Source organism: Durio zibethinus, chromosome 23, assembly GCF_047325235.1.
Source record: "Durio zibethinus cultivar Kanyao isolate XHJ-2024 chromosome 23, ASM4732523v1, whole genome shotgun sequence".
NCBI classification, from domain to species: domain Eukaryota; kingdom Viridiplantae; phylum Streptophyta; class Magnoliopsida; order Malvales; family Malvaceae; genus Durio; species Durio zibethinus.
The window spans coordinates 11,654,371-11,726,459 of NC_143184.1; the positions used below are offsets into that span (position 1 = coordinate 11,654,371).

General features: G+C 29.5%; 5 protein-coding genes across 7 annotated transcripts in view; 3 read left to right on the forward strand and 2 right to left on the reverse strand.

The window, feature by feature from the left end:
* The window catches only part of LOC111313184 (putative fructokinase-6, chloroplastic), a 10,128-nt gene extending 7,585 nt beyond the window's left edge, over positions 1–2,543 (forward strand). Inside the window, exons 6-7 of one of the 2 annotated variants that reach the window (XM_089752314.1) lie at positions 550–666; positions 2,140–2,543. In XM_089752314.1, coding sequence (XP_089608440.1) covers positions 550–666; positions 2,140–2,274 — 252 coding nt within the window. In that variant the 3' untranslated portion in view covers positions 2,275–2,543. Of the gene's footprint in view, positions 1–549; positions 667–2,118 lie in introns of both variants that reach the window. The other variant, XM_089752313.1, reaches the window with a different exon arrangement.
* A 1,549-nt stretch (positions 2,544–4,092) lies between these two features.
* On the forward strand, positions 4,093–4,567 carry LOC111313588 (polcalcin Bra n 2-like). The gene has a single exon (XM_022914263.2). The coding sequence runs from the start codon at positions 4,185–4,187 to the stop codon at positions 4,431–4,433; it is 249 nt and encodes an 82-aa protein (XP_022769998.1). The 5' UTR covers positions 4,093–4,184; the 3' UTR covers positions 4,434–4,567.
* A 453-nt stretch (positions 4,568–5,020) lies between these two features.
* On the reverse strand, positions 5,021–8,590 carry LOC111313589 (putative serine/threonine-protein kinase PBL7). Of its 2 annotated transcripts, none has more exons than XM_022914264.2 (6): positions 7,475–8,590; positions 7,111–7,368; positions 6,849–7,027; positions 6,671–6,750; positions 6,420–6,567; positions 5,021–5,795 (listed from the first exon to the last, which is right to left on the reverse strand). In XM_022914264.2, the coding sequence occupies exons 1-6, from the start codon at positions 8,031–8,033 to the stop codon at positions 5,451–5,453; spliced, it is 1,569 nt and encodes a 522-aa protein (XP_022769999.1). In that variant the 5' UTR covers positions 8,034–8,590; the 3' UTR covers positions 5,021–5,450. The 2 variants fall into 2 exon arrangements, with proteins under 2 accessions (XP_022769999.1, XP_089608926.1); XM_089752800.1 differs by having other exon boundaries at positions 6,671–6,756; positions 7,475–8,184.
* A 31,790-nt stretch (positions 8,591–40,380) lies between these two features.
* LOC111313587 (pentatricopeptide repeat-containing protein At5g15010, mitochondrial-like) lies at positions 40,381–42,296 on the reverse strand. Its single transcript, XM_089752886.1, has one exon. The coding sequence runs from the start codon at positions 42,114–42,116 to the stop codon at positions 40,659–40,661; it is 1,458 nt and encodes a 485-aa protein (XP_089609012.1). The 5' UTR covers positions 42,117–42,296; the 3' UTR covers positions 40,381–40,658.
* A 4,465-nt stretch (positions 42,297–46,761) lies between these two features.
* Positions 46,762–51,354, forward strand: LOC111314641 (double-stranded RNA-binding protein 4-like). The gene is made up of 5 exons (XM_022916200.2): positions 46,762–46,985; positions 48,965–49,227; positions 49,969–50,179; positions 50,307–50,691; positions 51,168–51,354. The coding sequence occupies exons 1-5, from the start codon at positions 46,862–46,864 to the stop codon at positions 51,226–51,228; spliced, it is 1,044 nt and encodes a 347-aa protein (XP_022771935.2). The 5' UTR covers positions 46,762–46,861; the 3' UTR covers positions 51,229–51,354.
* The last annotated feature ends 20,735 nt before the right edge of the window (positions 51,355–72,089 follow it).

The window sequence follows — 72,089 nt, forward strand, 5'->3', positions numbered from 1 at the left end:
TGTAAAAGATAATTACTTCGAAGATTCTAGGAGATATGCTTGGATATCTGTGGTCTGATGATGCAGAGTTTTGGAGCTTTGAGCACCATGAAAACGAGCTTGATGATCAAGCACTCTTCATCTGATAATTGAATCTCTTACAAAGAGACTTATTCATCTTGTTAAGTTCCCGCAGTTAATTGGACTTGGACATATGTGGCAGTATTTCTTATGTTGCCTAACAACCATGGTCTCATGGAATACTTGTTCCAGGACTTTCGAGAATCTGGTATCTGAGGCTTAAAAAGCATTGACAGCTATAAAAGAACAATTTTTTTGCATTTGCTCTACTGTCAATTTGCATTTTGAGGATCCTCAAGTATATTCAATATGTTAGTGGGCTGTCCTTAAAAACATCCGCAATAGCTTAAAGCAGTCCATAATGTTAACTTTATTATCAGGTGTTCTTTGGGTTTGGCTAATCTAATTTCTGTACAAATTACAATTTACGAGAACAAGCGCTCTATTTTATGGTGAATTTGAAAATGAGACATGGATCATATTTTCCAGGAATTCAGTGGGAGAGTCAAGGGCTTTAAGGTAGAAGCTGTAGACACCACTGGTGCTGGGGATGCTTTTGTAGCTGGAACATTAGCACAACTAGCTTCTGATCTTTCCTTGCTTCAGGTATTTGCCATTTCTACTAGGAACACTTAAATTTAATGAGCACTATGATATTAATAATCTATAATAACCTATTTATCCTAATGAAATATTTGTTCTTTTTTATGTTTTCCACTCAGCCATTTGAACTTTGAATTTGCCCTTATTGATACCAATTTGGTTGTCTTAGTTAAGTCCACATTTAGTACAGGGTTTGCAAAATTGGGTCTTCAAACTCTATTTTATTCAACAAAATAAGTGTAGTTGCTACTTCTATTCAATGTTTTTCTTCTCATAGGGATGTGTCGAGATTTATATTCATCCAAAATTTGTCTCGGCAGCATGTTAATAGCTGAAGCTGACATGGATTAAAGCCCCATTAATGAATCAATACTGTAAACTTATGTACTCCTTTTCTATCCATATGGAACTTTGGCCATCTAGCATACCACTGATGATTCATGTCTGCACTTGTGTTCTCTTTTTCCTGTCTTCTTGCCTCCCTCAATTTCTTTTAAATCTTTCCTTAAATTTGTCTTCACTTAATCCAGCTTGTCATACCCAAACACACTAATTATGTATCCTAGTCTATGCCTGGATTTGTATGATCTGCAGAAGCTGTTGTCCCTCTTTCTTCTTGTGTCGAGTCAAAAAGAAAAAAAAAATTGTGAATTAAGTTTCATTGATTTATGAATGTAAAGTTCGTAAGGACCAGTGTGTTTGAAATAATTTCAAGAACAAAGAACTTCATGATTTCACAGATCAAATGCAATTTAACAAAAATTCCAAATGATGGGAGTATAAGCACACTATCAACAATGTGTCAATGTCAAATTCTAGAGACATACAGCATCCAAATACCTCTTCCTTTTTCAAATTTTTGGGTCAGAAATGCTTTGAAATACAGATGTAATTGAAAGCTGTCCTCTCATTTAAGATTAGGAACTACAACTACAAACATAAATATCAAATTTGTGTTCAACAAACAAATTATAATGGGGCATTTGGCTGGAGGGGTTGTGAAGGTAGAAGAAATGGAAGAATACATTTGATTTGAAGTTGGTACCATGAAGAATACAGTATGCATCAACTGTCAAGATTGCATTATATTTGTTGAAGAAAATGCTGAAACACATATATACGTACTATTGTCAACCTATAAGCTTGAAAGCTGCTTCCAGTGTGTGTTATTCACTTCATGCTAGGTTTGTTGAACTTATACTAAAATCAGCCTAAAAAGAGTGATGCATAATTTTCAAATACATAATTCACTTACAGTGTCAAATACCTAGTTCTGTTGTTGGTAAAGAATTTACAACTACATTATTGCTGTTTGTCTTTTCTGATAGTTTACATTTTATTTCCACGCATAATGTTTCCTTGAATGATTCATGAGTCAGAGTTTGGATATTGTGAGCTAGAATTCTGTTATTCTTTCCTCATTAACTGCAGTGTCAAATATAAATCAAGTTGTAGGGTTTCGGTTTAATCTTGCAGGATGAGGACCGATTGAGAGATGTTTTCAAGTTTGCTAATGTTTGCGGTGCATTGACCGTGACGGAAAGAGGTGCAATCCCTGCCTTGCCAACTAAAGAAGCTGTTCTTGATGCTATTCTCAAATCTGTAGCATAGGTATTCTTCGCAGCCTCTGTAACAAGGTGACTTTCAAGTTCCGTGCCTGTATCTCTTTTGGCAGCTAGGACTCAATCGGAATGACGTTCATAAAATGGTCTGCATATGCCCTAGTAATAATCTATGATCGTTGTTACCTTGATCCGTGAGCTTAAAATTGCTCCAATCTTCCATAATATGCAAGCCTCTTGCATCAGATAATAATTCTGTGAACAGATATGCTGAGGAACAATATCATTAAAATTACTCAATGGTTGGTGATTTTTGTATTCTCTTTGTCCCACATTGTAGTATTTGACAGTGGTTCCTGTTTAAAGCAGTCTTGAACTCTGAAGCATGCATAATACTCAAATTGGTTTAATGAATGGATGATCAAAGGCTTTTTTGCCCATCCATTTTAAAGGATAGAGCAATTCCTGAAATCCCAAATTCATAGGGTCAGTTAAGTCTACTTATGAGTTATTCAAGTTTGATTTGAACAGTATCTGGATTTAACTCATTCATTGCTAAGTTTGAATATTCACGCTAGAGCTTGATTATCAAACCTAGCGAATGCCTGAGTAGTTTGGTTGTTTTATTCATTTATTCTGAGTTCAATTTGAGTTTGAAAAATTAAACTCAGATGAGTTTGAGGCAATGCTCAAAGTTTTGTGAGTTAGTCGAGTCGAACTTGAGTTTTTAGTGACAATTTGTCTCAAACTCTTGATTATGGTTCTCAAAAAATGCATAACGTTTTCTGGATTTTATATGCAATGCTTTTGCTTATTTCAAATGGGAGCTGTAACATTGTAGCATGCTCAATATTTGCACATATAATCACCATTCGATGAAACTTTTGATTTATTTTAGTTATTTGAGAAGAGAGGGTTTTTCATTGTGAAATTCTAATTGATCCAATTGATTTAAGCAAGCTGAAGAAGAATCAAATTGTCTAATGATGAGATTAAATTTAAACAAAGTCTAAAGATTAGGAGTGCAAAAGAATAGAATGTTTAATGTATAGTTCTTGAATAAGTTTGATTTTTTATTTTAATAAATGATGACGAATAATATTTCAAATTTTGTTAATCATTTAATAAATTAAAACATAATTAGATAACTAAATACACAAAAGATTTAAACTTAAGATTTCATAATTTCATCAAATTTTTAGGATTTTTTTGGTTATCACTTAACTAAGATTTTATAGATTAAAATATTAAATTTTTAATTCTAATGGTTAAGGTTCGATTTTTTACAATATCAAATTGCATCTACCTCACAAGCTTGTCATCTCTGATAGCAATTTCATTTTTAAAAAAAAAAGGATTATTTTTTATGGGAAAATAGAGAATACAAACTCAACTAATTAAATTGAAAATACATGCACTTTTCACCGAACTAATTATTCTGTAAAACTATGACGATTTAAATGCATATTTTCAAAAACTTTGATAGTGAATTCATGCTTTATAAAATTCTGTAGAAAATTCTATTTCTCACCCTTACTAATTAGGCTATATTTCAATCACAATTTACTTAAAATTTTTCAATGGATGTAGAAAATGCTAATCATATAAAAAATTGAAAATGAACTTTGGACAAGTTAAAAGTTAAGAGAAAATAAGAAGCAAAGTATCACATTTTAACATTACATTACCAAACTATAAAACTCCCAAGTCCTTCTCCATACCTAAGATCTAGACGTGTTCTTTTTTCACCTTAATTTCAGTAAAAACAGTTGGAATTTACAGCCATTTTTATAGGTGATCCGTTCTTAATGCCAGATTTCCTGTTTCAAAGGACAACCTCAACTCTTACCACAACGTGTCTTTAAAACCCACAAGTCTTTGTCCTCTCAATCTCGTTCACAAAAAACATTAACCATTAACAAAACCAACTTTCACCAGCACACGCAACAGTAAAAGGAAATGGCTGATGCAGAGAGGGCTGAGCTTGATCGCATTTTCAAGCGTTTCGATGCCAATGGGGATGGCAAAATCTCTGCAACAGAGCTCGGTGATGCATTGAAAACACTCGGCTCTGTCACGGCGGAGGAAGTTACAAGGATGATGTCTGAGATTGATACCGATGGCGATGGCTTCATTTCCTATGAGGAGTTCAATGATTTCGCCACTGCCAATCGCGGCCTAATGAAAGATGTTGCTAAAATTTTTTGATTTTCTATCTTTTCAGTGCTTCACTCGTTTGTGAAACTTTGATTTTCCGGATTATATCACAGGTTCAATCCCTCCAAAGGGTCCAGCAGGATTTTCTTTTTTCATGATAGAACTTGTTGGTAGTTAAACTGTAACCTCCTGTCTTTTAATTTGCTTTCAGTGTTTGCTTTCTTGCTTGTCAATTTTAACAACAGAAAGGTCCTTTTTTCTCCAATGGATGAGCTGGTTTTTTTGACAAGATTAACACAAGCAACCCATTGTTTGTTGATTAATCATAAAATAAACTGATAACTGCTAAGTTTCCACATAAGCTCAAATGCAACAGGAAATTGTTTAACAATCGTATGCACGCATCACATGCATGTGTATGTCTGTACATGTGCGCGCGTGTGAATGCTTGCCCATATAAATAAACAGTATTAGAGGTTCATGGTTCCCATCACAGAAGCCGCCTGTATGTCTATACCATAAAAAAATTAGCCAAGTTGACCTAAATTTGGCCATTGTCTTGGTTGTGACAGCATAAATGATTCCTTTCTGATGCAACAAACCAAACTATCAACAATAGTGTACAAGCACTGCTAATCTATGAGTAAAGAAACACTGCATTGAACAAATTTACTCACTGTTAATGAAATTCACACATTATCTGACAATATACCTTAAAAGCTCAGTCTTCCTGTCACCAAGGAATTTGAAGCCAAAACTTGCCCTGTTCTTGTGCAAGTTAGCAAATGAAATTATGCAAAACTGCATAATTTCAAAACAATACTATCAACAATAAGGACACTTCAACAATCTTAATAGAACTCCAAACGCTAGATTTCCTAGGGAGGGCAGAGGCAGGGAATTGGGGCATGTACACACAACCAGCTTTCATCAAACTCCTTTTCCTATTTACACTTCAACACTTTTATTTTTTTTTTTTTCCGTTCTAATGCCTAAAACTTTCTTGTCAAGCAAGCAACAAAGTAAATGGTGGGATGAAAAATCAGATAAATAAAAAGGTAGTCAGTTTCAACGACAATAAAGGTGATCATCATCCTCAAACTCTGAAACTCCTAGCATCGCCAAATCTAAGTGACTCTTCATCTCACTTTTTGAATGTTGCAATTGAGGATAACAATCAATAATTCCAGAGAAATTGGATTTCTTCCTGATTGAGTAAAATGGTTCTTCTTCACCTCTCAATATAGCAATAATTTCATCAATGACTGGTCTTCGTGATTCTTCATTGCTTATGCAGGCAGCTGCAGCTTGTATCATTCGTGCTATTTGAGTTGAATTTTTTGAAGTGCATTTGAGTCTTGGGTCAAGTAATTCTTCAACAGCTGCCATTCCTCTATGCAAGAGAGGTTTTGCCTGAAAATGAAAAGAAAATTCAAGATTACAATTTCAACTTTACATCCAATACCAAACTATTATCATGGAAAGGTATATGCTAAAGGTGAAACAAGTAATCTGTTGCAAACAGTTGCGATGTGCAAATCATATTGGAGTAAGTTAACTACAAAGGCCTGTGGGCATATCATGTTTAGGTTCCAAAGCATTGAATCCTTGGAGCACAAAAATCTGACAATGTCAATGAATGAACATAGAGTTGAGAAACTATGGAAAATGTAGAATACTAGTTGTTTATTGAAAATAATATGCTGCAAAATTTCCACAAATTCCATGGAGGGAAAAAAAATGGAAGTTCCATGAAAGAGCCATCTTACCACAAGAACACTTGTTTAAACGCCAAATATCTAACGATTAATAAGCAAATAGTCACTTTAACCCTACAAACCACTATCAGGAGAAGTTTCATTATCAAAGGTCATCATCCATAACTGGTTTAAGTATTTTCAGTAGTGTCACTTTGGATGTAAAGATAGGAACCCTCTTTGTTTTCGAGGGATGCTGTTAAGGGGACCATGCTTTCATCTTTCACAAAGTCAATACAAAGCATGATAAGCTTTATAAGAAATTAGTACAATAACATACCCATAGGACCAAATTCTCTTCTCCTGGAGGCCTTCTTGCCTCAATTGGTTTCCGTCCAGTTATCAGCTCCAACAAGACGACCCCAAAAGCATAAACATCAGTTTTATCAGATACTTTGCCATGTTGGAAATACTCGGGAGCCAAATACCTACATACCAAATATGATTGAGGAAAATTCATCTTTATTGAGCATTTCATGGAGAAAAAATATATATTTTTGCCTCTCTAAGAAGTTGTTCTTGAAAGCATACCCAAATGTTCCTTTAACAGTTTTGCAAAGGAAGGGAATAGAGGGTGCAGAAGTCCAAGTTGCTAATCCAAAATCACACAACTGCAACTACCACAATTACAGAATCAGATAATCAATTGCAAAGAGACCAAACCGACTTTGATCCTGTTCCACTTAACAATTCAGACCCAGTTCCGTACCTTGGGTGTTTTCTTGGAAGAAAGAAGAATATTAGAGGGTTTAATGTCTCTATGAACAACACATCTTTCAGTTCCATTGTGTAAATATGCCACTGCCTCTGCAATTCCTAAGGCAACCTTGTACCTAAAAAACCAAGGAAGTGTAGAAGGACGTCGTCCCTTTCCTCCCTTCTTCTTATCTGCAAAATTGTATCTCCTAAATCATTCAAAGTGCATTACAAATCCAAACAAAATTCCCATAAGAAAACAAATAAAATCTTACCATGAAGATGGCGTTCTAAGCTTCCACCAGAGACAAACTTATACACCAAAAACAAACCTTCCTCAGGATCAATACAAAATCCCAAAAGAGGGACAATTTTTGGGTGATTCAAAGAACTAGCAATCATCAGTTCTCTGCAAAAGGCCTTAGCGGACTCCTTATCTTCTTTATCCAACCTCTTAATAGCCACAGCTGTCTTCAATAGCCCAACTCTACCCCTGAAAACAAAGCTTAATGCTCCTCTGCCCAAAACTCTCCCTACTCCATTCCAATAAAAACCAAATCAAAATCCCACCACAAAAACAAAAACCAACCAGAAATAAATAAAAATTCAAAAAGAAGCCAAATTCATTAAAGTTCATACCTTTAGAAAAATTTCTAGTAGCTGAAACAATTTCACCATAGTTGAATCTAACCAAAGAATTAGCCATTGGTGAAATACTTCTTTCCAAAGATTCAATCCTTCTCCATTTCAATTCTTTAGCTCTATCCTCACTTACCCCATTATCCAAATTCACCATCAAAACAGTAGCGGAACTCAATGAACTCGCATTCATAGCTTCTAATTCGACTTGAGAACAAAAACTAAACCTGAAAGATGAGTGAACTGATTGTGGGTCATTACTTGTCAACTCAGCTCCTCCACCTGACTCAGCCAACAACCAAGCCTTGTTATGCTCCAAATTGCTGCCTTTCTTTTCACCATTGCTTTTCTGGTTCTTTCTTGAACCTTTCCTTTGGCTACCGGAAAGAACACAAGCAAAACCAAAATCCGAAATCATTTTTGTTAAAAGAGATTTTATTTTCAACTCATTGTAGCCACTACAGTGATCTGTAGATGATGTAGAGGTAGCTGCATATAGAGCAGTAAAGCCATTTTTTGTAGTTCTAGAGTTGGTGCCAGGTTCTTCGTAAAAACCCATAGCCTTGAAACAGAAACAGATCTCAATGTAAGAGCACAGAAACCCAGAATCCAAAAGGAAAGAAAGAGAAAGTAATAAAAGAAAGGCTGAGTCTTTGAGAATAAAAAGAAAAAAGTGAAAGCTGCTTTGCTTGGAGAGTCGGGGAGGGAATTTGCACGGAAAAAGAAAGAAGAGTAAGAGATGGGTAACTAATATTTGGACATGGGGCAATGCAATGTAAACATAAACTACAGATAAAAAATAAATTTTTCCATGCAAAAACAATAGAATTTGAAGACTAACCTAATGGTAAGTTAGTTGGAGAAGATGAAAAAGTAAAGATCAGCCAAAGAAGAATGGAGAACGTACGGGTAAAGATTAAAATTTCGATTTTTCAAGGGAAAATTTTAAGGAAAGTTAGAAATTTGCTTCTGTGATCCAATGAAAGATGTGTCCTCCTAACAAAAAATTGAGTTTGAGTGGATTGAGATCCTTTTTACTGATTTTTTTCCATAACTTTATGTATTCATAATCACTGACCATATTTGTAAGATTCAATTATTAATTATGAATCTCCTACTTATAAATGATAATAATGGAGATATTGAAAGGCAAGGGAGAATTAAGACTAGATTTGAATCTACTTTTAAAATTACAATTTTGACATATTTATACATATAAGGATTAATATATAATTCGATCCTAAACTATATTACTTCTAACGATTTGTTATTTATAAATAAAATAAAATAAAATAAACCATCCGAACTTTATTTTTATCAAACAATTTTATTAAAATTAAGTCACATGACATGATATAATCAATTTTTTGTGCCACATCAATTTACTGTGTAAAGATTTAATACGTGAAATAAAATGTTCGAAAAAAAACAAAAAATGGATATTTAATTATGATTTTCTTTTACAAATACTAAATTATAAAAAGATAATATAATTTAAGAGCTAAATTACACGATAACCAAAAGAAAAGTTGAGATTCTGGTTGCCAAGACTAAAGTGGACGAAATGAAGCAACAGGGTAATGTTTTTTGGATGCCGACAAAAATAAACAAAAGAAAAGGAGGCGACACCAATTAAGGAAAAGGCAAAGCTTGTGGGATAAAAGGATTTTATTTTATTTTATTTTATTTTATTCAGAATGGAATATGGATTAAGAAATGATTAATGGGAAAATGAGAGAAAGAGAAGTGAAAGAGTGAATTACTATTATTGATTTTGTTAATAGGGACAAAGGGGAAGCTTGTGGGTTTGTGTATTAAAGTGGAGTTTTGAGACAAAGAACAATTGATTACCCACATAAATCATGTTTTACCAAAATTACATGTAGTTTGGCGACCATCCAAAGACCATCTAATCTCTTCCCAGCAACCACTTTTCTTTTCTTTTTTTTTTTTTTTTTTATGACAGGTAGGCTTAGCTTAGCTTTGTCTTGAGCTTCCCTTCACCTAAATTTTGGAAAATAATGTTCAAACCCTTTTTTTTTTTAATATGATGAAAAAAAATGCTAACTTACACCAAAATTCCTTATATTTGTAATTTGGGAAATTTCTTTTAAACACTTCCAGTTTGATAAATGCTTTTTTTTTGGCAAAAAATAAATAAATAAAAAAATACTGAATGGAAAATCGAAGACAAATAGCACAAAGCAAAAGTATCAAGCAAATAAATTCTTAATAATTGTAAATGTGTTACTGGATTGCTTTTATATGTATGCATTTGAATTTTTTTTCCTAATTTAAGTAGATTATTTTCTTAAAAATGGAGTTATACAAAATCTTAATGATGACTTGTCATTTATAGTAATATTTTTCTATTAAATGTGGTAATTAACAATTAATATTATGAATTTTAATATATTAAAAAAATTACTTAATATAATAGTTCTAATAAAAATATCATTAAGGCACTGACTTAACAAATTCATAAAAAAAAACTTGTAAGTTGAAATTTGGAAAATATATAATTTGCCTTGACAATATTAAGGTAGGAGGTTTAGGTGAGTTTAAAAAAGGTTAGATATCATTGTTGCAATAAATTTTAAGCTAAGATTGGGTGCAGCCAGAGAAGCAAGCATGCCAGTGGCTGATTATGAGAAGTGCATTTAATTTTTAGACAACCAGATTCAATGTATAACATTCAGTTCAATCTTACCTTTGTGGACAAAGAATCTGATTGCATTGGATTCTCATTCCATTTGAATTATCTTGATACTTTTTTTTTTTACATTTTTTTTTTTTACTATTTTAAGTATATACCCTACTCTTAACGCCATCTCACCTACCTTGATAAATACACTCGAATTGGTGGATCTAAATGAATATTTATAAAGTGCTCATGAACATTTTAAAGAATGAAAAATTTTTTTAAAAAAATGAAAGAAAGTTTTTTCCACACTCTCAAAATTTTTCTCTAAACACCTTAAAAAACGAAAAATTAAAAAATTAAAAAAAAATCCTGAACATCACAAAATTTTTTGAAGACAATTTAAAAAAGTGAAAAATAAAAAAATTTAAAGAAAAATTTTTGTGAACACTTCAAAAGAATTTTCTAAATATCATTTTTATTGATAAAATTTATAAATCTGTCCACATTTTTTTATATATATTGTAAATCAACATTCTAAAAAAAGCCATCTATCACTGCACTTGAACCCAAATCAAAAACAACTTTCAGGTCCATTGCGGCTATTCATCACCTTATTAAAATGAAATTATTCTTTCTTATTTCATAAATTTTATCTTTAAAGTTCAAATCTAATCTTTCTATAAGAAAATCAAAGTATTAAGTTCCTAAAAAATCCTTTCCACTATGTAAAAAATAGTAAATATTTTTAATATTTTATCTACATGTGATTAATGTACTTTTCACTAACTTTATGATTGAAATTTGTTCAAATTATTTTCTTAAATAAATTTTTATTTCTCTTCATTCTTAATTTAAAATTATTAAATATTTGAACCCTAAATTAATTTTAAGATGAATTAATCACCTTATGATAAAGTCATGAAAGTTTCCATTATCCTTTTTAAATAGTGAGAGGATCTTTACCTATTAACTTTTTGGAAAAGATTTAGATGAAGTTTTTGGGTAAAATTTGTGAAGTTTCCTTTTAGAAAGGATTTAATAAAAATTAAAATAAAAAAAACAAAATTAATAAATTGAAATATCTCATTATATAGATTAAAAGTGCAAAATTTGAAAAAAATTTTAAAAATTTTGATGTATATTTTTAGTAAAAATATTAATAGAATTTTTATCATTAAATAAGTATCGATCATATTTGAATTATTAATAATATTTTTATTATTTTTTTATATATTATTGATATCTACATTGAACTCTATTAATCTACCTCTTTAAATTTTTTATTAAACTTTTTATTAAATTATTTTTAAGAATGAACTTCACAAACTTCACCTAAAACACTTCATATAAATTTTGTCCTTAAGTTTGTACTCTTGTCATTCTCTTAAAACTATATCTTGTTTTGATATTATTATTATTAATGATCTACTTACGTTGGTATAAATTTTATATACTTTCTTAACTTTTGGATTAAAATTAAATATATAAAATTTACTTTTAATCATTTTGCTTTAAAAGTTTAAAAAAAGTGTAAGACATATTAGTATAAATAGATCCCTATTATTATTATTATTATTATTATTATTATTATTATTATTATTAAAGAAAAAAAAAGAAAGGACCCATTAGGCTCTTGTTATTTTTCAATAAAATTTTACATTTCAAAAATTAAATTTTAACCATTAAAATACTTTTTATAATAATAATAATAATAATAAAAATAATAAAACTTAGCTCTTCTGTTATTATTCATTACAACCCATCTAAAGAATTTTATTTTTTTACGTTGATTAAATTTTCCCAAAAATTGAGGGTACAAGTGAAACAGAAAAATAACAAGGGAGAGGTCTGGCCTACTCTCGCAGCCATTCCTTAATTTAAGAGAACCATTGGTACCCCAAAGGAAGATCCCCAATTTAATAGTAAATTTGTGAATTGTTTGTGATACTTAATCTTAATCTAGTTTTGTTTTCTTCTTTTGTTTTTATTGAGAACAATTGTATGATTGTGGCGTTAATTATAAATTTCTTATTATACATAAAAAGATTCATTGGGTTTCAAGTAGAAATGTCTATTTATTGAATAGGATCAGGTTTAAATATATTATTAACACTTTACATGTTTAATTAATTTTGATCCCATCTTGTAATTGGATCTTAAATTTTGTTCAAACCCGTTAAATTAATAAATGATACAACATAAGCTTTTTCAAGTCCGTCCAAATAACTTTTCTAAGATAATAAAAAAATTAATCTTTAATTTTTTTCTTTTTATTAAGGATTAAAACATTAATAATTTAATATATTTTTTAATGTTTATATTATAGTATTAAATATATTTATCTTTTATATAATATTAATTGACTTTTAAATCAATTGATATATAATTGAAATTGACGTTTAAAAATTATAAGTTCGAGAGAATTTTACATATAATATATTTTTCAATTAGATAAGTAGTAAGATAAAAAGTTTAAAAATAAATTAAAATTTTCAAAAATTATATAATATATAATATATAATATAATTATCTCATTAGGTCAGATTCAAATCTTAGATATTAGAATCAATGCTGACCAATTTTTTAAATGAGCCTCATTTTTATTTAAATATGTTAATATTTTTGTTCAAACCCTCTAGATATTAAGCAGATCTTCTAATTAGGACGAGTAGCCTTATTCTTGGACAAATTACATAAAAATAATGCAAACGTATATGATCTTAAGTGACAGGCGACAAAAAGAACAATTCAAAAGTATCTCCCATGCATAATTTATTTATAACAAAAATCAAGAAAGTGGAAAAAATATTAATAAAATAAAACATATCATACTTGTAATTGTACTCTAATAATAGAAAACCTTTTTCTAGAAAAAAAAAAGGTTAAGGTCTTGACAAAAAGATATATACTAGAATTAATGAAATAGAATCAAACCAAAGAAATCAGAACAAACATGTCAACATTAAACTTTAGTATTTGTTGGGTTTTTTATTCTTGTTTTCTTTCCTTTTTCTTGTTGTAGTTCACACCTTAGTTCATGCACTACGATGATCAATAATTTTCATGTGAAGAGACTAAATAATATTCATCTAAGCACACACACACACACACAAAAACTATTTTATATATATATATATATATATATATTTTTGGGTAAAAGTGAAACTAAAGAGCATAAGTTAACTTAATCATGGTTCCTAATGTCCTATAGCAACGGAGAGACTCTCATCATGGGACATTTATATTTTATGATTGATCTCTTACAACACAATGAATCCCTCTCACAACGCTACCAAAGGACGGTGAAATTAGTAATTTTGATTAATAAAACCAATAAAAAGAAAAAGTAATTCCTAGATAAACGGTTGTGAGTTAAAATATTATTGATAGCCCCGAATAGAGAACTTAATTGCTAGAACTTAAAATTTGGAATTAAAGATTTTGAGTATAAATTTTAGGGATAGATTTTAAATAGGTGAAAGAAAATGGATAAATATCAAAATTTTTTGACAATAATGGAAATTTATTAATGCAATTAAGGACGTCTCCACCAAGTGGGAAGTTTTAATGCAAAAACCAAGATACAAACCTACTGAGAAAATAAACAAGATAAATATAAAATTTTTTATTATGATATGGTTCAATGTTGAATTTACCCTTGCATTTCAATAATTTTGTCAAATTTTAACATGGTAGTTTTTATTTTCATTTATTTTTCAACAAGCAGATATTATTAATGTTGTGAGAGGGAAAAGTTTAATTTTACTATGACATAATATTCTATTTGACCCATGAATTATTATATTTTTTTAATATGGCATCCAAATAAAAAAATTAATTTAATACTTAAATTATGTTTTCGTGTGATAAATTACCCCAAGTCTTAACACCACTAATACAAAATGTTGATATAGCATGAACATGGATAAGATAAACATCGATAAGATGCTAACATATGTTAAAAAAATTTAATAGTATCACATCAGTATAAAAAAAATTTTAAAAAACTTTTAAATTTCTAAAAAATTTTAAATAATTCTAAAAAAATTCTTAAGAATTTTGAAAAATTATAAAAAATTTTAAAAAATTATTAAAAAATTCAAAAATTTTAAAATTCTCAAAAAAAATTCTGAAAAAATTCTAACAAATCCAAAAAGCAAGCAATTCATCAGCAAATGACAAAATCAAGAACTTATCAGCAAGGAACAAAAAGCAAAAATTGGCACACAAGCAGATAAAAAGGAAAATCGAAGAAGAAAATAATATTGCAAGAAATCTTCACAAGGTTTTTCTGTGGAATTTTAGTTGGATTTTTGGAAAAATTTAGGAGTTGGGATTTTGGGTTCAATTAGAAAGGAAGAAGATCGGTTAACAATAACGGCGATAAGCTACTAAAGATTTAGGTTAGGTCTGTTGATATTCTTGGCTAGGTTGGAAAAAGAGATGAATTAAGGAAAGTTTGAGGGTTCGACTTTTAACAAGCGATGGCATTTTAGAATTTTTAAATTTTTTTATTTTTTTATTTTTACATTTTTCAAAATTTTTTTAAAATTTTTAAAAAAATTTTAGAATTTTTTATGAATTTTTTAAATTTTTTATAATTTTAAAAAAAAATTTAGAATTTTTCAACAAAATTTTTTGTACTTCAAAAATTTTTTAGAATTTTTTTAGAATTTATCAAAATTTTAAAAATACTTTTGAATTTTTTAAAAAATTTTCTAATTTTTACTAATATGACATTAATGATGTGACATTTGATGTTCATACCATGTCAATATTTTGGATTAACAATGTTAAAAATTGTGGTAATTTAATACACAAAAATATAATTTAAGTATCAAATTAGAAATTTCTTTTACTTATACCACATTAAAAGAATGCAATAGGACGTTATCCCTTTTATTATTTTAAAGCTATAAATCTATTTTAATCATTTTATGTTAAAAAGAATATAATTGTTATCATTGTGGCTAACACATTTTCGAAAAACTCCTTTTGACTAGTATTAATAATTAATTAATTATGAATTTAATTAAATTAGTTTACACAATTATTTTTAAATAATATCATCTAATAATTTTGAAATTTAAATTTTAATATTTATAATTTTTTTATTCTTAGATTTTGACTTCTTTTATATTAAAAAATAATAATTAATTATATAATTTATACTTAATAGACATCCTTCCTAACACCAATTCTTAATTGTTATTTTTACAAAGAAAAAAAATACTATAAGATGACCAAGCATATTTAAAAACTCAAGCTTGGTTAGTCTTTAGAAAAAAACACTTTACCTAAATTGTTTGCAACCACAATTTAAATTTGACGTTAAGAAGAGGGACCCGAATTGGTTACCTCTCACTTTTAGGATTGTGATGAAGTAGGGTTGATCAACTTTTAAAAATTTTGCTTTTGATTGGTCAAGAATAAAAAATAATAATAAAGCACGGAATTTGCATAACAATTATGAATTTGGTCTTCAACCGCGTGCCTGACTGCTAGGATTTGGTACCCAATTAGGGCCTACTTATTTTTTGCTTAGGAAGATGATTGAAATCCATAAGTTTTCTTGTTATAATATTGTTAAAAAAATTATTATCCTAATTAACATTTTTAACGTTTAATGGATGAATAAATAGCTTAATCGACATTCATAATTTTTTTTGGCTTTGGGAAAATAGGGTTCTTCTTTAAGATTTTTTTTTTCTTTCTTTCATTTTTTGGGGAAATATTTTAGGAATTTTCTCTTTCCTTTTTTAAGAAATAATATTTTTATTCTTTAATAATAAAATTATCTCAATAATTAAATTATTATAATAATTTTAAAAATAATAATAAATGTTACATAAAAGATTGTGACATAAGCCATGAAAAGTGAATTTTATATGCAATCCTAAACATATTACAAACTAAATCCAGAATTTAATTCAGTTGATTCATACAGTTACTTTTAATTGGTAGCATCTAATAAAATTGAAATTCAAATATCAACATTTACAATAATTTCTTACATCACAAGACTATAACCTCCTTAATATAAAAATACCAAAAACATAATAATAGTGTATTGAGATAATTAGACTATCTACCTCGAATTTGTAAGTAATATGTAAAACATAAGGATCATGACACAAAGAAGAATATTCTTTTAAATTTTGAAAACACATCTTTACTGTTGTTAAGGTTGTCCTAATCATCATCCCTTTTCTTGTTATTAAATTTGATATTTAATTGCATAGATTAGTTAGAGCTGTTTGATAAGCTTTGGATTATCAAGGCCAGCTGGTTGAAGTTTATTTGAGCAAAAAGATTATGTTTGTACTTTTGACAAATAGAGAGACCCACATTTTGATTAAACTTTTGATAAAGAAATTTTGCTGAAAACATGATGTTCTATAGACGCCAATATGGTTTGAAACAAGAACATTGTGCCATTATTCTAGCTTTCGACATAGAAAAGGATGAATATGTATGATGATTTTTTTTTCTTTTTCTTTTTTCCTCCCCATTTGTGAAGAGAATACCATTCAAAGAATGACAAGCAGGTTCAAATCAAACACAAAATTTTCCAATTTTAAGGATGAATTTATTGATTTTCTTAAAGTTAATTAGAGATATATATGATTAAAATTAAGGTAAATCAATTCAACTATATATATGATGTGGGTGATCATAATAGTACTACTTTATGTAGTATTATTTTCATTAAAACTATGAGCATTAGAACCAGCAAAACAGTTTCTTAGAACTGCACAATCATAATGCTTTAAAACAAAATTTAAATCTTGCTTTTTGATAAAAAAAAATTATGTATCAATTATTGATCCAAATATTCGGACGCTTATAATTTTAAAAGTTAAAAACGATAATAAAAGTAAAGTCCCAATTAATTTTCTCTAGAAAAGAAAAATTAAAAGGTTCAAAGCCTATTTTAATTAGTGGTGTAAGAATAATTTTGGTTATAACATTATTTATAAAAACTAGCCATTATTTTTTCTATGTATAAAAAAATTATAATTCTGCATGATTATGTCTGTTTAAAACATGTAAATCAAACACCAGTGTCGGATCTTTGTTGATTGCTCAGCCACCAGCTGATATTACACTTGCCAAACTCTATGTACGTTCACCAGTCTTATTTTCTCCATTCTATTTAATATATATATATATATATTACTATATTTTTCATGTTCCATTTTTGTTTGAGATTACATAAATATCACAAGATTTTTTTTTTAAAATGTGTTTCTATATTTTTCTTTTGGTCAATTCCCCTGTGCGTCGAGACCCGCCAAACTCCATATCCTATTAGGTAAGTGTGTCCCATAGAATATAGAAAGTAGAAGTACATTAATTCTAAAGTAGTGAGGGCACATATAGTATTAGCTAGGTTTAATGTATTTAATATAGGTAAAATTTTATTAATGAATTCAAAATTTAATTTAATTGGTTCATATAATTATTTCTAAAGGATGACATTCAATAAGTGTTATAACGATTCTGTATCCGGAGACTTGATTGCTAGACGTACAAGTCAATAAGTCATCATCAATCTTTTTTGTTGATGTACGATTGGCTATCAATCCTATTTTTGATCTATGAATTTAAGATAGGATTTAGGAGTACGATTATATGTCGAAAATGTTATAGCATCCTCACAACGTTCGTTCGAAAACGATACCAATGAATCTTATATGATCTTAGAGTGATCTTATTTGAATAGTCTTTTACTTATTTTTATTATTATTTAAATATTTAAAATTTTTTAAGTTACTTTTGACACTTTCAATATAATTTAAAAAATTTTCTCACTTCACGAATATTCAAACAAAACACTTATTTCTTTGAAGAGACTCTATTGTCGGATTTGTTTTAATATTTTTTTTAAATAAATCCTAATTTTCCTATACCGACACTTGTTGTATGATTTTAAAAGTTTGGAGGAAAATCACCACTTGTGATTACCTTTTAATTTTATTATCGATGAGAATTTTAATTTACTTAGGAATGTTTATTTGTTGTTTATTTTATTATTGAGATAAAAATTTTAGTGGTTAAACTCTCAAAATATTTCCAGCAATTCTAGACTATTTTGGGAAAAATACCTTACTTAAGATATTTTGATAAAATCATCACTCGTGACTTTTATTCTTTTATTTATTTTGATAATTTAAGTATTTTATATTTTATTAATTTTTTTATTGAAAAGATTTTCAAATAATCTTACCAACATTTTTGGTAAAATTTTGAAAAATATTTTTTTAAAAATCACTACTTTTGATTCTATTAACATTGTTATTACTTTTTTATATATATTTATTTTTCCTATTCATCTTAAGTGAATATTATTATTATTATTATTATGAAAAATTCTAAAATATTTCGAACACTTTTAGAATTTTTTAGAAAAATTTTTTGTGTGAAAAATCACCACTTGTGATTTTATCTTTTTATTAATAATTTTTTATGTTTTTATACTTGAAAATTTTTAAAATATTTCTAATACTTTTAAAATATTTTAGAAAATTCTTTGTATAAATATTTTTAATAAAATCACCACTTGTAATTTTATTGTTATTTTATCATTTTGTTTATTATTCTTTTTTTGTCTTTTCTATATTTTGCTTTATTTTTGTTCATTAAAATTTTAATTATCATTATTTCATTTTATTATTTAAGAGAAATATAAGATTTTAAATTTTCCTAAATTTATTTTTTTAACAATTATTTTAAATTAATTTCAATAAAAATATTTTATACTTTCTACTATTTATTTTATTTTTCTATCAAAAGTTTATACAAAAATAAAATAAAAATAACAAAAAATCATAAATTAAATAATAGAAATATATAAAAAAAATTTGAGCAAAAAAATGAAAAATAAAAAATTATGATGAAAATACCTAAAATGCCCCTGATCAACGCTGGTTAACGAGCGGTTCAGTGACTTGGTCAATCAGTTCAGTGGTTCTCTAGCAGTCCACACCTATTCAGGTGAATCGATAAGCAAGGGAGCTAGTCATAAGTCGATGTACAGACTCCGAGTCGGGCTACGAGCACGGGTCACGTCTGGATCCTTGCCTCTAAAACGAGGTCGTTTTTGTTTTTCTTTTTTGGCAGCACTATAAAAACCCAAAAATTGTTTTATTTCATTTACTTTCATCTTTTCTCTCTCTTTCTCTCCCAGACTCCCTCTCTCTAGTCTCAATCGGCTATCCCTATTCATATAATTCAGTACTGATGCACCATGCTATCTGTTGGCTGTTGATTGTCGGAAAATCCAAAAACTCTAAAAACCTTTCGTCAACCCCCTAAATATGGATCTGGGCCTATTTTTGCAAAATATAGCTCTAAATGACACAAATCTAGCCTAGAAGATTTGGCCAAAATTTTTTTTTTTTTTGGGCTTCGTTTTTTGGTTTTATTACTTACTTTGTGCTTTTAGTAATGTTGGTTCCCGTTCCAAGGATTGTGGTTTTTTTTTTTTGTTGTTTTGAGTTTTTTGACAAAAAAAATTTTTTTTTGGGTTCAATAAAGGCTTTTTATTTTTTTGCAAGGTTTCTTCTTTTTTGGGTTTTTTTTTTTTTTAGGGTTTTTCCATTTCTGTGGGTTTTTCTTTTTTTTTTTTTTTATGGCTCTATTTATAAAGCCAAATGAAGATTAAAATCCTAAAAAATTTTGGATTTTGTGGACTTTGACTACCTAGAATTAGGTCAGCTGTCAGAATGGCTACCAACGGCTATCAGGGCTAATGGCAATATGGCTACCGATAGTTGGTAATGCGAAGGCAAATAGAAAAGGTACCAAAAAAGAAAAAAAAGAAAAATAAATAATAATAAGTGTCCATTTGGATTCCATCACACCTCCAATGAGACGTACTTGAATTCATAGCATCTCTAGTTGAATCCAAATGCTAACTTCAATGAGATCCATTTTTTATTAATTTTTTTTCAATTATAGCTACAGTATTTTTTTTCAATAATAGCTACAGTAATTTTTATTACTGTTTTCAATCTTACCATAGTCAATCTCACCACCTATTCAAATGGAACCTAATAATAATAATACTAATAATAAATGGATGTTTATAGCCACCCTTCTTTGCCTATTTCTGAGAATCAAGAATAAGATAAAGACAAACAGACAATCAGTTTGTTCAAAAGATGAAAGCAAAATGAGTGTTTACAGCTACTTCTTTTTGCCTATTTTTGAAAATCAGGAATAAGACAAAGACAAATAGACAACCATTTTTTTAAGAGTTTGAAAAGCTCTTTTAAGTAGAGGCTCAATGACTTTTTTTAATTTAAAAAGCTCATCTAATCGAGGTTCGATAACTCTTAAAAATTTAACAGGCTCCCTAAGCAGAGGTTAAATGATTTTTGAAAATTTAAACAATTATGCTTGAAAGACTTATAAATCTTAATAACGAAAGCTCATCTAAGTAAAGGCTCAATAACTTTAAAAAATTTAAATGGTTCCTCTAAGTAAAGGCTCAATAATTTTAAAAAATTTAAATGGTTCCTCTAAGTAGAGACTCGGTAACTTTTAAAAATTTAAACGATTCTGACCAAAGAATTTACTAATTTTAATAATGAAAGCTCCTATAAACAAAAGCTCAATAACTTTAAAAAGCTCCTCTAAAGAGAGGTTTCACAACTTTTGATAATTTAAAACATTCTGCCAGAAAGACTTACGAATTTTGATAATGAAAGCTCCTCTAAGCATAAGGTCAACAACTTTAAAAAATTTAAAATGGCTCATCTAAATAAAGGTTCAACAACTTTAAAAAGTTTAAAATTGATATTTTAAGTAAAGGCTCAACAATTTTAAAAAGTTTAAAAGACTCATCTAAATAAAAGCTTAATGACTTTTGAAAATTTAAAAGGTTCCTCTAAGCAGAGACTCAACGACTTTTGAAAGTTTAAAAGACTCCTCTAAGTACAAGCTCAATGACTTTTAAAAATTTAAAAGGCTCTTCTAAGTAGAGGCTCAATAACTTTTAAAAGTTTAAAAGACTCTTCTAAGTAAAGGTTTAATGACTTAAAAATTTAAAAGGCTTCTCTAAGCAGAGGCTCAACAACTTTTAAAAATTTAAAAGGGCTCTTCTAAGCGAAGGCTCGACAACTTTTAAAAATTTAAACGATTTTGCCTAGAGGACTTATGAATCTTAATAATGAAAGCTCATCTAAGCAAAGGCTTAATAACTTTAAAAAAATTTAAAAGGCTCATCTAAGCAAAGGCTCGATGACTTTTGAAAATTTAAAAGACTTCTCTAAGTAAAGGCTTGATAGCTTTTAAAAATTTAAACGATTTTGTCTTAAGGACTTATGAATCTTAATAATAAAAACTCTTCTAAACAGAGACTCAACAACTTTAAAAAGTTCTTTTAAGAAGAGGCTCTACAACTTTTGACAATTTAAAACATTTTACCCGAAGGACTTATGAATTTTGATAATGAAAGCTTCTCTAAGCAGAGACTTAATAGTTTTAAAAAATTTGAAAGTGTTCATTTAAAAAGAGGCTTAACAACTTTAAAAAGTTTTAAAAACTCCTCTATGTAAAGGCTTGATAACTTTTGAAAATTTTGAAGGCTTAATAACTTTTGAAAGTTTAAAAGAATCCTCGAAGTAGAGGCTCAATTACTTTTGAAAATTTAAAAAGCTCATGTGAGCAGAGATTCAATGACTTTTGAAAGTTTAAAAAACTCTTCTAAGTAAAAGCTCAATGACTTTTGAAAATTTAAAAGGCTCATCTAGGTAGAGGCTTAATGACTTTTGAAAGTTTAAAAAACTCTTTTAAATATAAGCTCAATGACTTTTGAAAATTTAAAAGGGATCTTCTAAACAAAGGCTTGATGACTTTTGAAACTTTAAATGATTTTGCCTAAATGACTTACAAATATTGATAATAATAGCTCTTCTAAGTAAAAGCTTAACAATTTTAAAAAATTTAAAAAGATTTTTCTAAACATAGGCTTAATAACTTTAAAAAATTTAAAAAGGCCCCTCTAAGTAGAAATTCAACAACTTTAAAAGGTTTATATAAATAGAGGCTAAATGACTTTTGAAAAGGTTTATATAAATAGAGGCTAAATGACTTTTGAAAGTTTAAAAGATTCCTCTAAGCAGAGCCTCAATGACTTTTGAAAATTTAAAAGGCTCTTCTAAGTAGAGGCTTAACAAGTTTTAAAAGTTTAAAGACTCCTCCAAGTATAGGCTCAATGATTTTTAAAAATTTAAAAGGCTCCTTTAAGTAAAGGCTTAACGACTTTTGAAAGTTTAAAAGACTCTTCGAAGCAGAGGCTCATTGAAGCTTAATGATTTTTAAAAATTTAAAAGGCTCCTTTAAACAAAGGTTTGACGACTTTTAAAATTTTAAAATATTCTTGAGACTAAAATCTTATCTTTGAAAAAGTAAATTTCCCTCTTTGGAGAATTAAAGTTGTATATTGGATCATTATCCTTTTACAAAAGCCAAAAGCCCAAAAAATCTTTATTCTTGTTACAACTTGTAATCTTAACCTTTTATGGATGCATTTACCAAATGCTCTAAATATAATACATGTAATGCAATCAAATTATTCCACTTCCAATTATGGTAGAAGGTTTTTAAAATCTCTTACTTTTTTTGCTTTGTTCACCAAAATTTTTAACAATTGCTATTGGATCAACTTATCCTTGACATATGATCATCGCATCTTTTCAACAATATTCTCTTTTTTTTTTTGCAATATCAATGTCTCGTTATGTTTTTCTTATCATTTTTTACCTCCTCTTATCAATATTTTTTAAAAAGTAATGATGGGATCTTCCATGTTATTGGTTAGTTTTTAATCATTTTAAGCTCAAGACAAAAAAAATGCATCACACATTTCTTTTATTTATTTGCAAGGTGGATAAGGATAGTAAATGAGATAAAAGAATGGATATATTTTATTTTTCAAAGAAGAGAAAACACATTTCATCAAATAGATAACAAAAATGTATCAATAAAAGAGTTTGGGAGGGAACAAAAACATATTAAAAAATTGATTACAAGATAATCATGAACAAGTTGTTCTTGGACTTTTTTTTTCCAAAACTCAATTAGATGACATCCTTAATCCTTTGAAGCCTGTCAAATCACATTTACCCCTATATTGTGATGTCATCTTATGTTGCTGTCTCTATTTTATATCCAAATCATCTTTTCAGGTTTTCAACTTAAATATATCCTTTTTCTCTCTCTTTTTTTTCTTTTTTTTTTAAAGTAAAGTATTTTTCATAGCATCTGAGTTTATCGAATTAGGTAAATCATTTCTATCAATTTCTACCAAAATCAATGCCCTACCAGAAAAAACTTTCTTCACCATATATAGACCTTTCCAATTTGGTGTCTATTTTTCTCGATTATCACGTTGATTTGAAAAGATCATTTTCAGTATTAAGCCTCTTTTTTAAAAAAGACGGGAGAAACATATTTTTTTATCATGTGCTCTCATCAACCTCTTTTGATTCAGTTGTCTATGGTAAATGTTGTGAGTCTTTTCTTTTCAATAAGGTTGGTTACTCATAGCGATTTTGAACCCATTCAACTTTTTTTAGTTTAACTTCCATTAGAATCTTAATAAGAGAATCTCCACTTCAACTGATAACACAACTTTCATTCCATAGACCAATGAAAATGGATGGCCCCAATAAAGTTCTAATTAATGTTCTGTAAGCGTGCAAGGTAAAAAATAACTTTTTATGCCAATCTTTGTAAATATCAATCATTTTTTCTAATATCATTTATTATTTTTATTTACAACCTCTACTGCTTCATTCATCTTTGAATGATATGATGTCGAATTATGATTATGGATTTTCAGCTGATTGCATACTTCTTTTATCATTTTGCTATTCAAGTTTTTGGCATTGTCACCTCTTTGGAAGTCTATATCTGCATATTATTTTTTTCTGTATGAACTTATACACCATCGATCGAGTTACGCTAGCATATGATGCAATTTTTACCCATTTTATGAAATAATCAATTATCACAAAGATGAATCTATATTCATATAAAGCTTTCGGGGTGATAGGACCAATGACATCCATGCCCCACATAGAGAATGGCCATGAAAATGCCAAAACATGTAAAACTGATAGAGAAACATAAATCTTATGAGCATAAAACTGACACATATGACATATTCTAGTATAATTAATACAATTACGTTCCATTGTCAACCAATAATAGCTAGCTTTCATAATTTATCTAGCCATCATGTGATCATTCGCACGTACCCCATAAATCTCATCATGTACTTCTTCAAAAATCATCTTTGCTTCAACTACATCTACACATCTTAGAAGCATTTGATCTCGGCTTCTTTTATAGATGATAGCCCCATTAAAGAAGAAACTTATAGCTAGCCATCAGATAATCCTTTTATCATTTTTTATTATATGCTCATGGTATTGTTGACTTTTGATGTATTGAAAAATATCATGATACCATGGTTTCGCATCAACTTTTTCTTCAATTTCTAAGCAATGTGTTGGTACATTTCACCTCCAACTTGATAGGTTGGATATCAATATTTGCATCTATTTTGATCATTATAGCTAAAGTAGCCAGTGGGTCAACAATCTGATTCTTCTCTCCAAGCAAATGCTTAAATTAATTTTTTTCAAATTGTTTGACCAGCTTAAAAATATACTCATGGTATGTAATCAACTTTAAGTCTCTCATTCCCCACTTTCCCCTTAACTGATATATGACCAGAACTAAATCTCCAAATACATCCAACATTTTAATTTTCTTTTCAATTACTACTTGTAAACCCATAATGCAAACCTCGTATTCAACCACATTATTTGTGTAATTGAAATTTAATCTAGCTGTGATGGGATAATAGTGTCCAAAGGAGATATTAAAATTGGCTCGATACCATGGCCTAGGTATTTATAGCTCCATCAAAATACATTTTTCAAGCCTTTTCAACAATTTTTTCTCTTCAATTTGAAAAATAACCATCACATCATCATAAAAAAAATCTAACTTCATTGGTTCATAATTTTTAGCTACACGATCAGTAAGGAACTTAGCTATTACACTTTTTTATTTGCCTTTTGAGTTACATAAACAATATCATACTTTGAAAGCATAACTTGCCATCTCACTATTTTTTCTGTCAATGAAGGCTTTTCAAGAATATATTTAATGAAATCCAACTTTGCTATGAGTCGAGTAGTGTAATAAAGTATGTATTGTTTAAGCCTTTGAGCTATCCACACCAGCACACAACATGTTTTCTTCAATGGTGAATACTTGGACTCACAATCAGTAAACTTTTTACTCAAGTAGTAAATTGCTTATTATTTCTTATTGGTTTTGTCTCTTTGCCCTAGCACACATCCTATTGAATTTTTATGTACTATTAAGTACAAAATTAAAGGTTTTCCTAGAACTGGTGGTATAAATACAAGTGGATTTGACAAATACTCTTTGACTTTATCAAATGTTTTTTGGCACTTATCATTCTATTCTTCTGGATCATATCTTCCAAGAAGCTTAAAAATGGGATCACATTTTTAAATAAGTTGAGAGATAAAATGAGCAATATAATTCAATCTTCCAAAAAGGCCTTGCACTTTTTTTGGAGTATAAGAAAGGGATAAGTTTTGAATAACATATACCTTACCTAAATCCACTTCAATTCCTCTTTCACTAATCACGAAGCCCCATAGTTTTTTTGATGTAGCACCAAAAGTACACATGATAGGATCTAACTTTAGCTGAAAATTTCTCAATGTGTCAATAACTTGAGTACCATTAAGTTTTCTTCATTTGAGTTTTCGTCATTATCAAGTTCTTCAGCATGAATTGGGTTTTTGAAATCGAATCTAAGATTATTGTCATAATTATCTTCACATTTATTATTTAAGAACTTGTAAATGGGTGAGATTAAGAGAATATTGGCACACAACAGTGGATTGGCAAGGGAAAATGAATGAAAATAAAAATAATAAAAGAAATATAGATGCATCTTTTAAGTCTTTTATTAAAATGACGAACTTGAAACATAACATAAAAGATCTCTTAATGTTCATAGAATAAGCAATTAGGGATTTAAAGTTTCATAACATATTACTTTTCAAAAGTTGATAAGATAACAGGTAGCTCTATGACTTTCTAATTATTTAACTTAAAACATGAAAGTAATAGACACACGAATAGATCTTCAATTTGGCTCTTTTTTTTTCTCATCCATCATCTGAATGGCCAATTCAGAAAAGATTGTAAAAAATTTTACATTTGGGTCTTAGGTGAATTTGGATAGTTACATCCTCTCAATCGAAAAAAATTATAAAGGTAAGGAATAACCATCAATTTTGACTCTAACTCACATTCTTTGAGATTAGTCACTCTTTTTTCTTTCTTCTCATTCATCATTTTCATTTTATCCCCTCTTGTTGGCTTATATCCCTAGTTGAATTTATCTTTCTTGTCATATATTGTTGGTGGCTCCATGATTTCTTATAGATTCTTCCTCAATCCGACTTCAGATTGCCATTCTATTTTAGTAAGTTACTTGACAACCATCTAAATAGTAACAGATAAATGCGATGAATATAATTTAGACCATTTAGCCATATATGTAGCATTGACAATCTCAAAAGATCAATAGAAGCATTCCAAAGCTTCATCTATAGCTTCTATATAAAGGGTATTCACAGGTTAGGTTATTAATAATCTTTCTTTCCTACTACACATGTTAGTTTTCCATCGATGATGAATTTAACTTTTTGGTGCAGCAAAAATAGAACAAGGCCTACCATATGAATCTATAGCCTATCCAACAAGTAGTTGTATTAAGGCGAGATATCCAAAACTTAAAATTTCACTTTAAAAGTGCAAAGACCAAAACCAATCTAAAATGGCATTTTTATGTCTCTAAGTACCTTTCATTGGGTTCCATCAAAGGCTTGAATAACCCATATGACTAGACTTCATGTATGATACATTAACAGGTAGTCTTATCAACATAGTTATAGGCATAATATTAATTGAAGAGCCATTATCAATTAGAACCTTTACCACTATATGACTCTTGCACTTGATAGTAATATGAAGAGCCTTGATACTTCTTTTTCCCTTTGAAGGAATCTTTTCATTACTAAAAGAAATGTAGTTCAAAACCACTAAATTATCGACAAACTATTAGACATACTCAATAGATACATTATGGGATACATATGCTTGATTCAATACATTTAGTAAAGCATTGCTATAGGATTCTGAGCTCAATAAAAGTGATAATAGTGAAATTCTAGCTGACATCTTATTTAACTATTTTACCATGCTATATTCACTATGCTTTATCAACTTCAAAAATTCACAAGCTTCATTTTTAGGGACCGATTTTTAGTGTTTTTTATTAAGGACTATCAAAGGGTTATTCTGACTTCTTTGTTCACCTCCAACTTTTGTTTTTTCTTTTCTAGCTTTCTCTAGCATTTTCAAAATGTAACATCGCCCACTTCAAGTTACACCTCTTACTCTTGTTATATTTGTAGTATCTGAATTGACCATAACATCATAATCATACTTTCATCATACTACTTTGTTGCTCTAATATGAAAAAAAGCTAGGGACTTTGATAGTCAAAACTGATCAAAAGATAGGCTTTTTTGGTGTTATAGTTGGCTTTTCATCATAATAAATGGTCACAGGTTTATGCACAAACTTTGTCAGTGCATCAAAGGTAGCCACTCCAGCTTTTATCAAATTTTTTATCTCTTTATATAACTCTATCTGACCTATGTCCATTAATTTTTGTACCTCACGACAAAACCAATCACAATTCTCGATAGAATACCCTGAAACACACTTTTGATAGCCATAACTTTCAGTTGATTTAATCAACTCGTGACAATTGTAAGGCTCTATCGATTTTAGCATATCAGCCTTAACTAAGGCTTTAAAAACTTAAGCTATTAGAGTTTTAACTCCATCTATCATTTTTTTAACATAGCACTCATGATCATCAATCAAACCATTTATTATTGGTCTAATATGATTTGATAAAAGATTTTCATTAACAATTGAAATCTCTCGCTGTTAGTACTAAAGTTTAATACTCTTTTTTTTATTAACCCGTGCACCTTATGATTTAAAACAGTGCAATTCTTCGTAGAATGGCCTAGATTTTCATAATGATAATCACAATGTGTATTAGAATCATACCATTTGGGATACAGAGGTTTCAGTTGTTCATAAAAAATAGGTACCAGCAAATAATTCTTCACAAGCTGAGGGAATAGGTCGATATATGTCATGGGAATAGGGTCAAAAAAGGTTTTTTTTTAGTATTTTTGGGGCTCTTGAAGCATTAACTTGGTTAGATCTCCATTCTGATCTAATGGGTGCAATAAGATGGTTAAGGTGAGTGTTTGAAATGATGGCTAAAAAGGGGATGGATAAGCTAATTGTTGGGTTGGCTGATATAGATGCAGGATGGATGTCACATTATTTATGTAAGGGTAATAGGTTTGGTACATTAGTGCAAGGTATCGAGTGAAACGTCTGATTTGTTCTCCATATAGTTCATTACTTGCACTTCATTTCCTTTCTTTTTAGGCATTCATCCTCTTTTTATGCCACTTGTTTCTCTTACATCAAGTTTATTATTTTTTATGGCATTCTCAATAATCTCGCCCGAAATCACCATGTCTGTAAAATTTTTTATTATATTTTCAATCAAATTTTCATAATATGGTACTTTTAAGGTATTGATAAACAGAACACTTATTTCTTTCTCAACGAAAATAGGTTATACTTGTGTAGCTAATCTCTCCACCTTTGCACATATTTTTTAAAGCTCTTGGTTGCTTTCTTTTTCATGCTCTGTAGAGATAAGCAATATGGAGCTAGATCCATAACATACCGATATTAAGTAAAGAATGTCTTCGTGAGCTCTTTTCAATAATAGATACAAGTCCTATCTAATTGAACGTACCATCTAGCTGTAGAATCCGTAAGGCTATCCTGTAAAATGTGTATTAGCAATGTTTCATTATGAGTATGCGCAGCCATTTTTCGACAATACATTATCAGATGGGTTATAGGGCATTTGGTTCCATCATACTTCTCAAAGTCATAAACTTTGAATTTAGATGGGATAACCACGTCTAAAATCAAACAAAGCTCAGTCGCATCCATAGAGCCACTAAAATCTATTCTTTCTATAGCTTTAAGTCTTTCTTCTAGTAATTTTATCTTTTGTTGAGAACTTGAATCCTTCATTGTCTTAAGTGCTTTCATTCCTAGACTTTCTATCTAGCACTTAAATCAAATATGAAGTTTTTTTCTTGAAATAGGAATAGCTTGCCCTTAAAATTAGGTAGGTCTAACTATTATAGGTATGTTAGGATAAACATATGGGTACCTTCCAATGAATGGCGTTGTTTTTGGTTGTTCCCCTTAAAAGGTTTGGCTCGATATAGAGTAAAACCTAATGGATATAGGGGATCTTCATTATCTTATTGTTGATGACTATCTTAAGCAACTTCTTCTCTTATCACTATCATTCTTTTTTTCATATTTTCCATCATTTTCATCATCATATTAAGTTACTCTTTTATCTTATTTTTTGCTTTTTCAATCTTATCTATTCGATTGACCTGTTCTTGTTCTATGATTCTTATTTAAATTTTAGTGTTGTACGAATGGTAAGTAAGCTGAATCAAAATTTTTGGTGAGAGAGCTATTCTTGATCTTTTAGTACCACAATTATTGGGAATTAGGATATTATATTTTGATGTTTTATTCAAAAAAATGCATAAATGAATGCATTAATGAAAAATGGACAAAAATAAACATGAAGCATTCAGGAGAATTTTGCCATACATCAATTAATAACAAATGATTCTTATTATTGATCCAAAGTTACATCCATAGAAGCATAAAGTCTACTGCTAAAAAATACTTCTTTATTTGCTGATATTGACCCTATGCCTCATTAAGAAAGTTTACAGATTTAGGTTGTGTGTCCTAATTGATTGTACTCCTATCTTTAATTCTTTGACCCTATCATCCATTTCTACGGCCTTAAATGAAGCCATACTTTGTTCAAACAAGTGCTTCAAGTGTTTTTGTTTTGCCATGTATGTGTTTTTCCACTATTCTCCTCTATCAATGTATTTTTGGCATTCCTCTTTCAAAATGAAAACTTAAGCTCTAACCTCATTGACAGCCTTTTGAAGCATTAAATTATACCTTTGAATTTATGAGAATGCATCTTCTTTTTTCTTAAATTTTTTTTGTAGCTATTTATTCTCTTTTAAGAGTCGAGCTAGTTTAGGAATGATAGATGAATATGTCTTATTTAAATCAACGAACAAATTCTTCCATCCATCTCTATCTTGACTGATCTGCTAAATTTTTCTTTTTACGATCGCATACTTTCCTCCATTTCTTTTTTGAGCCTTTTGTTTTCATGTTCCAATTCTTCATTTTCTTCATTGAACTTTCACTTTGTAATTTTTGCTTCTAGCAATAAATCTCAAGGCTTTAGAGAAATTGGACTAAATTGGCTATTTGAACTATCTTCATCTAGAATCACAACATGTTTAGCCCGTCTAGTGTGTCATACAGAATATTCTAAACTGATCTTGTCAGTGCACTTACCTCGACCCATTCTTTTTGCTTATTTCTATGCTTTGACAATTTTGCTTGCCATCTTTATGGAATATAATTCACCATATGCAAAGCCTAACTAATTAAATTCATGCATCATTGGAACTAACTATTCATATCTGAACTGCCTCAACACCATTAGTGGTGTATAATTGATTAAACCCCAAAGGCTTAAAAGTGGAACCTAAGGTTTGTCCCTACAACTGTGAAGTATTGAATCATATGGCATCCAGGGAATCCTCTATACCACTTATTGGCTTGTCAAATTTCATGAACAGGATATCCACTGTTTCTTAGAGTTAAATTCTAACCATTTGATTTCATAAATTTTTTTTTTAAAAGAATGCTAGAGGCAAGATAAGGTTTATGGAATTTGCCCTCATTGGCTTTAAAATGACTCTTTATCCACACATATAAGAGTTGTATGCACCCTATAAAATGACCATTTTCTTTCTCATCAACAAAAACTCAAAGATCTAATGGTTTTTGCCAAAATAACCGGTGCCAAGTTGACATTGTTCTCAACTTGCTCTAAGAAATGCACCATTACTACATCTATATATCCAAATTCTTTTGGGAGCACCATCATCCCATACAAAGCTAAAGCAAACAAAGTCATGCACCATTTTTCATTTGTAGTTTTGACAAGGTAACTATACAAGAAATCCCAAAGAATATATGCATTCTTGCCTTTTCCTTTAACATGTCTATCAACCTCTTCCACATTGATTTTTATCATCACGGTAAGCTTTTTATGGTAGCCTATGCTTTTGTTTTGTAGATAAAGTTTGTTGGGACATGAAGAGTGTAGTAGAAGTAATATGGAATACTCTTTAATTGTGGGCACCATATTCACCTTGTTGAACATGAAGCATTTGTATGAAGGATCCTAAAACCACATCATAGCTCTAAGAAGCAGTTCAACCACCTTTACTGAGAGAAATAATGCTAAGTCTCCATATTTCTCCTAAAATTTTTCTCGTTTAGTGCTATTTCATTGCTTCCAAATCAAAGTTAAACTGGAAAAGTCATTTTGCTTCAAATTAAGATAAACCTTCTTATGAAAAGTGGACACATAATCTATCAACAAACAATCTCTTTCTTTACTTTGTGTTTCCTCTTATATGATTTTTAAGGCATCATGTTGGACTGATGAGGATTGAGACTGCTCTAAGCTTTGCATAGATGTAATCAAGTTTGTTTTGTCAAAATTGGTATGTGGCAAACAATTTCGTATATGAAAATGTGATGATGTATATGACAAATAATAAGAAGTTTAAACAATTACAACCTATTCCTTCATGTGTCCCTATTTATTTAGGACAATTTTAAATAATGGATGGTAATGGCTCTATCTTAAGGTAGGCTTCTTAAGTCATTTATATGCTGGGTTAGGATAACAAGCTAAAGGTTTTCAAATTGTTGATCACTGTTGTTCATGCTAGACTAGTAAAGCACTTCAATCCTTACTCATGATAAGTTACAAACAGAAAGGATTCAATTTGAGTAAGAGTATTTCGCTAGTCATTGCAGAGGTTAACACCTCACAAGAGCATAGGTACTTTACCCCCTAAGAAAAATAAAGCTTGGGTCTAGAACTCATATTATGATATACATGTGCAATGTGTGACCAAAAATATTTTTCAAACAAATAAAAGAGAAATTAGTCAAATGAATCAATAAAATGAACAAATAAAGAAAACTAGACTATTCAACCAAGACTAGGATCATATTAAAATTAATTTTTAGTTTGTCTCTAGGTCCCCAATAGAGTCACCAACCTATCATAACGATTTTTCATCTGGGGACTCGATCGCTATATGTAAAGATCTAAAAAACGCCATTAATATTTTTTGTTAAGGTGCGATTGGCCACCAATTCTATTTTTGATCTACGAATTTGAGGTTGGATTTAAGAGTACAGTAATGTGAGGATAAGGTTATATCATCCCTACAATACCCGTCTAAAGATGGTACCAATTAATCTTACATGATCCTAAAACGATCTTGTTTGAATAGTCTTTTACTTATTTTTATTATTTATTATTTTTATTATTTAAATATTGAAAATTTTCTAAATTACTTCTAACACTTTCGGTATAACTTAAAAAATTTTCTCACCTCAAGAATATTTTTAAAAAATCACTTATTTTCTTTGAAATGACTCTATCATTGGATTTGTTTTAATTTTTTTTAAATAAATCCTAATTTTCTTACACCGACACTTTTGATATGATTTTAAAAGTTTGAAAGAAAATCACCACTTATGATTACTTTTTAATTTTACTATCAACGAAAATTTTAATTTATTTAGGAATGTTTATTTGTTGTTTTTTTTATTATTATTGAGATAAAAATTTTATTAATTAAATTCTCAAAATATTTCTAGCACTTCTGGACTATTTTGAGAAAAATACATTTCCTAAGATATTTTGATAAAGTCACCACTCTTGACTTTTATTCTTTTATTTATTTTGACAATTTAAGTATTTTATATTTTATGAATTTTTTATTAAAAAGATTTTCAAATAATCTTACCAACATTTTTAGTAAAATTTTGAAAAAAATATTTTTTTAAAAATCACCACTTGTGATTTTATTACTATTATTATTGTCATTTTTTTATATTTTATTTTCCTATTCATCTAAAGTGAATATTATTATTATTATTATTATTATTATTATTATGTAAAATTCTAAAATATTTTCAACACTTTTAGAATATTTTAGAAATTTTCTTTGTGTGGAAAATCGCCACTTGTGATTTTATCTTTTTATTAATAATTTTTTTGGTTTTTGTTATACTTGAAATTTTCTAAAATATTTCTAATACTTTTAAAATATTTTAGAAAATTCTTTTGTGTAAATATTTTTAATAGAATCATCACATGTGATTTTATTGTTATTTTATCATTTTGTTTATTATTTTTTTGTCTTTTTTATATTTTTGTTTATTTTTGTTCATTAAAATTTTAATTACCATTATTTCATATTATTATTTAAGAGGAAGTTAAGATTTTGAATTTTCCTAAATTTATTTTTTTAACAATTATTTTAAATTAATTTCAATGAAAATTTTTTATACTTTCTATTATTTATTTTATTTTTCTATCAAAAGTTTATACAAAAATAAAATAAAAATAATAAAAAAATCATAAATTAAATAATGGAAATATATAAAAAAAATTTAACAAAAATGAAAAATAAAAAAATTATGATGAAAATACCTAAACTACCTTTGGTCAACATTGGTCTAGGGACAGTTTAGCAGCTCAGTCAACCAATTCAACGATTCTCTGATAGTTCAATAGTCCAACACCAGTTCAGGTGAACTGGTCAGCATAGAGTAGGTCACGAGTTGAAACACAAATCCCGGGTTGGGTCACGGGTCACAAGCAAATCCTAATCCCTAAAACATCATTTTGCTTTTTTTTTTTTTGGCAACATTATAAAAACTCAAAAAAAAAAATTATTTCATTTTCTTTCTTCTCTCTCTCTCCCTTAGACTTTTTTTCTCTAGCTCCAACTGGCAACCCCTATTCTAGAATCCAATGCCAGTGTGTCATGCCATCAACCGATAGCTGTTATCGTTCATCAGTTGCCAAAAAGCTCCAAAACTCCAAAAAACCTTCCATTCAACCCCTTAAACATGAATCTGGGTCTAGTTTTATAAAATATGGCTCCAAATTACACAAATTTGGCTTGGAAAATTCGGCTAAAATGATTTTTTTTGTTTAATTTTTTTGTTTTTTATTTACTTTGTGCTTCTGACAATATTGGTTCCCATTTCAAGGATTGTGTTTTTTTTTGTTTTTATTTGTTTAGTTTTTTTTTGCTTTTGAGTTTTTGGACAGAAATTTTTTTTTTTTGGGGTTAAGCAAAGCCACTTTTTTTTTTTTTTTGCAAGGTTTCTTCTTTTATGGGTTTTGTTTTCCTGTTTCTATGGATTTTTTTGTTTTTGGCTCTATTTAAATCCTAAAACCTATATCCTTTTATTCTTTCGTTAGGCTACAGCCTTTTTTATAAAACAATCACTTAATTATCATTTTCTTATATATAAATATTAATTGTTGTTTTATATCCCAAAAACCTCTTTTTAATAAGATTGCTATAATATATATATACATATATATGTATATATGTATGTATGTATGTATGTGTGTGTGTATGTGTGTTAGATAATTCTTAATATAAATAATTTTGTTAGATTTAGAAAATGAAATATTTTATAATAGAAGAAAATTCGGCATACATTGTAAATATTTTATATAATCTAAAATCAATTGATAATAAATGAAAAGGTCTAACCTATGTATAAAACCATAAAAAATGTAAATTTTAACTAATATAAAATTACACAATTCAACAATATATACGTATAGTCCTTTAGACTCATAGCCCTTAAAACTTTAGCAAATCTATTATTTACCAATAAGCTTTTGCATTAAGACAATAACTTGTGCTGATAAAATGTATAATATGTATTTGTAATTAGATGAAGTATGTGATCGGAGTGAATTCCCACAAGAAATCTGGTGATGCTAAAAGTCAATTATGCTTAGCACATGGGATAAAAATAGGTAAAAGGGAAAACAATAGAGTGATAGAAACATGGAATATTGTCATATATATTTGTTTCTTATCTCATACCTTGCTCATTTTAAGAGGAGGAATTCGTATCAAACAAGTAAAGCATCTTTGATAGAATTTCAAATGTATCCTTGAAGATGGCAATTGTAACAAAATGGTTAAACATTACTCAAATTGTCCATCTTGAAATTCGAATATAAACCTTTCAAGATCGATTTTAAGATTATGATCGTTGTAACGTTTCATTGAGTTTTTTTGGACCAATCATTGAGAATGTTAACAAAATTGTTAAATTACTTTTCATTTACCTTTTTTTTTTCAATTATCTTGAAAAATTAAATTAACTATAAAAAATAAAAAAATAAAAAAATAAAACACTTTCCTTCAAAGCTAGTTTTTATGTATACTGTGTACCGTACACATGGTAACCTAGCTTATTACGAAAGCCAAAGGTATGTCATTTTCTAGTCGTAGTTTTGCACCTAAGAACTTGAAATCAAGAATGAAAAAAAAAAAAAAAAAAAAAAAAAAAAAAAAAAAAAAAAAACTTGAAAAGAGTATCAAAAACTAACTCTTCTTTGGCTAAAAAAGTGGGTAAAAAAAGGTATACATTCAATCAAATTAGGTAAATATAGTTTTAACAAACTACTACTGGATTAAATAAAACGAACAAACAAAAGGGAAAGAGCAGTTGAAAATTAAATCATCTCAACATTGCTTTGCCAAGTTTGATTAAAATTTTGGAAACTTTTGCTTACATCAATTGTGTTGAAATCTAAAGCCCCATAAACATTTCTTTGTAGTCCCTAAATGTGCCTAATCTTCGTTAATAAAAAATTGGGTTATGCCATTTGTAGAATCTGATTTTTTTTTTTTTTTACATTTGGGAAAAATACCTTTGTAATTATTTTAACCTTCAAGAATGTTTATATCATACGTCTAATTGGAATCAAATAATTTGGACATGTTATAGCAATTCTGTTAAATTCTTTTTGGCACGTAAAATTCACAAAAGATAAATAATTACTTTAACCCTGAGTTAAAGAAAAAATATTGGGTATTACCTCTCTCACTAAATAGCACAAACTAGAGCTGGAAAAAATAGAAAACCGATTCATATTGTAGTTTTTAGGATTTTAGAATAGCTTTTTTCTCAAAAATCAATTTAAATTATAATGTTTAATTTGATTCAGATCAAGTGTTAAATATTCATTTGATTTTATTTTTAACTCATGTTTAACAAACACAGTTGATCAGAAGGTGGATGTTAAGCTACTATGGAAGAGTTGGCCCATTTCTTTTATTGACAAGCTGGTCAAATTCTTGTTGCTCCCTTCTTACAAGGTGGGTAAGTGATTTATTCCGTGAAAGAGCAGCTGTTTAGCAAATAACAATGCTTCTAAATAAGTTCCAAATAATTTCAATCTTAAAGCTCATGGAGCTGTTTTTCTTCTATTAATACCTAAGATTTCTTTAATAATTAAATTGTTGCTTCACTTTATGTACAATTAATCATGTGTTAAATTTCTTGGATTACAATTTGGAGATAATTAGTTTTTTATAAGCAAGCAATTTTATTTATTAAAAGATAAGAAAACCGTAATACTATCACATCATGAAAACTATATTAGCCAATTTAGGTAGGAAACAAAGAATCATATACGAAAATCCAAAATTTAATTAAATGATTCATAAAATTATTCTTAAAAAATAATATTTAATAAATTTAAAATTTAAATTCAAGCAGCTATAATTCTTTTTTCTATCCCAAATTACGACTTCCTTCGTAAAAATAATACATAAAAAAGTAAAAATAATTAGGTTTTGCCTAAAATGAATTATGATCATACTAGAGTTACTATTTATTTATTTATTTTAGGGTCCAATTTGTTTTTATTTAGTAGTGAAGGAAGTAAACGCAACTCCCTATGTAAGGCATTGATCAAAATTCAAAAGGTTATCCAATTTCTACATATTTCAAATTCCAACACTTCTTAAATGGCAGTAAAAATTACATCTACATCGTGTTGCCTTTATTTATTTAACAATGTTTTTGTTTATCATTAATATGTGAGTTCTATAATTTTAATTGTTGTACCATAATATTTTGAGAAACTTTTTTTTAATAATAATAGAACAACTTTAAATACGTAGGTGACAACTTGAACAACTTAGGTTAGGTTTGGCATAAGTGCATGTTAGGGGAGGTGAGACCTTAGATATTTTAGATTTGAGGTTTGATGCTTTTATTTGGTATTGGAAAAATGAATTCAACAAGTTGTTTAGGTTTACTTTTGAATGCGTACATTTTCATTTATTTTTACCTCAACTTATTCGCACTCTCTCGATTCAATTTGTTAAATACAAATCATTCTTGTTTTATTTTGTTAATATCTTGTACTACACAAGAAACGTAAAGCTTTTTCATCATTTCCATCTCCAAATTCAGATTTAAAAAAAAAATTCCAAATTAGAGTACTAAGTTTTAAAGGCATTCCCATCGAGATAAAAAAAAAAAAAAAACATTTTCTATATATATTTTATAATACTATTTTAGATATTTTAATTTTTATTTAAATTTAATTATTTTCGAAAGATTTTAAATATGTATTCTTTTACTTTTATTTGATACATTCAAAATATTATTTTAAAAAACTCTTCTTTCTATCAACCAAAATAACCCACCCTTATAAATGCTATATAATATTATTGTTAAGCTTGTTTCTAATAAATTAAAATAAAAAAAAGGTTTATTTATTTAATTTTTTTTAGCAACACATGGTTAGGTGGGCCTATGCTTAAGGTGGGATGTGGTCCCTAGGACGTTAAATAAACTAGGCCTTTTTATCAGGGGCAATGGCGCTGACCCATGCGAAATGACGTCTTTCTTAGCATTTGGACGCTGATGTTTAACCAGAATCTCATCATTATATTCCATTCCATAGTTTCATACCAAAAAAATTTGGAGAATTTCATTTCACTTCTTTCATTTATTTGGGACAGCAGCATGCATGCCTCGTCGGGTATTTTATTGTTTTGGGGCCAATACCACCAAATCTTGATGATATGAGGGTTTTTTTTACTAAAACATATTCAAATATCTCACTACTTAAATAATAAATATTCATAAAATTGTTATTTGTGAGTATTCATCGAAATGTCTAGAAAATAACCTTACTAGTCTAAATACATTTGTAATATTAATATTTTTTTACAAAAAAAAATCGTAATGAGAATAACAAAGTATTAATATTTAAATTTTAAATTTATTAAATGTGATCTTTTTAAAATGATTATATAAATAAATTGAATTAATCACTGAATTCAATATAAATAAAACTTTAAGATATTTTTATTTTGTGGCAAAATATAATGAGGAAAAGGATAAGAAAATTTGAGAGAAAGCATGAACTACATGTGAAAATTTTGGGCTTGGGCTTCTATTGGGTTTGGCGGTTTGTGAAAAAGAACTAAATGGATAAAAGAGGTTCGTTCACTTTCAAATTATTTTATACAAGAACTACTTTCCTGCTCAGCTTTTTTGCTGATTTAATTTTAAGATTTTGCTAATAAACATTTTTATTATTTTTTTAATTTGATTAAATGACGATATATATTATATTAAATACAATAACTGATTATGGAAAAAATATAATAATTAATAATTAATTTAATAAATTTTAATTTCGCAATTGAGTCAATGATAAATGCAAAGTAGTTATTCAAAAAATCAAATTCAGATCTTTTTCTCTCCCCTCTTTAAAAAAAATCTATAATTTATATTCAACTCAATATAGTCTTGCAAACTAGTCATATTTTGGTACAACGAAAATACCATTCTTTCTTCAGTTGAATTTATTTAGTTACCGTATAGCTGAAAATGGTTTTAAGAGTTTAAATGCTTAAAGCGAACAGCACTAATCATAGAAGATATTTTCAGTAATTTGGTAGGTGTTGTGTTTCCTAGTCTACTTTCATAAATATTAAGTTATCTTGTCTTGTTTTTTCATTTATACTTGTCCTTTTCAATTCCTGTCAATGAATAAAAGAATTGGGAAATTCTAACCATTGGAACGTATGGCTGAAGTATTATATAAAACATATGCAAATTCTAGCCATTGGATGTCTCATTTAGAGTGCAACGACTAACGTATTATATAGCTTAAGCATGTGTCACATACACTTAAGCTTTAGCTTTAGCTTGTGCAGCTCATGAATCCAGGAATTGGCTCTTCATGGGCAGGTTGTGACACAGTCATTTACTGGAAATTTTAAGCAAAGCCCGGATTGTTCGTACATGCCAGTGGCATGGCTTGTCATATGTCACGTTAACATCTGTCACTATTATTTACAATATGTAGGATATTGATCAAATAAACCCCACCAACGATACTGGAAGGGGTTTCTTCGATCTTCTCTAACTCCTCTTTTCATTTTTGCTATGATAGAAATAAGCATCAAAGTAAACAATAACATCTCTGTGGATAAACAGGTATCCACAACTACAACCCAAATAGTCATGCAGCAAACAAAACCAAAGTACTTCTCTGCAAACTTTCCTGCAGTGTCATTAAGAATTTCTTATTGGATCTGATATGATAATCAATCTGTTAACCGAGTCTAATCACTCCTATCTATAATAAGATTTTCTAAGTAAAATACACCACCAGACTTGTTGCTTAATGATCGTCGAAGTGAAGTCTTAATTGTTCTAATCACAACCAAAATAGCTATGATTTTCAAATGCCTGGCTATGGGCACAATAGCATATGCATGAACATTAAGCATCAAGCATAGAACAATAGAAAAAAACCTACAGGCAAGATTGTCTAGTAATTAAAAAAAAACTGTGTGGTTTAAGGCCTTCAAGAAAGAAAAAAACACATCTCGAATGCTTATGCTCGTGCAAACAGCAAAGAATAGAGGAAATTCTCAAGATACTTTACTAAACCAGAAAGCTCAGTCCTGCCCCCTAAAAATGATTCAGAATTAAAACTAGCTAGACGTACTAAATGGGTTGACTTATTCATTGCTCATCCAAACAGCAAATTTTATCTTGTTTATTGCACAAAAACGACAGAAAATATGTATTAAAATTTTTTCTGTAATGAACAAGCTATTTAGACGATGCAGGCAACCGGCAACAATACATAATATGGCCAGACACCGCTTCTAAAATAGAGGTTAGAACTTTAATCTTTGGAAAGATTTTGGAGTCTTTAACCCCCATCTTGGATTGCTTATCTATAATGAAGCTAACAGAGTTCAAGTACTTTCAATCTGCCTAACAGGATTTCCACTTTCTTAAAAGTTCTTCATATACCCCTTCCTTTTTTGCTCTGCTAAGGCTCTGTTTCAATTTTGACAATGTGGCAGATGTGACCTTGATTCCTTTCTCAATCATACCCTCAGCATACTTTACTGCCTCAGGAAGCTTGTTTGCATCACGAAGCCCAACAATCAACAGATTTCCAGTCTCCTCCAATTCAGAATCATAATTCTCTATCATGAATTTCCAAACTTTTATAGCCATATAAGGGTCCCCAATGTCAATAAAAATCTTAACCGCCGCAATACAATTTGTTTTACTTGGAAAAAACTCGTTTTTAACCATTTCATTGAACAGCAGTGAAGCCTCCTTCAACTTCCTATTCTTAATCAAGAAATAAAACAACACATTATACGATTGCAAATCAGGAAATGCCCCAGTATAAACCATCTCATCCAACATCTTTTTTGCCAAATCCGTATAATTCTTGGAACAATACAAAGCAATCATTGAATTATACATCTCGGTATCTGGCATAATCCCAACTTTATCCACCATCGCCTTCCAAATCAACTCGGCTGCCCTAACATTACCAACTTTCTGAAAACCGTCAAGTACTTCCTTAAAAAACTTCATTCCCGGATAACACTTCCTCTCATGCAGTATATCAACATACTTCAAAACCTCATTAATTCCATCCTTCCCCTTAATCAAAGTACTCAGAAACGAATCATAAGCGGGTACATTCCTAGGATCCCACCCTATTTCCATAACCATCTCTTCAAAAGTCTCTTTTGCTAAACTGATATCCCCTTCTTTCTCCCACCCTTCTAGCAAAATCGCGTAACTATCCAAATCCGGCCTAATCCTAGTTTTAGCCACTCTCAAAAATTCCAAACCATCAATCGTTTTACCTTCCCTACAAATAGCGCTAATCAAAGAATTCAAAGCCACAACATCTCTAACACAGCCGTACTGTTCCATAACTTCGAAAGTTAAAACAGCTTCCTTAACTTTGTCAAAACTAACATAACTACTAAAAATAGAAGCAAAAGTAGCCAAAGAAACTAACCCTTCTTTCTTCATGGACTTAACGGCGTCCCACATTGCATCGAATAGACCGTTCTTACCCAACAAGTCGACGACGATGTTCCATGAATAAGGGGAATGTTGGTGTTGGAGTTGGTAGCCAGACCAACGGAAGAACTTGACGGCTAGGGAAGGGAAAGAGTAGGAGAGTTTGAGAACGTTTTCGACGTCGAGTTGGGTTACGCGGAGGCCGGTGTCTTCTAAAAGGTTTTCGACAGCGGATGAAGGGGTGGTAGAAATGATTTCGCAGAGAAGTTTGACTTTGGGGTGGAGGTTTGGGGTTGTTTGGTAGGAAGGGAAAATAGGGCGTTTTAGGGGCGATGGGTTTTGGGGTGGCGGTGAAGGAGAGCGCTGGGAATGTGATCTTTTCTTGTTTTTAACCATTTTAAGGGATTGGGTTGATCTTTGTTTGGGGTTTAGGGGGAATTGAAGGGAGACTTGTGGCGGAGATAGAGAGGGCGGAGTGATCGGAGCAAGGAAGGAAATTGCGACTGGAAAGAGAATATGAATTTAGGGAAAAAAAAAATTGGCAAAGTTATTGAGGGTTTGTTGGATGTCGTCATGGACTTATTTATGGACCGTATAGTTCAGCAAACCGAATTATTTTAAAAGCCAGTTTGAGGTGTTATTTTATTGATATTTCATTTTAATTTTAAAATAAATTAAAATTATTAATATAAAATATGTTTTTTATATTTTTAAAAAATCGATTTTAATATTTTTAATATTAAAAATTAATATTAAAAAATATATAAATAATTTATTTTTTTTTTTAAATAGATTAATTGCATGTAAACAAATAATATGTTTAGTAAAAACTCTAATCATTAGTCAAAATATTTTTTGATAACTTTTTGTTATATTTAATATAGGTTAATTATAAAATCTTACGTTTTTAAAAGACCAAGGTTGATATATCCCATTCTTTTTAATAAATGACTGTTGATATCCTCGATTCAATCAAGTGATATCATAGATTAAATCTTTGACTTTTAAGTATTATTTAAAATTTATAATTATAAATATTTAATTTTATTTAAATTATTTTAATTTGGAGTAACTTTTATGATTTAAATAATTTAATTTAAATTAATTTAAACTTGATAATTAAATTAATCTGTGTCAAGCTTATTTCGAATTAATTGTCAAATTCAGTTTTATTTGAGTCAAGATTTAATTTAATCAAGATTAATTCAAATTTTAATTATTTGAACTTAAAAGATTCAATAAAAGCCCAAACTTTAAATTCATGATCAAATTAAATTTCAAAATCTTATTTTATTTTTATTATTATTGTTATTATTGTTATTTTTTTTATTTATTGAATATATTAAAAAATAACAAAATGACAAAAAAAAAAGGACAAATGCAAGAAAACAAAAAAAATTGCAAAAAACCGGAAGAAATGGCCGGCAACTTGTTGCCATAATATGTCAAAATCCTTATGAGCTTTAGTTCCAATACCCTACCATGCTAAAAAACCTTTGAACTGTTGTTACAAATTGCCATATACAAATATTCAAGGATGAAAATACACAGGAAAGGGGGATGGCCAAAAATTTTCTAAAAAAAAAAATGACCAAGCTCTTTTGAAAAAAAAAAAAAAAACCCTCTCCAAACCTTCTGCCTATTCCATCACTCAATCAATACCATGTAAGAACGCACCATCCACAACATCTATACCAACTACAAAAAGCCCTCGATCGGGGCCCCGGCCAACCCCTCCTTAACACTTAACAACCCTTTCCAAAGCCACTCCAGGACCTTTGCCAACCCTCTTCCAAAACACCACAACATCCCTCTAAGTCATTAACCATCACCATATAACCCTCATACAAATCATAGCCTTTTCTCTGCCAATACACACACTACTACACCACCCACAAACCAAAAACCTCTCGATTGCTCAAGCATTAACAACCAAGAACCAATCACCAGCATTAAGCCAAACACCAACATCAACCTTACACACCACAAAACAGCCTTTTCTCATCCAAAAATGTACCTTGCCAAAGTAAAAAACCACCATTAACAACTTCCCATAGCCATATCTAACCAAAAATTCCCCTTTTGATTTTCTACAACCAAAAATCACCTCCACCAAAACCACCAGAAAACACCCAAAAAAGTAAAATAAATAAGCACATCTTAACACCAAAAAAAAAAAAAAAGTGAATAGAAGAAGAAGAGGAGCTTCGTTTTGGGCGACTCTAAAAGAACTTTGGGTTGGGTTTTTTATGTAGAAAGAGGTCATGAGGAAGGGAAATACATACTGGAAGAAGAGTTTAGTACGAGCAGTGGAGGTAGTAGTTTTTGGTGGTTTTGTCAGGATTTTAAATATAAATCTAGCATTATTCAAGTTGATTCTTGAAAAACTGAGGCCAAATACGAGAAGAGCAAATCAAGAAGAAGTCGTGGCTAAAATTTGAAGTAAAAAAAAGGCTAGTCAAAAGCTACGTCGATGATGAAGAGTAGTGGCGAGGACGACGTAAGGGCGCCAAAAACTAGGATCATGAAAAGTTTTTTTTTTTTTTAAGGAAAAGAAATGAAATATATATATATATATACTTAAAGTTTTTATAGCTTTAAAAAAAAAAAAAAAGAGGTTACCAAACGGGTCAACTCAACCTGCGCCTAGTGTTCAGCCTAAGTCCATAGCGACCCAACCTAGTGGCTCAACTTGAACCCGTTTTGAAACTTTTTACCAGATCCAGAGAGAGCTTAGCCTATAGCCCATTCAAATTTGGGTCTTCTTTTGACCATTGGTCTTGTTTTGGGGAGATAACCCAAAAGCTCCATTTCTGTTTTTTTTTTATTATTATTTTTTACTTATCTTGTCTTATTTACATTTAATTGTATTAATATTTATAGAGGTTGGATCATAAAATACATAAATAAATATGTTAAAAATGATATATTTTTCATGGATGGTCATTTAAATTTTTTTTAAATATTATTATCATAAAGGTCTAATAAAAAAAAAATAATAATGATAAGAGACCTATCCAAATGATGAGATTTTAAAGAAATTTGTATAGTAATTTTTATAAAATTTCTAGGTGATAAGATTTATTAAATATTGCTAGCATATTAGAGTATTTATAAATTTTTTTAATACAATAAAAACTTTTATTTTCTCTTAAAAATAATAAAAAGAAAAAAAAAATAAACAAAATTTTCTTGAATAATGAATAAATGAAATATGTACACTAACATTTCATTATTTGCATTGTATACATGTAACTTAATTTTTGAAATATAAACATGAGCCTTTGATAATGAGATTTTAGAGAAGTTTAAGTATTAAGTATCTTGTTTTGGGGAGGTAGCCCAAAAGCTCCATTTTTGGTATATTTTTTTCTTTTTATTTTTTACATATCTTATCTTATTTACATTTAATTGTATTAATATTTATAGAGGTTGGATCATAAAATACATAAATAAATATGTGAAAAATGATATTTTTTCATGGATGGTCATTTTATTTTTTTTAAATATTATTATCACAAAAGGTCTAATAAAAAAATAATAATAATGATAAGAGACCCCTCCTAATGATAAGATTTTAAAGAAATTGGCATAGTGATTCTTATAAAATCTCTAGTTAAGAAGATTTATTAAATACTACTAGCATATTGAAGTATTTATAAAACTTTTTAATATAATAAAAACTTTTATTTTCTCTTAAAAATAATAAAAAGAAAAAAAAAATAAACAAAATTTTCTCGTATAATGAATAAATGAAATATGTACACTAACATTTCATTATTTACATTGTATGCATGTAACTTAATTTTTGAAATGTAAACACGAGCTTTCAATGATGAGATTTTAAAGAAATTCAAGTATCGATTTTCAAAAAATCCCTAGGTGAAATATTTTTTTTTAAACTATGACCAAAATATTGAGATATTTAAGAGAATTTTCAATAAAAAAATTTCTTGTTTATTGTTCCTACAAAAAAAAATTTTATACAATACAATAATTTTATAAATAAACCTATGTACATCATATTTCATCTATACATATTATTTCTAAAAAACAGATAAAATCTTCGAAGATGAGATTTAAAAAAAAATTGAATAGTAATTTTTTAAAAATCTCTAAGTGATAAAATTTATCTAAAACACCACCAATGTATTGAAGCATTTAGAATAATTTTCAATAATAATATCTCGTTTTTCTAATAAATAAAATAATAAATTAAATTTATTTGGATTAAATTATAGACATTATATTTTATTATAAACATAGTAAATATTGATTTTAAAAATAAATATGAATTACCAAGATTCGAGTGGTGATTCTTAAAAAAATTTTAGATGAGAAAGTTTCTATTAAAAATTACCAAAATATCAAAATATTTTAGCGATTTTTCAATATGTAAGGTTCTTATTTAGTTTTCAAACACACAACTATAAATAAAACTATATTTTACTGTAATAAAAAAATAAAAAATTAATTTTAAATACCTATATTAAGATTAGTTTTGTCAAAATTAAAAAATAATATATAATTAATTGGTATCGAATGCTGTAAAGTGCTAATTTTCTCCTACGCGTAATCAATTTCTAAATTAAAATTATTTTCGCATATCTAAAGAAATTATTTTCAATAAGTTTTAATTAATTTTAAAATTTTATTAAAAGATAAGTTTTAATAGGTCGTCAATCATACCTAATCAAAAATAATTTGTAATGATTTTTTTTTATTTTTTAAAAATTCATCTAGCAATTTCAAAACCTTTATGACAATAAATATAATTTGTTATTAAAGAAATTATTTGATAGTTATTAGTGAATTTTTTAATTTTATAAACAAAATTTAGATACAAACACATATTATATTTTTCAATAATTTTTTATTTTTAATAATATTCTAAAACCATTTATAAAATCTAAAAAAATTATTGTTACTGTATTTGATAGTTTATCTTTTATTTATCATATAATTTGGGCAAAAGATGCGTCGTGTTAAATATTTTGACGTAAATGCCTTTTCATTTTTGTTTACAGACGTAAATGCCCTTACCAAAATGCAAACGCAAATGGCATCCTGGGACTCAGCTAAACAAAAAGTTCAGCCTCCGGTTTCAAGCATGAGAAACTAACCGCTTAGAGGAAAAAAAAATGGCGGATTCCTTTTCATCTTTTCCCCAACCCTCACTCTCGGATCAACCTTCGGCCCCGGTCCAATCTCCTGCTCATTTCCAGGTTGCGCCTCCAGCTTGGCCCTCGGCTCCGTCGTTTACTAGTAAGTATTACATTTCAATTGTTTTGGGCTATTCTTTTTATTAAGATTTTTGTATTTTTGGCAGGAAAAAGTTAATATTTTGCTTCATTTTTAAAAAATTTTGGGTTTTTTTTTTTCTCTTAGTAGCTGATTTCTCTTAAAAGCGTTGAAAAATATTTGGTTGAATTTGATTTATTGTATTTTAATTTTGATGGTTAGTTGTTTTTGGTGTTTAAAATGGTGCTAATTTAGTTGGGGTTTTAAACTTTGATGATGGCCACACAAAAAAATAAAATAAAATAAAATAAATGGGAAAAACAAAAAGGATGTGGGTTTCATATTTAACAGTTGCTATTTGATTATTAAATTTTATGAAAAGGTTAATTACTTAGAAATGGGTTTAATTAGCTAGAATTATACAAATCTTAGAATAGTTAAAGTTTTCAATGTTAGAGTAAACTTGAGGAATCTTCTTTCAAACTTGATGTTAATCTTTTATATTTGATGCACTGTTAGTGTATAGATTTTATACACTAGCAGTGAATCAATGATAACACTTTATTAACGAGCAAATATCAATCCTTAAAATAAATGTACATATATTAAAATTAAGAAAAAAAATTTACTCATTAATGGGGTGTTATCATCTGATTTCTCTCATTAATGAGTTGTTTTTATTTGATTCACTAACAATGTACAAATTCTATATACTGATAGTGCATCAAGTATAAATTTTTAAGAAACTTAAAATGAACTCTTGTTTTGGAAGGTCTTCATAGCGGATGATGTCTTGGGAAATGTACTTCCTGCCATTTTCATTAAGAATTGAAAACGTACATTTGCTATTGTTGTTAAGGGGAGTGATCTTTTTTTTTTTTTTGTTTCTTTTTCCTGTTAACATGGAGGACCAAGGGGTTGGGGAAAGGTGGGGTGGGGCGATGGTGCTTCTAAAATGTACTCTTGTTTTGGGAGGTCTTTGTAAGGAAAGATGCCTTTTCCAAATTTCCCATTGTGCCATTTTCATTAAGAATTAAAAATGTACACTGGCTATCGTTGTTAAGAAGAGCAATCCTTTTTCCTTTATTTTCTATTAACATGGAAGATAAAGGGAGCGGGGAAAAGAGGGGGTGCCTGGTTGTTGCCTCCAAAAAGTTTCTGGTTAGTAGTAAGCGAAGAGTCGAGTGAGTATGCCTTCTAAGGAGAATAAGCACATAATGAAGGGAAGTAAAACATTATGTAATCATCCTTTGTTTGCATGTTGTTATGGAAGGCGAGGAAGGGAAAGGGGTAAAACTAACTACCATTTTTTGGTTGTAGGGTGGCAAAGGGTGACAATATAAGGTTGAGTAGAGTGCCAAATAATAACATTAAGTGTTATTCATGAAGAGGCGATTATGAGGTTTGAATTAGAATAAAAGTCTGATAGAAAGATAAGCTACACTAGCACAAGCATATTTTACAGATTGAAGAGTTTGCCTGTTTGGAAGTGGAATAGCCTTCCAATTCTCTTTCCCTTCTTTTCAGAAGTTTTCAAACATTGCTCCAACACCACCCCTCCCTTCCTGTCATCAAAACGGCCCACAATTTTTCTTCTCTCTTTCATTAGCTTTTATCCAAAGGTGCTTTGAGTTATTGTGTATGAAACATTGAAATAGTCAATGTTTGGCTGCTTTTAACTGACATTTTGGACCACTATGATATTTTGGCATTTCTCTCATTGAAATATTTTTTTAAGTTGATTGTGCTTGAAGATAAAGACAGTCTCTTCTATTCAACTTATACTTAAAAGCTTGAATAATCATGTGAAGCTCTATCATGCATCTTTGACATTCCATGATCTGTTTTCAGAATTTTTGTCTATGATCTTTTTTCGGGTTAAATTCATGTTTCATAGTTTAATTTACCTGTCTTGCTTATAAGCAATGTTTTCATTGAGTCTGTTGCATTTAATTATTTGAAAGTAGACATCCCTTACTAATTCATGCATTGATTTTGCTTAGGGCCTCAAGAACCCTTGATGCATAAGAATCGTTTACAGGAGTTTACTCAAAGATCATCCATACCACTCCCAGTGTATCAAACCTTTAATGAAGGGTCTCTGCATGCTCCAAAGTTCAGGTCAACTGTATTAGTTGATGGTATAAGTTATACTTCTGTGGGCACCTTTTCACATAGAAAAGCAGCTGAACAAGATGTTGCCAAATATGCTCTGGAGTGTATCTCAAAGAAGTTAAAAGATGAAGGCTGTCCTCTCATTCGTGAGGTTTGTTGCATTTTACTGGAACTTTTGATCTTTTGTGGTACAATGATGTCTTCCATTATTTAAATGTTTGTGGGCCATTCATAACGGTTTGTTTCTCTTGAAACTTACCAGTCAAAGAGGTATAATATTTGGTTCTCTTTATATCATATCTTGGTCCATTTTTAGAAGAGGACAAAGTTTAAAAAGGTCTTTTGACTTATGACTTTGATGGAATGAGATTTTTGTACTTCATTATTCAAATATTTTTGTCTTTTAGTAATTCTTTACTCTTTAGTAGATAATATGATACGAATTTTGCTGTTGAGCATATAAACTTTGGAAGTGAGACAACAACATGATGTGTGCAAATAATTAAAGATGTGCCCAGTCAGAAGTAAAAAACAACAGAAAAAAGGGGAAAAAGCTTAAGCCCCGTTTAGTTTTAGAAAATTTTTTTCATTTTCTATCTTATTTTTCCTTTATAAATGATCAATAAATAAATTTGGAAAACCTTGTTTTTCAATTTTCTATAATATTAGAATATTACTATAAATGACTTTGCAAACTTTTAACTACATGTGGAATCCTTTGTTTTTGGATTTCCAAATTTATTTATTTACCCTATCTTGTTGTTCACATTTAGAGTGTAATGAAAATAGAAAATTTGAAAATGTTTTCTAAAACCAAACATCCTTAAATGGGTTCGTTATACTTTTGACATTTGCTTTGGGTTTTGCTAAACTTTTGTGACTGGTGTTCTAGGATACAGTATTTTGCAAGTCTATCTTGAATGAATTTGCGGTCAAGATGAATCTGAAAATGCCAACCTACAATACCATTCAGTCAAAAGGATTGCTTCCCCTTTTCATGTCCTCTTTGGTTTTCAATGGTGTGACTTATAGTGGAGAAACTGGTAGGAATAAGAAAGAGGCTGAACAATTAGCTGCACGTGCTGTTATCCTCTCTCTTCTTGGTATCTTTCTTTTCTCTTTTTTTTTTTTTTTGAAAAATAAATGCACATATATGCATATATATGTTATGATTTCAATCTACATATTAGCTGGAAGAGTCCTCATCTCTTTGTTGGACCAATAATGCAGATGATCCTAGGTATGGAACATTTCTTTCGGAGATAATCAAGTCTAAATCTAAGCTGTATGTTGCTTTGAATAAAGTCAAGGATTCAAGCATTTTCCATCTTGGCACTATACCTTCCGGATCAAACACATTGATCCATAACAATAAAGAGGTTGAAACTGCTGCAGTCAGTAACAGTGAGCCAAGTAGTGCATCTCTATGGCAAAGCTCAGGAGCAGAACATCCTCACCATGAATTCAAGATTCCAAAATCAGAACAAGGTCCTGAATGCCTTGATCTTCCAATTGCTTTTGTGCCTCCAGCGATTGAACAGGCTTCAGGAGTTGGTGAAAACTCTTCAAGAAAGCGACGTCGGAAGAAGAGGGCTAAACTGGACACTGATACTCAGTAAGTTTTGGTTTTCCATTCAATGTTCTGGCCTGTTCTCATATTGTCTTTCTAAAACACTTCCCCGAATGTCAGTTGATGAGCTTTGTCGTCCTTTCATAGATGAAAGCAATAATTATTTTAATTTAATTTGCATTAGTCACTTAGATGAGTGATGCTACTGTTTATAGTTCTGTTATCCACAAAGTTGTTACACCATGATTGGCTTTCCCTCCCTTTAAAGACTGATGTGTTCTGTGTTTGTGCAAGCATTGGTGGTCATTGTATATTAGTTTATGTCTGCATTCATCACTTTTCTCTTTTTTACTTTTAATTTTTTTTGGATCAGATTAGTCAGTTCTTTCTGTTCCCTTTTGATTTTCTTCTTTTCCTTTCTTTTTTTTTCCCTGAAGGAAGAGGTGGGGAGGGGATTTCGGGATGTCAAGCAGAAGTTTATCTATGTTTGTATAATTAACATTCATGACTAAAATATGTAGGTTGGCTGCTGCAACTGCTGTTCCATTGAATCAAACCACACCATGTTCAGTGGCCCTATGAACCGATGTCTTTAGCAATTATTTTGTTAGGTTTGGCACAAACGTTGGTAATGGTTTGTAGACAATGAACCTTTCCCGTGTAATATAAAACATGTACCGTTCTAATAAAAGCATATTGTTAGCTGTATTTCTTTGTTATATTTTTCGGTTATTACTTAAATTCCAGACCTAGGGCTATGGGTTGTCTTTTGAAACACCCGTCTTCTACTAATACTTTTCACTGACCAGCCAAATAAAGTAAAAAGCAGCTAAGAGCCAGTTTGGCGGTGTTTTTTGCTTAGTATCAGAGGCAATAGTGGTTAGAGCGGAAAAGAAACAAATAGCTTATTGCTGCTAAAGCGAACTTCGATTGAAGTTTGGTGTTCGACTTCTAACTAAACTGTTAGTCACGTGCAATCACGTGATTACTTTTCGTTAAACTTCATCTAAATTGACCCCCCAAAAAAAGATGAAGAGCTAAAACGGTGTAAATATAATAGTAAGAGTTTAAAGGAAGGTTTTCTTATAACTGGATGACTTGATTTAAACATTATACCGTTCATTTTTTTGGTTGGTGAAGGTTTCTCATTCTCTTTTTATTTTTCATTATATTTTTTTTCCTTTGTTTTTATTAGAGCATCCAAGTTTTCAAAATTCAACTTATGTGCTTAGAGTATTGTTTATACGAGTTAAATAATCTTATAGTTCCTAAATTATACACTTCAGTCTGATGGATATTTAGAGAATACAAATTTTTAATTAAATATTTGAAAATTTTTTCCTTACAGACACTAACATTGATAATCAACGAGCACAACATCTAATAAATTCATAATACATGGCAAAAAATTGCTTCATCATTTTTTGAAAAAAAAAAGGATTTTTATTTTTGAAATATAAAAAATAAAAATAAAATCAAAGAGAGAAAACATGTGTTAATAGAGGAAAAGAATGGATAGGGTTGTCGCCAAAAAAGAAAACAAGAAAAAGAATAGAGAGAAGGAAGGGGAGGGGAGAGGATTGTCGCTGATAATATTTATCAGTTGGCTTTAGGCAAAATTTTTCCGAATTGACCGATTAGTCGGATCCCTTCTCTCTCTTCCCTTTCTACCATTCCCCCCTCTTTTTAGTCCTCTCTTGCTCTCTCACTTTTTTCTTTTTAAAACTTTTCTTTTTATTAATTTTGAAATTTTCCTTTGTTAAATCCGCAGTGGATTTCTCCTTTGTTGCGGTGTGATCCATTTTCTTGGACAATGTCAAACGAATAACTCCGTCTACTAAAAAGATGTCAATCGTTTTCCAACATCCAAGGTATTGTACTCAAAAGAGGTAGATGTATACGGTATAAGTTAATCTCGATTTGCAATTTTTATTATCATAACATATAGATTTATAAATCTATAGTTAAATTTAATAAGAAAAATCACTATTAATTTTTTTAATTAAGTGTGATTGATCACCTAATAAATATATTATTTTAAGAAACTTTTAAGCTTGAATAAAAGTTTCAAAAAAAATAAGTTTTAGTTTATTAATCAGAATAAAATTCAAGAGTTCAATTACATATGAAAAAGATTATAGTACTCCCACATGTCCATCCAAAAGATATTATCATTTTATTTTAAATTATTTTAAAATCTTGATTCTAATGATCTTAAATTTTAATGTTGAATATTAAAAATAATTCTTAAGATTTTTCTATTAATTCGGTAAAATTTTTAAAAATATTTTATCACTTCAAGAGTATTAAAGAATCTCATTTGTTTTCATGAAAAAGTTTCGCCTTTGAAAAAATGTTTAATTATTTTTTTATTTTTTAAAAATATATATAATTCATCTACCATTTGGGTCACAATTAAAAATATCTTTTCACCTAAAATTTTTTTAAATAATCAATTATTTGTGATTACTAAGAATTTTATCTTCGAAATTTATTTTTATTTTTTATTTTCATTTTTAAATTTTTCACTATTCTGGTCTATTTAGAACATTTTTTTTTAATCTTTGAAAAAAAAATAATATGATAATTATTTTTTAAGTTTTATTTAAATTCTTCCACCATTTGAGACAAATTTAGAGAAATTCCTCACCTAAAGATTTCTTAAAAAATTTACCATTTGAAATTTTTAATATTCTTATCCTTTGATAATTATCAAATATTTTTAACCAAAGTTTTTAAGTTATATTGTTAATATTTTTATTTGAAAAAAAAATATAATTACTTTTATTGAAATTTCATCTAAATTATTTTATCATTTAAGATAAATTTAGCGAAAAATTTCAACTAGAGATTTTTAAAAAAATTTACCATTTAAAATTTTTAAGAATCTTATCATTGGATAATTAGTAATTAAATTTAAAAATTTTTTATTAAATTTGTGTTTTTTTTCTTTTTAAAAAATTAAAAATAAATATTGATTATTATTATTAAAATTTTATCTAAATCATTTCACTATTTGAGATAAATTTAGAAAAAATTTTCACCAAAGAATTTTATAGAAATAAACCTTTTGTAATTTTTAAAAATTCTATCACTGGTTAATTAATATTTTTTCTCAAAAAATTTATTAACGTTTTATTTTTTGTAATTTTTTTAAAATTTAATCATGCAAAAATATCTAAAAACAAATAAAATAGCTAAATAAATAAATTAATTAAAAACAATAAAAAACAAGAAGGGTTGAACTCAATCGCTTAAAAGGTGTAGCTTGGTTACAGAAAAGGACAACGGTTCCAAAGGTACGGCTCAAGCTTCGCTTGACTGAAGCTAATGGTGGAACGCGGGTCAAAGAAGCTATTAGCACTCGGGTTGGGTCAACCACTAGAAACGTATGGATTCTAACTCCTGCTTAGCCTTTAAAACGACGTCATTTGACCAAGCGTATAAATGACTAAATTTTTTCTTTTTCCTTCAGATTTTTTTTCTTTTTCTCTCTCTCATTTTCTATTTTCTCTCTGTTACTCTTGAAACCAAGATTACCAGTTGAATCTTCATCAGATTCTAGAAATTCAAGCTAGAATCTAGGTTAAGTCACTAGAAGTTCGTTGGTTTCTAAAAAACTGACGCTGGAAATTGGGAATCTCACCAGAAACTAGGATTGTTGCCAGAAAGTCACTAGAATTTTCAAAGGTTGCTGGGAAATTCCATCGAAAACTAGGATTTCCAAAAAAATTTTCAAAAAAAATTTCTTTTTAAACTAAAAATTCTCCCAAAAAATTTTCATACTCTCTGGTTGCTTTTGTGTAGCTTTTCTGCCTCAATAATCTATGTTTTGCTGCTTGGTGTGGGTCTATATTTATATAGTTTAAATCCAGATAACCTTAAACCAAAAAGAGTTTTTAATTTCCTTTAAATTTCAACTTCATATTTTAAGTCCAATTCAAATGCTTCATTCCAACTCATTTCAATCTAAACAAACAAGTTTCACACAAACTTAACCATTTGATTTTTTCTTTTTCTTTTTATTTTTATTTTTTATTTTTATGAACAAAAACAATTAGAACCCTAGATAGATTTGGGTGTCTACAATTTCCTTTCTTACGTATTTTCTGTGAAATAAGAATTGTGCAAAGACATAGATAACCCAATCAAGAATTAACTCGACACATTTTTTTCTTTTTTCTTTTTTTTCCTTTTTTTAAGCATACTCAAACTTCTTGAATAACATAAAAACTCCTCTAAATAAAGGTTTAACATTTTGAAAAATAGAAAAGCTCATCTCAATAGAGGCTCAATGATTTTTGAAAAATAAATAAAGCTTCTCAATAATTTTGAAAAATAAAGCTCATCTAAGCATAGGCTCAAAGACTTTTGAAAAATAAATAAGACTTCTTTAAATGTAAGCTTAATAACTTTTGAAAAATAAATAAGGTTGTTCTAAGTAGAGACTCAACAACTCTGAGAAATAAATAAAGTTCATTGACAATCATGCTCAGAGGTCTTATAGATCATCAGAAGAAATTATAAGAGATTATACCCAAAAGTTTTACAAATAATTCATAATATTGAAAAATATCCTTTTTCAAGGATTCGAATCTTACCTCAAGGTTTTTTTTTTTTTTTCAACTGAGAATTTGAAATTCTTTCATTAGAAAGTCTTTATATTTATCTTTTACATGTGGGATCTTGAAATATCCCTGTTTCATAAATTCATGCACTAGACATTTTCAAATGCAATGCATGTTATATACTAAACATTCAAAAATGAAATGCATGCTATGCAAATGTCAATTAATTAATTTATTTTCAATTGTGGTACTCAAGTTTCTTGAGTTTTTTCCTTAGATCTTGAACTTTTCAATCTTCAAGTACCAAGATCAAATCGATTTAATTTTCAATCATATTTCCATATTTCCTTTTTAAAGAAATCTTTCCTCTCCAAATTCAATGTCCTTACCAAGAACTAAACATTTCATATTGCCTTTATCACTCTCAACCTTTCCAAGGTAATGTAAAAAATCTTTCATGCTATTATTCATTTCTCAATCATTATTTCAATTTCAAAATGTAAAAATGCAATCACACATTTCTTTCATGGCAAGGTATTAAAAGAAAAAGCCAAGGGATGGATTGGGAATAAATGGGAAATAGTCATAAAAAGAGAGACACAAGGAATTAAATGAAATGGTGAACAACTTTGGTCATTAATGAGAAAAAATAGTTACATAAATGGGTATAGGGTAATAACGCCCAAACTAAACTATCAAATAATCATGATAACATATCTTGAAGTCTTTTTCAAAAATTCAACCACATGATGCACCTAATAACTTAGAGCTCATTAGAACATACTAGCCTCCATGTTAGTGAATTCTAAAATTCGATATTGTACCCTCTTTATCTAAGTTGATTTTTTAAATTTTTAACTTAGATGAATCCCCTTTAACTCAAATCGCCTTTTTGAGGTTTTCGATTTGAGTTTTTTTTTTCATTTATTTATTTTTTTAAGCGTAGTATTTCTTCATAGCATCAAAATTTATAGGTTTGGATAAATCATTTCTATCCATCTCTGTTAATATTAATACTCCGCTTGAGAAAGCTCTTTTCATAATATATGGCCCTTTTCAATTTGGAGTCTATTTTCTTTTATTATCATGCTGACTCAGAAGAATTCTTTTCAAAATTAACTCCCCTTGTTGGAAACAATAAGTTCAAACCTTTTTATCAAGAGCTGTCATTATTATTCTCTGATATAGCTGACCATAGCACAACGCTGTCAATCTTTTCTCTTCAATGAAATTCAATTGCTCATAGCACTCTCAAATTCATTCAGCTTATTCTAATTCAACTTCCCTTAGAATTTTCAAGGATGAAATTTTTACTTCAACTAGTAACACAACTTTCATCCCATATACCAAGGAAAATGGTGTTGCCCCAATAAAGGTATGCATTGATGTCCAATAAGCATATAGTGCAAATGATAACTTTTCATGCCAGTTTTTATAAGTCTCGGTCATCTTTTCAAAAAAATTTTTTAGATTCTTGTTTGCCACCTCAATTGTCTCATTCATTTTTGGACAGTATAACACCGAATTATATACTTGATCTTATACTGAGTACATATTTCTTACATTATATTACTATTCAAGTTATTGGCATTATCTAAAATAATTCTTTTTGAAAATTCATATCTATAAATGATCTCTTTCTTTATGAACTTATAGACCACAGATCATGTTATACTTTCAAATGAAGATGCTTTTACTCATTTCGTGAAATAATCTATCATCACGAAAATGAACCTATGCCTATTAAAAGCTTTTATGGTAATAAGACTAATAACATCCCTAACCCACATAGAGAATGGTCAAAGTGGTGCCAAAACATGTAAAGCAATCAATAGAGCATGGATCTTATCAGCATAGATCTGACACTTATGACATTTTCAAGCATAATTAATGTAGTCGCTCTCCATTGTCAATCAATAGTACACATCTCTCGTGATCTATCTTGACATCATATGTTCATTTGCATATATCTCACATATCCCATCATGCACCTCTTTAATAATCTTTTTCGTTTCAGTCACATTTACGTATCTCAATAATACTTGATCACGTCTCCTTTTATACAAGGCATCACCATCCAAGAAAAAACTCATAACTAGTTTTTGAATAACTTTTTTTTATCATTTTTAGTTGCTTAGTCTGGGTATTACTAATTCTTAATGTATTATAAGATATCATAATACCATAATTTCCCATTTTCTTCCTCATCTACACTAGAATAATGAACTAGCATATACTTAACATTTCGCTTGATGGACTGAATGTCAATATATTATTAATTCGAATCATTACTGCCAGAGTAACCAAAGCATTAGCAATCAGATTCTCCTCACGAGGTAAATGATCAAACTTAATATCTTTAAATTACTTAACCAACTTTAAGATATACTTATGATGTAAAATGAGTTTCGAATTTCTTGTCTCCCATTATTCTTTCGACTGATATATAATTAGAACTAAGTCTCCAAAAACTTTTAATATTTTAATCTTTTTATTTATAGCAGCTTATAAACCCATGACATAGGCCTCATATTCATTGATGTTATTTGTGCAACTGAAATTCAACCTCACTGTTATAGGATAATAGCATTTTTTTGAAGAAATCAAAATTACCCCAATTCTATGTCTTAAGGCATTGGCAGCTCCATCAAAGTACATTTTTCAACGCTTCCCATCATGCTTTTCTTTTTCAAGTTGAGAAACAACCATCAAATCTTCATCAAAAAATTTTAACCTCATTGGTTTATAATCTTCAGTAGCATGATTGGTGAGAAACTTGGTTTTAGCACTTCCTTTGATTGCCTTTTAGCTCACATACACAATATTATATTCTAAAAGCATTACTTGCCATCTAACAATTTTTTCAAATAATAAAGGCTTCTCAAAGATATATTTGATTGAATCCAATTTTGCTATAAGTCAAGTAATATGATAGAGCATATACTGTCTGAGTCTTTTGGCTGTCCAAGCTAATGCACAACACATTTTCTTTAAAAAAAATACCTAGACTCATATTCTATGAACTTTTTACTCTAGTAATAAATAGCTCTCTTTTTTCTATTAGACTCATTTTGTTGTCCTAACACACATCTCATTGAATTTTCACACACTATCAAATATAAGATTAAAGGTATTTTTGAAATAAGTGGCACCAACACTAAAAGATTGGACAAGTACTACTTAACTTTATCAAAAGCTTATTAGCATTCTTCATTTTATTTTTCAGGATTATTCATGCAAATAAGCTTAAAAATATGATCACACTTATAGGTAACTTGAAAAATAAACTGAGAAATGTAATTCAATTTACCCATAAAATCTAAAACTTATTTTGATATGCTTAAGGTGACAATTTTGAATAGCTCATATTTTATCTGGATCAACTTTCTTTTTCATTGACTACGAAGCCTAGCAACTTTCTTGACTTTACCTTGAAAGTACACTTGGTTGAGTTCAGCTTGAGTTAAAATTTTTTCAACCTCTCAAACAACTTTCTGAGGTTGGTGACATGATCTTTCTTCACAAGATTTTGCACTCATATTACCTATATATACTTCAATTTTTTGTGTATTATATCGTGAAAGAGCGTCACCATGGCTCATTGATAAGTTGCTTCAGCATTCTTTAAATCAAAAGGCATAATTTTGTAACAAAATGTACCCTACATGGTCACAAAAGTGGTCTTTTCTTTATTATCTTAAGCTATTTTTATCTGATTATATCTTGAGAACCCATCCATAAAGGAAAACATAGAATGTCTGACTGTATTATCCACCAGTGTATCAATATGAAGCAAAAAAAAATTATCTTTTGGGCTAATCCTATTCAAGTCACGGTAATCTACACACATTTACACTTTTTTTATCTTTCTTAAAGACTGGTACTATGTTGGCTACCCATTATGGATACTTGGCCACTTGTAGGAAACCTACATTAAATTGCTTTTTCACCTCTTATTTAATCTTTAGCAGCATCTCAAGCTTTATTCACCTCAGTTTTTGTTAGACTGGTTTACATTTTGGCTTTAAAGGTAATTATATTCCACTATTTCTATGCTAAGTTCAGGCATATCCTGATAAGATCAAACAAATATATCTATGAATTCTTAAAGTAGGTCTTTCAATCTTTGCCTATCTGTCTATGAAAGTGAGGTACCGACCTTAACCTTTTTTTTATTCTCCCAATTTCCTAAGTTCACTAGTTCAGTTATCTCCTGAAAAGGCTTAATTTATTTGTTTTCTTTCTCAATTGACCTTATTAGGTCTGGAGGAAGGGCATACTCTTCAGAATCATCTCGTTATCAAGTTCATCAGTGCTAATCGAATTTTCAAAATTAACTCCTTGATCGTTATCATAATTATCCTTATGTTTATTTAAGAATCTAAAATTAAATGAAATTGGATATGTTGGCAAGATGTGTTGGAAAAATGGAAAAAAGAGAGCAATAGAACAAATGAATGAAAATGTATCTTTCTTAATCTTTATTTAAATAATAATAGATAAATGGCCAATGCATAAAAGATCATCCTAATGCCTTTAGGCATAAGCTATTGGGATATACAATTACATTGAAACAATCTCAAAGATAGCAAGCACTTCAATGATGCTCCAATTATTCAGCTCGTAACCTGACGGACAAGGGTGGACCTACATTTCTTGTTCATGCCCCTTTTATCTTCAATTGCATGAATAGATAACTTAATGTTTCTTAAAGTTTTTCCCTCTTCATAAAGCTTAATTTGGTAAGAATTAATGAGCTTTTATACCTCATGATGAAATTGTTCACAAATTAATAGTGTCTAGTTACCCCATTATGATATTTGTAATTTTCATCTGGTACATTTCCTCCTTGATAATTGCAGGATCCACCAATTGTATTATATCAACTTCATACAAAACATCAAATAGCTGACTAAGAGGAATCTTGATCTTTTTTCACTTTTTTTTTTTATACAGCATCTTTAGTCCTCATTCAAAGCATTTACATTGTGATTAGGCAAAAGATTGCCACTAATATTGGGTGCCGTTATCCCTTCTGTATCAAAGTTTATCATTTTATTTTTGATCAATCGTTATACTTTATGCTTTATGGTAGTACAATTTTTAATGGAACAACTAGTAATTTTATAGTGGTAGTCATAATAAGCTGTAGGATTATACCACTTGGATAGTGTGGCTTGAACGATTCTAGATGGTTAGGAAAATTAAGTGGTTGTTGTAAATCTCTCGATATAACTACGTATAAGTCATAGGGATTGGGTCAAATATGAGTTTTTCTTAGGTAGTTCATAGCTTTTGTAAACTACTTGTGGGATTAGTAGGATAAATTTGGGATATTGTAGAAGGTTGAGTGCTAGGACTGTATATTGGAGCTTAAAGTCTAAAAGTGGGTTGATATGTTGGTGGGTAAGATAGTTGTGGGGCTGGTTGGTATTAGTAAGGTGATGTATTATTTATAATAGGGTAGTATAGGGAGTAAGCTTATGGTGGATAGGGTTGGTAACCCCTAAACTGTTGTCTTTTAAAGCTCACAGCTTGAGCTTCAGTCTTTTTTTTCTTTTAGATTTTTTTGGTAGGAATTTCTCCTCTTCCAACTTGCCATTTTTAATGGTATTTTTAATGATTTCGTCTGAGATCACCATATCAATGAAATTTTTATGGCATTCCCTATTATCTTTTCATAATAGAGAGATTTTAAGTACTTACAAACAATATTGTGATCTCTTTCTTAGTTAGAGAATGCTGAACTTAAGTAGCTATGTCCCTTCATCCCTAAACATACTTCTTGAATGATTTAGTTGCCTTTTTTTCCATATTCTGCAAAAAAAGACGATCAGTAGCTAGATCTATGATATGCCAATATTGACTGATAAAATCATAGGTCATATTACTCTAAGACTTAATACAGATCCTGTCCAGTTGAACATATCATCTAACAGCAAAGCCAATTATGTTATCTTAGAATAAGTGCATTAACAACTTTTCATTATTAACATGGGCAATCATTTTTCGACGATACATGATAATGTAGATCTTTGGACACTTTGTTCCATCATATTTTTTAAACTTCAAAATTTTACACTTCAAAGGAATAATGACGTCTGGGACTAAACATAACGTAGCAGCATCCACAAAACCATAAAAACCATTTCCCTTCATCGCTTGCAACCTTTCTTCCAGTATATATATATATTTTTCTATCAGCTATTGAGTCCCCTAGTGACTCCTCCTCTTTTGGTTTTAATTTTTTATTTTCTTTTGAATCATCCAAATTAGAGACTTGGATTGGTTCCATTCTCTTTTTAGTAAAGACATGATTTATGTAACTCTAGTAATGTCTTAGATTTGAAGTTGATGGTATTATGAAATATGTATACCTACAAGCTATGTAAACTACCGTGATGGTGTATCTTATATGGATTGAGCTTGATGTGGACCAAAATAAGGGGGTACAGAGGGTCAACCACCTCTTGTGATGGATGGTCTTATTGGCTAGTATTTTCTTCTATACCTCTACCTTTGTTCAATTTTTCAAAGTTTCTAAAATCTTATTCAACTCTCTTTCAAGCTTCACTTGAGCTTTCTATATATTCTAGAGACGATTGAAATTTTCTTGTTCCATCTATCTAGGTCGAGCTCTTGTATTGTATTAGTGAGTTGATTGTGTGGGGTTTTTGCTTGGTTGAGCTATCCTTAAATCTTGAGTACCACAATTGTGTTATTATTAGAAATGTTATGCTTTATGTTTGGTATTTTAATGCATGAATGTAATGTACTAATAATATGTGCCACATAACTATTATTTTATATTAGTACATTTCCATGGATGTAGGTATGAGATCTAATTTATCAATAACTAATATGTGGCAAATATTTCTTATATGAAAATAATACAAATGCACAATATTAAACATGACAACGAAAATGATGCATGGAACTAAATGATAATGCAATCACTAATTGAAATGATGCAAATGCACAAAGTTAACAAAAAAAATGGTTAAATAATCAATATTTCACACAAATTGTTTCCTATTGTGGCCTAACTTTAGGTTACATATATCAATAGGTGGAAAGGGCTTTATCTTAAGGCTGGCTTTTTAAATGTAGATTATATGTTAGGCTAAGTGATTTTGACCATTAAAAGTTTCTAAATTGTTCCTTACATTATTATCCATCGCAGATTAGTAAGGCATTCCAATCTTCATCTATCACAAGCTATCAACAGAAAGGATTCAATTTAAATACAAAAATTTCGTTAGCTATTGCGAAAATTATCATTTTATGAGAGTAGAGGCACTTTACTCCCTCCTAAAAAGGATGAAACTCGAGTATAGAACTCATGTAATGCAAATAATGCGATAGTATGTATATGAAGGAACATATAATTGTCAACCCCCATAAATTAAATAAAATTCAAAAAAGAAAGAAAAAAATGTTAGTGAACAAATAACAAAATCTTTACATTTTAACCATTAGACCAAAGGATATGATAAATTTAAAATTTATAGCCGAACTCTCTATTGGATCTCCAATAGAGTCGCCAAACAATCATAATATATAGATCCGTAAACCTATAACTAGACTTAACAAGATTAGTCACTAAGAATATTTTTTAACTAACTGTGATTGACCACCTAATAAATCTATCTTTTTAAGGAGCTTCTAAGCTTGATTAAAGGTCCTTATCATAACGTCTAGATCCGGGGATCTATCGCTAGACATTGACTTTTAGGGAGTCGCCACCACTCTTTTTTTGTCTAGGTGCGATTGGCCACCTAAAGAATCTATCCTTTCAGGGAACACCTAAGTTTAAGGGTCCCTAAAAGAATAGGTTTAGGTCTACTAACCAGAACAGGGTTCGAGAGTTCGGTTACATGTGAGGAAGGTTATAGCACCCTCACAACGCCCATCAAAAGATGGTACCAGCTTAAATTTGTGTTATCCAATGAGCCTTAAAATTTTACCAAGTAATTAATTATCAAAAATTATTCTCAATTGACTCTAATACTTTTAGCAAAAAATTGAGAAAATTCTCTTACCTCAAGAGTATGCAAGAAAAACTACTGTTTCACTTGCAGAGGCTCCGTCGTCGGATTATTTAAAGAGAAAATCAAAATCAAAATCAAAATAAAAAGGAAGAAAAGAATGATTGTTTTTGCGCAGGAAAAATTGATACTTTCAACTTTTCCCAAAAAATATTCTTTTGAAACTTTAATTTCGAGGAAAATTGATACTTTCAACTTTTCCTCAAAAATTTATTTTTTTGAAAATTTATTTTTAAGGAAAATTGATACTTTCAACTTTTCCTCAAAAATTGATTTTTTTAAAAATTTAATTTTAAGAAAAATTGATACTTTCAACTTTTACCCAAAAATATTTTTTTGAAAATTTTGATTTTCAAGGAAAATTGATACTTTCAACTTTTCCTCAAAAAACCTTTTTTTAAAATTTTCTTTTTAAGAAAAATTGATACTTTCAACTTTTTCTCAAAAACTCTTTTTTTGATACTTTCAACTTTTTCTCAAAAACTCTTTTTTTGAAATTTTATTTTTAAGGAAAACTGATACTTTAAACTTTTCCCTAAAAAATTTTTTTTTATTTTTATTTTTAAGGAAAATTGATACTTTCAGCTTTTCCTCAAAAACTCTTTTTTTGAAATTTTCTTTTTAAGGAAAATTGATACTTTCAACTTTTTCCCAAAAATATTTTTTTTTATTTTTATTTAAAGCAAATAGAATAATAAAACAAAATAAAAATAAAAAAATAAAAAAAATAAAGAAAAGTAAAAATAAAATAAAAATAAAATAAAGATAAAAAGGATATTAAATAAACCTAATCTAATAAATAAAAAAATAAATACAAAATAAAAAAAAAACCTGGAGCGGCTCGGTGTACGGCTCGGCTCGGCTCAGCTCAAGGAAGAGAAAACGGCTTGGAGAAGCGACTTGGAACCTCAGCTCAGAGGGGAGGACACACGCGGGTCAGGAAGTGGGTCGACGCTCGGGTCGGGTCGAATCTCAGTAAAACGCGTGGATCCCCTAGGTCACTTAAGGTAAAAACGACGTCATTTTGGGATGGTATATAAGGCTCTTCCCTCTATTTTTTGGTAGAAAGCTTCTCTCCTCTTTCTCTCTTCTTTCTTTTTCCTCTCGCTTCTCTCTAAAAGGTCGAAGAACTCCGATTAAATGTTCATCGGATTCTAGAAATTTTTGTTAGAATCTGAGTTTTTCGTCAAAAATTCGTCGAAAGTTCGTCGAAAAGTTATCGGTTTATAGGATCCATCATCAAAAATTGGGCAGCTCATCGAAAACTTCAAAGTTGGTCAGAATCTTCACCGAAAAATTCAACTTTCGTCGAAAAAATCACCGAAATCTAGAATTTTCCAAAAATTCACAGAAAAAAATCTCCAAAAATCTCCAAAAATTTTTTGCTAATTCCTAGAACACTTCTAAATATTTCTTTAGCCTTCTATACTCTTCTATACGCATCTTTTCTCTCAAATCGGTAGCTTTGCTCACTATTTTTTTTTGTGTTCTGTTCTTATTCTAGGAGGTCCCTTTTATAGGGATTGATCAGAAGTTTCTGATCAATCCAAATTCCTCTTTGGATGGGGATTCAATCTTTGAATCCAACCTGGACTCTAATTGATTGAATCTCAATCCAATTTCCAGTCAGATAAATTAAAAGAAAAAAAATAAAAAATAAAAAAAATAAAAGAAAAAAATCAAACGAAAATAAATCAGATAAATTAACAGATAGATTAAAATTAAATAACAGATAATTACATAAATATTAACAGGAAAAAAAAGAAAAAAAATAAAATAATAATAATAATAATAATAATAATAAAGATATATACATATTAATAAATACATAAATCCCTAAAAATAATAATAATAAAAGAAAAGAAAAAAATATATATACATATATAAAATAATAATAATAAAAATAAAAATAAAAATGTAAAATATAAAATAAAAATAAATTAAAAAATAAAAATAAAACGAAGAGAAAAAAGAAAAAAAAATACAGACTTACCCATTTGGACCAGGCCCAATTGATCCGGGCCTGGACCAAATTAGGTGTCTACAGTTACCCCTCTTTGCACATTTTCTGTGAAACAGAAATTGCGCAAAGACGTAGACACCCAATCAAATCTCAACTCGACCTTTTTACTTTTTTTATTTTTTTTATTTTTTTGTTTTTTTTATTTTTATTTTTTTAATTTTTGATCAATGCTCCTCTAAACAGAGGCTCAACGACTTTGAGAAACATAAATGGCTCCTCTAATCAGAAGCTCAACGACTTTGAAAAAATAAATTGCTCCTCTAAACAGAGGCACCACGACTTTGAAAGTAGATTGCTCCTCTAAACAGAGGCACCATGACTTTTGAAAAGTAAATTGCTCCTCTAAACAGAGGCACCACGACTTTGAAAAGTAAATTGCTCCTCTAAACAGAGGCAACGAAACTTTGGAAAATAAATTACTCCTTGACAATCATGTCCAAAGGAGTTGAAAGTTGTGTTTGAAGGAATTTCAGGAGATTATGCCCAAAGGTCTTATAAATCAACCCTGATACCAAAAGACATCCTATTTCAAGGATTAGGAACTTACCTGACAAGCTTTTTTTTTTCTCAATTTTGAAAATGTCTTCACATCTATCTTCTCTATGTGGGATCTTGGGATACCCCTGCTTCTTGAATTTATACACTATATTCTCTTGAAAGTAGTGTATGCTATGCAATGCATATGAATTTCAATGTATGCTATGCAAATGTTGGCCAATTAATTCCTATTCAATGTATGGTACTCAAGTTTCTCAAGCTTTTTCTTTGGGCATCAAGCCTTTTGATTCTTCAAAGATCCAATTACACTGCTCTTTTAAGATCGAACCAGTGTAGCTCTCAATTGTCTTTTCCACTCACATTCTTCCTTGTTTAGTTTCTCAATACTTTGGAATAAGCTTCATCAATCGATCATCACTTGACCATCATTCAATGAACTTCTCAGCACTAACAAATTTCAAAACAAGTTTCATCCACCATCACTGGGTCATTACTCATAGGTGTCTCAGCATTAACCATTCCAAAACAAATTTTATCCACTGATTGTTCTCATCATTCAATCATAACTTACAAGTCATATTGACCAATTCATCCTTATACTCATCACTTGGTTATACCACTTTTTAAGATTTGCCTCATCATATTCTCTATTTGGTCACATCATATATCCTTCCAAATCATCTTTTTTAGATTTCTACCATTTTTTTATTTTGTCACCACCATCATCTTAGATTTCTTTTCAAATGAATGCAAGACTCTTTTAAGCACATATTCATTCATTCATTATCATTTTAAATCTTGACAAATACAATGCAATCAAGCATTTTTTCAATTCATTCTAGGGGTGTAACAATAAGAGAACACAAGGTGAATTATGGTAAAGATAATCAATGAAGATCTCTTTTGGTACAAAATAAATGGGAGAGGAAATAAATTGGATACATGTCATTGGGATGAATGGTATGTCCAAATGATGAATATTTAGACAATTCTCAACATTAATCTAGGATTCTTTTTCAAAAACTCATCTCATTTACTGTTGAAGTCATCTTGAGCTTGGCGAACTTTACCCCAGTCTTTGAGGGATCTTCAGATGTCTTTGATCTTCCATTCATGTGAACCATTTGACCTGGATCTTTTTCTACTAAAATCACCTTTTCAGGTTTTCAATTTGAATCTCTTTTTTCATTTTCTCATTTTTTTCTTCTTTTTTTATTTTTTTTTATTTTTTTCCATCATCTTTTTTTCTTTTTTCTCATTTTTCATCCATTGTTGATATCTTTCATACATCAAACTTTAGAACAATGTAGCATGATTCCATTGCTTCATCATGAGCATACCTTCACTCAACATATGATCATTCAAGTTGAGTATTCACACTTGATCCAAATGAACTTTTTAAGGTTATAATGTAGGCCAAGGTGAAGGGTCATAAAAAAAATGGATATAATAGGCTCAAAACATGTATTAAAAAGGTTCAAAACCAAAGGATCATTTAATACAACTTGGCATTTTACCCCACATCATTTCATTTCTTTTTTTTCCTCACACAAAGGATTTTCATTACTTTGCCCCAAGTCATGTGTGGCATTTTTTCTTTTTTTTTCTTTTTTTTTATTTTTGAGACCTTTTGTGATTTTTTTCAAAAATTATCCCCCAGTGTAGAGGGTGATCCTTGGTTGGGGTTCCTCCAAAAAATAAATCATAATAGGCTCAAAGGGGTAGCAATAAATGATTTTTCGAATGGTAAAAGAAAGATGGTCATTTTTCATCTCAATTGTGAATACTTTTCTTGAACATCATCTATTGAACAAAGCTCATAATCCTGTACAAAAGATTACATATCTTCAAGACATATCTCTTTCACCTCTAGTAATGGCTTACCCTTTTTTTTTTGCTCAAATCATCTCCTCATAATAATGTGGATGAGTTCTTAAAATTAAATCTCAGAATTATTGTTATTATTGTCTAAATATTCATCATCTGAAATTTGAGAATGGGAGTATAAAGTTATGAAAGGTAACAGAATAGGGAGTAATGGTCAAGTGAAAGAGAAAAATGTAATGAAATGCATTAACTTGCCTTTATTAAGATGATAACAAGTGAAGTCATATTGCAAAAAAGAAATCTGACATTACTCGAAAAGAAATCTTAAAATGACAAAAAAAAAACCTTCAACCAACCTTATCTCTATTCTTAAAAATTATCCCCTTATGCGATCAGGTGAAGAATCTCTATTGACATCTTGCCCCTCAATTTATTGTGACTCTTCGGACCCTTTCTGTTCTTGACTTTCACTCAAAATGCTAACATTAGGTGTTGTTGCTTTCCCTTGATCAAAACTTACCATTCCATTATTGATCAATCGTTGCACCTTATGCTTTAAAGCAGTATAATTTTTAGTAGAATGGTCAGTAATTCCATAGTGATAGTTACAGTGGGCTGTAAGATCATATCACTTTGGATAAGGTGGTTTAAGCGACTCCACATGGCTGGGGGCAATCAAATGGCTATTATAGAGTTTTCGATATAACTCTGTATAAGTCATAGGGATTGGATCAAATACAAGTTTTTCTCGAGTAGTCCGTTGCTCTCGTGAACCACTTGTTGGGTTAATAGGGCGAATTTTAGTTCTTGCAGGAGCTTGAATGTTAAGGCTATATGTAAGATCTTGAGGGCTAAAAATTGATCGATATGTGGATGAATAAAGTGGTTATGGAGCTAGTTGGCATAGGTAAAATGAGGTATTATTCACAGCAGGATAGTATGGAGAGTAACCTTGGGATGGATAGGGTTGATAGCCCCTGAATTGTTGTTTATCAAAGCTCACAGCTTGAGTTTCAACTTCTTTCTTTTTTGATGCCTTCTTGGTTTCTTCTCCTTTCAACTTGCCATTTTTTATGGCACTTTCAATAATTTCTCCAGAGATTACCATGTCAGCGAAATTCTTTGTTGCATTCCCTATCATCTTTTCATAATAGGGAGACTTCAAAGTGCTGACAAATAACACTGTAGTTTTTTTCTCAGTCAAAAGAGGTTGTACTTGAGAAGCAACATCCCTCCACCTCTAGGCATACTCTTTAAAAGACTCGTTTGCCTTTTTTTCCAGATTCTGTAAAGACAAACGATCAAGGGCCAAATCGATAATATGTCGATATTGACTGATGAAGTCATGTGCCATATCGCTCCAAGAGCGAATGCGAGTTCTGTCAGTTGAACATACCATCTGGCCATAGAGCCAGTAAGACTATCTTGAAATACATGCATTAGTAGTTTTTTATCATAAGCATGAGCTACCATCTTCTGACAACACATTGTGATGTGAGTTTTAAGGCATTTTGTACCATTATATTTTTCAAATTTTGGTAATTTGAACTTATGAGGAATAACCACATCAGGGACTAGGCAGAGCCCAGCAGCATCAACTGACCCATAAAAGCTAAATCCTTTCACAGCCTGTAACCTTTGCTCTAGCATACTAAGTTTGAAGCTTTCCTGAACTTTCACTCTTATCTTTTTTTTTCCTTCTCTTTTAAATCATCTAGATCAGGAATTGGTTCTGCTGCCTTTTCAGTGAAGACAGGATTTACATAGCTATTATACTGCCCTGGGTTAGAAGCTGATGGCATTCCAGGATATGTTAGATATACGAAGTGTTGTGACGGGACCTCTTGAGCAGACTGGGCTTGAGGGGGCCAAAATCTGAAGGGTACAATGGATAGGCCATTTCTTGTAATAGGGAAACTTGCTGGCTTGTATTTTCTTCAACTCTTTTTCCTTTATTCATGTTATTAAGAGCCTCCAGAATCTTGCTTAGTTCACTTTCAATCTTCTCTTACGCTTTTTCTATCTTTTCAAATCTATGGGAATTTTTTTGCTCCATTTACCTTGCTTTGGATCTTGTGTTGTATCGATGAGCAGGGTTCTCGCTAGATGGAGCTATCCTTGGACCTTGAGTATCATACTTATGATTAGAAATGTTATGCTATGCTTTATGTATGATGCTTTAATGTACGAATGAAATGCACATTTTTCTGAATGAAATCTAGTATGAAATAAATGCAAATGATTGTGTTAAAACATCATCATGAAAATAATGCATATGCATACAATCAGACAAACAACATAGTTAGTTCCATGGATGAAATGAAAGTGATGCTGATGCATAATGTTACATATGATAATGAAAATGATACACAAAGTTAAACAATCAAAATGATTAGATAAACACCTTTTTTGTGTCTTAATTTCATGGTATATCTATCATTGGGTAGAAAGGGCTCTATCCTAAGCTTAGGCACTCTTAAGGTTCACTATATGTGATTTTGAGGTCAAAGTCTAAAGGTCCTCAAATTGTTCCTTACATCTTTATCCATCATAGACTAGTAAGGCACCCTAATCCTCACCTATTACAGGCTACAAGCGGAATATGTTCAATTTGAGTGAGAGTATTTCGCTAGCCACTGCGGAAGCATTAGATCTCACGAAAGCAATAGGTACTTTACTCCCTCCTAGAGGGACGGAGCTCGAGTGTAGAGCTCATGTTATGCACATGCATATGAATGACATAATTAACAAAGTAAATAAACATGAATGAATAATAACACATATATGCAAAAAGTTTTAATTTTATTAGGCTTTTGGATAACACAAATTATTTGCTGACCTGACTCTCAAATTCTCCAGCGGAGTCGCCAAGCTGTCATAACGTCTAGATCTGGGGATCTATCGCTAGACATTGATTTTTAGGAAGTCGTCACCAATCTTTTTTTGTCTAGGTGCGATTGGCTACCTAAGGAATCTATCCTTTCAGGGAACACCTAAGTTTAAGGGTCCCTAAAAGAATAGGTTCAGGTTTACTAACCAGAACAGGGTTCGGGAGTTTGGTTACGTGTGAGAAAGGTTATAGCACCCTCACAACGCCTATCAAAAGATGGTACCAGCTTAAATTTGTGTTATTCAATGAGCCTTAAAATTTTACCAAGTAATTAATTATCAAAAATTATTCTCAATTGACTCTAATACTTTTAGCAAAAAATTGAGAAAATTCTTTTACCTCAAGAGTATGCAAGAAAAACTACTGTTTCACTTGCAGAGGCTCCGTCGTCGGATTATTTAAAGAAAAAATCAAAATCAAAATAAAAAGGAAGAAAAGAATGATTGTTTTTGTGCAGGAAAAATTGATACTTTCAACTTTTCCTCAAAAATTTATTTTTTTGAAAATTTATTTTTAAGGAAAATTGATACTTTCAACTTTTTCCCAAAAACCCTTTTTTTTGAAATTTTATTTTTAAGGAAAATTGATACTTTCAACTTTTCCTCAAAAATTGATTTTTTTGAAAATTTATTTTTAAGAAAAATTGATACTTTCAACTTTTCCTCAAAAATATTTTTTGAAATTTTATTTTTAAGGAAAATTGATACTTTCAACTTTTTCTCAAAAATGTTTTTTTTGGAAACTTTGATTTTCAAGAAAAATTGATACTTTCAACTTTTTTTCAAAAACTCTTTTTTTGAAATTTTATTTTTAAGAAAAACTGATACTTTAAACTTTTCCCCAAAAATATTTTTTTTTATTTTTATTTTTAAGGAAAATTGATACTTTCAACTTTTCCCCAAAAATATATTTTTTTATTTTTATTTAAAGAAAATAGAATAATAAAACAAAATAAAAATGAAAATAAAAAAAATAAAAAAATAAAAAAATAAAAAAATAAAGAAAAGTAAAACAAAAATAAAAATAAAATAAAGATAAAAAGGATATTAAATAAACATAATCTAATAAATAAAAAAATAAAAAACAAATAAAAAAAATTGGAGAGGCTCGGTGTACGGCTCGGCTCAACTCAGCTCAAGGAAGAAAAAATGGCTCGGAGAAACGGCTTGAAACCTCGGCTCGACTCGGCTATCGGCTCAAAGGGGAGGACACGCGCGGGTCAGGAAGCGGGTCGACGCTCAAGTCGAGTCGGATCTCGATAAAATGCACGGATCCCCTAGGTCACTTAAGATAAAAACGACGTCATTTTGGAAAGGTATATAAGACTCTTTCGTCTGTTTTTCAGCAGAAAGCTTCTCCCATCTCTCTCTCTTTTTCCTTTTTCCTCTCGTTTCTCTCTAAAAGGCCGAAGAACTCCGATTGAATGTTCACCGAATTCTAGAAATTTTTATCGAAATCTGAGTTTTTCGTCGAAAGTTCATCGAAAAGTTATCGGTTTCTGGGATCCGTCACTGAAAATTGGGCAGCTTGCTGGAAACTTCAAAGTTGGCAGAAATCTTCACCGAAAAATTTAACTTTCGCCGGAAAAA

Coding starts and splice junctions, on each gene's coding strand:
- LOC111314641 (XM_022916200.2), top strand. CDS start 46,862: ATGGCGGATTCCTTTTCATCTTTTCCCCAACCCTCACTCTCGGATCAA. Junction 46,986..48,964: donor CTCGGCTCCGTCGTTTACTA/GTAAGTATTACA, acceptor GATTTTGCTTAG/GGCCTCAAGAACCCTTGATG. Junction 50,692..51,167: donor AAACTGGACACTGATACTCA/GTAAGTTTTGGT, acceptor TAAAATATGTAG/GTTGGCTGCTGCAACTGCTG.
- LOC111313587 (XM_089752886.1), bottom strand. CDS start 42,116: ATGGTTAAAAACAAGAAAAGATCACATTCCCAGCGCTCTCCTTCACCG.
- LOC111313589 (XM_089752800.1), bottom strand. CDS start 8,033: ATGGGTTTTTACGAAGAACCTGGCACCAACTCTAGAACTACAAAAAAT. Junction 7,028..7,110: donor CTTAGAACGCCATCTTCATG/GTAAGATTTTAT, acceptor ACAATTTTGCAG/ATAAGAAGAAGGGAGGAAAG. Junction 5,796..6,419: donor AAGAGAATTTGGTCCTATGG/GTATGTTATTGT, acceptor TTTCATTTTCAG/GCAAAACCTCTCTTGCATAG.
- LOC111313588 (XM_022914263.2), top strand. CDS start 4,185: ATGGCTGATGCAGAGAGGGCTGAGCTTGATCGCATTTTCAAGCGTTTC.